Consider the following 72,089-nt stretch of genomic DNA (forward strand, 5'->3'; position numbering starts at 1 on the left):
TTTCCCGCACAGAAAGCCGGTCTGAAGTGGCTCTTATCAATGCAATCACGTCTGATATACATATGATACCCTGGTATAAGCCCGTTATCATGTTATTGTCATCAAATTAATTAATATCAACCAGTCGACCCACCTCGATTTAATTGTTTTTGGTGGTTTTTAAATTTGTGTGGTATCGAGATTGCGCGAGTCCTACTTCAGTTCGGCCGATTTTCTGCGCAAAACAGTAGGTAGGTAGTAGTCGGTGTTTTAGAAGTTTCAATTCAATTTCACTACTGAAAGATATTGCGTAATTCACATGCATGATATGACAATGACAGCTCGGTATACCTATATGACTATTATATATTTATTTTCAAAATCAAAGCTAACAAACGCGTGCGTATCATACGGAAAAAAATCAAGCTATTTTCACATAATAACAGAGTTACAAAGGTTTGAAATTCAAGATTAGACAATTAAGTTACAGCAAGTAGCTTTATCTATCTATCTATTTATATATGTATCTAATACCTTTCTTTTTGTATATCAGAATCTCGGAAACGGCTCCAACAATTTTGTTGAAATTTGGTAGGTGGGGGTTTTCGGGGATGACAAATCGATCTAGCTTCGTCTTATCTCTGGGAAAAGTTTATTATCGAGTTTTAGCCCGAGCAAAGCTCGGTCGCCCAGGTACTACTCCACTGAATACAGTGCGCCGCAGTGTGTCATGTATTTTAACGTTTATCGATTGCGATTCTTACTTTCTTTTTGTACAAAAATATATAGGGTTTACATACGCAGAATATTGGACAGAGAGATGAATTCGCTCTACCCATTTAGACAAACTAACCAAATTGTTTAATTATAAACAACGTCTAGACTCACTTATTATATCTAGCAACATAATTACACGGTCATGGAAGTACAGTGTCAGCTTGCTAATCGGAATGTTTCTGTATGCGAGTCACGTTGCCCACAAAAGTTGTCGTAAATGTCAGAGATACAAGTAAGTACATAGACAGACTGAGCGAGTACTTGTGGTCTACGATCTCGGGGGGCTATATGAAAGCCTCCGGTAAAATGGCTCGTTGTTGTAAAATCTACTATTTATTCAGTCCGTCAAGAAAATATTGAACAAGCACTTTTTCATGTCAATCAAAAAAATACTTGTCCTGGAAACCGGGTGTCCTGGAAACTTGAAATTTGGTATGAAGGAAGCTTTTACGAGACAACTAAGAAAAAAAGTGTGAAACATCTAACTAACCATCCAAGATGATCCCACACTGCACACATTTTGCTTAGTAGAGAGGCTCTAGTAACCCTGGATAGTAATAGATACTTACAAATTTGTACAGAACCCTTGGTGCGCAATTCCTACTCGCACTTGGACGATTTTTTATCAATGCTCCTATGTGTTGATATTTGCACCACCTTCTTTTTTCTTTCAGTTTCCGCAGCTTGCCTGGAAGAGATCGCTTTTTGCTGCAATATACGGATTCCTTCACTTTTCGCTAACGTCTAGATATTGAATATTATTATTCCGTAATTTACAAACATCAGAGTTACATTTTCCTTTGAAAATATTATTATATTACGAAGGTCAAAGCTCTTGTACTTATTTGTATGAATAATACGAATGTTTGTTCTCGGGTCTTGGATGTTTAATATGTATTTAAGTATGTATTTATCGATATAAGTATGTGTATCCGTTGCCTAGTATCCATAGCACAAGCTTTTCTTAGTTTGGGACTAGGTTAATTGGTGTCAAGTGTCCCACGATATTTATTTATTTATTATCGCTAGCTCAGCGACCCAAAGTGAATCTTGGTCTCCGACACCAGTTTTCGCAGTTTTTATCTTGTGTGGCCAGTCAGGCACCTCACATTAATCCAGCGTACTTAGGTCGTGTAACTGGGCCTTAAATTCAGATATATCGGTTAAATTTTCAACCATGAACTTTAACCGTGATACCGGTCGGTTCGTTCTCTTGAACCCGGTTGTTAAACCTAATTATTTTCAGTTTATGGTCTTACTCATAATCAGTTAACGACTCAACCGTAACAATATTTTAATGTCTGTGTGTTTTATTTGGTTAAAAACCTCATGTTCTTGGAAATGAGATTGTAATTATTATATTTGATGCTCTGTAAAAGAACGTTTAATAATACAATTAAATTAAAACATATTCTTAGATTTAGCAGCATCATTTTTTAAACGTAAATGTGCAAGTTTCACAGACCTAGCCAGCATTATTATAGTACCTTGGCCACCGAACATCGCTCGGGCTTTGGGAAACCAAGCTAGATAAAACTGTTCGCCCTCAAAAACCCCCATCATTAGAGCCGTTTCCAAGTTCCCAAAATATATAACATTAAATAGATATTGTTAAAAATTTCATTTCAGCTTTTGGCTGACTGTACTTGCACTGTCATCCTATCTATCAGTGTCAAACTTCAAGTCAATTCGATCACCAAAAATCCGGTCAAATTCGAGTCGGTCTCGTGCCGTGCACCAAAGGTTCCATAGATTTCTGTAGGTATCATCAATATGGAGTTAGCACTCCTTAAGCTCCAGTGGTCAACTAACTACTGGTCCCATTTTTTTCGGGTACTATGACTTAATTTTGACCAAAAATAAAAACCCGGATGGCTGTATCTATCAAGCCAGCCAATGGAACTAAGGCATGATGATGATGATGATGATGTGATCCTGTTATCCCTCACTAGGGACATAGGGCTCGTAGAAGAGTTTTCCATTTGGCTCGATCTTGCGCGGCTTCTTCCAGCTCTTCCCAGCCGAGACCAATTGACCTCCAGCCTCCTTCTCAACTGATCGCCTCCACGTGGTCCGAGGACGTCCTAGCCGTCTTCTGCCAGTAGATTGCCAACGGAGACCCTGCTTGGGCAGGTGATCATTCGACCGCTGAAGCGTGTGTCCAATCCATCGCCATTCTCGCAGAACTTCTCGGCTTACTGGCTTCTTGTCAGTTATTTGCCACAGTTTTGCGTTTGAGATAGTTTGCAAATGTAGAAACCACAACTCACAAATATATAGTAAGTACATGTATAACTAAAAATCTTATGACATAGCTGGAAGACGTTTTTATTTTGTAACATAGTTTAGTTTATATATAGTTTTAGTTTTGGATGTTAGATAGTATATTTTTTTTACGATTAATATGTTTTTTTTTTTATTAGAGCAAGTTAGTTTTAGTTATATTTTTACGGGAAAGGTGAAACTAAATAAAAGCTTGTAAAAATCTTTTAAAAACTAGTAAAACCTAATTATTGTGAGAGCCATACAAACTAACTTTTTAGAAAAAACGCTTTTTGTCTCATTTATTTTCAGATAACTATTTTTTTATGTGATTAACAGCACTTAATAACCATTAGAGTTAATGGAGACAACCTTTCCAGTAAAACGTCAATATATTCTGGTGCGAATCGAAATAATGGATACAAATAGCGGTGCCGCGTCCGATTGAGAAAATCTGTAGTTAAATAAGAAAGTGGTTACTAGTGGTGGGTCCGGGACTGTAGACTTCGCGGAATGGATGAAATATGATATTTTATAATGTGTTAAACTTTCATGATTTTCACTTATACTTAGCTGGCAGCTTTAGAACATAGAATTAGCTTAGCAATTCAAAGAGGACACGCTGCCAGCATTTTCGGAACCTTGCCTAAGGGTTGACATTGTATTGCAGAATTAATCAGGGCTAGCTTAACACACTATTGCATAACAGCGTCCAGTTTAGCTTAATTTAATTGTCGTTTACTGGTTTCCGTTGTATACTTATTAACACAGCCGGGACTTATCACTCTAACAATAAACGATAAATCCCGGTGGTGGTAGGTAGTTATGATATGATATTTTAAGATTTTAATCCCCATGGATCAGCCATTTTGAAAATAATCCAAAACTGAATCGACAATGCGCTTGGTCATAACGTCGAGCTAATTTTTAGGGTTCCGGAAACAAAATGGCAAAAACGGAACCCTTACAGTTTTGCCATGTCTGTCTGTCTGTCTGTCTGCCTGTCTGTTTGTCTGTCTGTCCGTCCGCGGCTTTGCTCAGGGACTATCAATGCTAGAAAGCTGTAATTTTGCACGGATATATAAGTAAACTATGCCGATAAAATGGTACAATTAAAAATTAAAAAAACCTTTCTTTAGGGTACCTCCCATAGACGTAAAGTGACGGTGTTTTTTTTCTCATCCAACCCTATGGGGTATGGTATGGGGTATCGTTGGATAGGTCTTTTAAAACCCTTAAGGGGTTGCTCGAACGATTTTTCGTTTCAGTGATTTGTTTGCGAAATATTCAACTTTAAAGTGCAAATTTTCACTAAAATCGAGGGTCGTCCTCCCCCATCTCTAAAACCTAAACCGGTGGGGGGAAAAATTTGGAAAAAATCAGGATGGTAGTAAGTATATCAAACTTTCATGAAAACTATAACGGCTTAGTTTGCTTAAGAATTATTAGTAGTTATTGAGTAAATAGCAGCCTAAGGTATAAAATATACCTAAACTTTGAAGATTCCGTATAAAATACGAAATACTTAGAAAAATATTACTTAATTTTTTCGTAATGGCTACGGAACCCTATTTTGAGCGTGTCCGACACGCTCTTGGCCGGTTTTTATTAGCAATAATTATCACGTTTAAGTTCCGGGTGTAATAATAATTATGAGGGAAAATCGCAAAGTTCAATACAATATACTTACCGACTATATATTTTTCTACACGATATGTAAAGCTGTAATGTTATGTTAGATGAACAAGTAAACTGAACTAACCTCAACTTTACTCTGTTGTGACGAAACATGAATGGACTTTGCGTCATATCATGATAGCGATAGTGAACGTTATCAGTTATAATGCTAGTTTTATTTTTAAGAGACGAGATAAAATAATTCAAGTATTTCAATATTGTGACTTGCCTTTGCATGCTATTTTAGACGAAATTCACAAATTCTGGCGCATTTTAGTACCGTCCCGCTTTAAATATATACATCATGATCATCATCATCAGCCAGACGTCCACTGCTGAACAAAGACCTCCCCTCAAGAACGCCACAATGAACGACAACTCGCCACTTGCAACCACCGGTTGCCCGCAACTCTCACGACGTCGTCAGTCCACCTAGTGGGCGGCCTGCCAATGCTTCGTCTTCCGGTTCGTGGTCGCCACTCGAGAACTTTTCGAAAAAGAAATATACACAGTGCCATATAATTAATTCGAAATATTTCAGCGGATAACTAAACATCCTTGAAAGTTTTTCATCAGAATTTTTATATCAAAATGTATCCCTTTGACTGGCGCGCGGTACACTTTGATAATCGACCGATATACAGAAACTTTCGCTGAATTCAGTCAAAATACCCTGAAATTACTTTGACAAGGGTGTTCAGTCAAACCTGCTATGCTATGCTATAATATACAGGGTGGAAAAATCGAATGCCACATGGATGGCAACTACCTTAAGTATTGTAAATAACACATTTTGTGTAAGGGAGACTTTCCTTCGTTTTTAAAAACAATAAAAACTGCATTTAATGATTTATGAAAAATCGCTTGCCTCAGTCGGGACTCGAACCGGTCAAATGTGACAAAAAATAATGTGCTGTATTTTATGATGCAGATCGAAAGGGTTACTGATAAGGTTAATTTTTCTCTAAATAACAAATACAATCAGAATAACGGAAGGCCATGAAAATTGTAAACGAAAAATTAAAACACACAAAATAAAACAATATTCATTTAATAACCTTACTAAAACCTTTCTAACTAAAGTAGTTGTTCAAAATGAGCCCCGTTTTGGCGTTTGCATAAATTTAATCTTTTGAGGAATTGTCTTTTCGTAGCTCGTTGCAGTGAATTGTGGTGAATATTAGTAATAGCTGCATGGACTTCGGTTTTCAATTCGCATACGTTTTCGTAAGTTCTTTTATAAATAACATCCTTCACGTATCCCCACAAAAAGTAGTCTAATGGTGTTAGATCCGGAGATCTGGCCGGCCATTTAATAATCCCTTTTGTACCGATAAGAAGTAAACATAAGTGTAGCTCATCATTATCATGTCATTTAAACGTCTTTATTTTGCTTGTATTCCAGGGATTACGTCTTAATTCACGTGAGGGGTGAAATCAAATTTAAAAGGTAATTGTTAGTTTTCATGGCCTTCCGTTATTCTGATTGTATTTGTTATTTAGAGAAAAATTAACCTTATCAGTAACCCTTTCGATCTGCATCATAAAATACAGCACATTATTTTTTGTCACATTTGACCGGTTCGAGTCTCGACTGAGGCAAGCGATTTTTCATAAATCCTTAAATGCAGTTTTTATTGTTTTTTAAAAACGAAGGAAGTCTCCCTTACACAAAATGTGTTATTTACAACACTTAAGGTAGTTGCCATCCATGTGGCATTCGATTTTTCCACCCTGTATACAGGACACATGAAATGGAGTTAGCAGTTAACAAAACAAAACGATTAAGCATAAGAAGAAGATATGATAAGATAAGAAAATAAGGAGAATATTCTGCATTGATTTCGAGATACCTTAAAAGTATACTATTTTATTATTAACTGTAGGTATCTACTTTATAAATCTATCCATTTAAAATATGATTGACTGCTAAGTATATATCATCGAATGCGAATATGATACGTTTACGTAGTTGTTTTTAGTAATATAGTATTACTTAGTGCGTCAGTTACCCGTATCATCTACGTATATTTGACATCAGATATCACAAACTTCATTACAAAAATTCCCAATTATTTTTCAAAAACATTTATTAGAAAATGCTATAATGATATCGTACCGCCCCCAGATCAGATGTTTTTTTTTTCCCAGTCGACATGGTACTTGGCACTGGCTGGTATTAATTGAAGTCAAACTATTCGCTGTCATTCAGTAGGTACGTAGGTAGAAATGGTGTACTAGTATCGTCGACATAAATGGACTAATTAAAAATTTTCAGGGTCTACGTAAATACACATAATTATGGTCATTGTTTTTTTACGTGCTATATCAAATTTGACAATATTCAATGGGAAAGATTCTATTTTTGACGATGTTTAACATAGTTAGTTTTCTTTGTTGATGTATACTTTTAACATTGTTCTACTTGGGCGTATAATTTCGAGTTGTCTTTTTTCTATTTGTACTCAATGAGAGTAAATTCTTTAAAAACTATCGGTGCATATGGCCACGTGCCACGTTACGTTTATTTCAATAAATCAAAGAATATTTAATAAATGCTTCTATGAAACCGTATTGCGGTGGTCGCTTAGAGACTAAAATTGTAGTAACCTGGTATGTATGTAAACACTTTATTCTATAAAAGCAAAGAAAGAAACACAATTGAAAAACGTTGAGGTGCAGTGGCGAAGTTATTCCTTTTAAGGGAATTCTACCAGTCAACCTGTCAGTCAGATAAGGGGATTATCTACCTATATAGTGAAGGAACGACAACGAATTAAATTTAAAAGCCAGAAATTGTAAGAACTAAAAAACATGTATAAGACATACAGTTATTTACTGTAAATAAGAACCGGAAATTTAAGGAGATGGTGTGAGATAAAAAAAATTCAAGGCTTCCGAACGACACCACGGAGGGCTATTGCCCTATTGAGGTAACCTATTCCACAGCCATGTATTGAAGAATTTAGATTAGAGTATGTTTTGGAAGAGGTAGAGGGACAGGCCAAAAGGTGATTGGAACTACTCGACCGCAAACGATGCTTGCTACCGGCAATCAAAGTAGCTGGAACGCTCAGAAAGGTATAAATATGTCGAGATCAGAAGGATTAAAAAGAGTGTTGAAAAGCAATGACAGCATGTGGATGCTCATTCAATCCACCACGGGCAACTATGCGCGGAAGAGCTGCACGTGGTGCTATTCATGGAGTCCAAAAATGTATCGGATATACATTATGATGGCGTTCAAGCTTGTCAAGCAGCAAGCATTAAGGATCCAAATAACCAATATCACCATAGTCGATTAACGCGCTTGTAGATTACTTGTAGGTTAATTTTAGTCTGGGATTCGAGCATTTTGACCGGTTCGTTAAAGGTCATTACCATCCCACGTAGGTATATCAGCACCACATCAGCACTAGCGGAAGGACAAATAGCGTGATCATAGGAATTTTGATTACGCTAGATTTAGCATCGGTATTGTGTTGAACGCTGAACATCTTTTATATACTTGCCGAAACGGTAATGATAAAAGAAGGCCGCAAAAACGTACCGTCCAGTCAAGGAAACTGAATCACGCTACCTTTGCGTTACGCGTAACTAATGTCATGTTGACATCCCATACATTAGCCAAAGAAATCATAGCGAAATTGATTTCGAAAAGGTTCCACCCTTATACGTGATTCAGTTTCCTTGACTGTACGTATGACGTCAGTAGTAGTAATATCGTTCGCTAAAGCCCCTACATCCCGTTGAAAGGGCAAGTATTTTTGTACTTAAATTTGCGGCCCTGCAGGGCTACTACAAAACTCGAAACTCAAAGTTCGTATCGTACCGTCCGTCTCGCTCTCGTATTAAATAGTATAAGTGTCAGAGGCACCGCACGACACGAACTTCGAGTTTCGTAGTAACCCTGCTGCTGGCCCTCTGACGCGTTTCCATTCTTCGACTCATCTGTTAAGGTCGGCCGTGTTTGCACAGTGCGCATAGCTGGTGTTATTTGTCCAACGTGATGATTCAGCGGATAAACAGGCGGTTCCCAATGTCAAACTCCATATGTGCACGCTTTTAATGGTTATTGTTCCATCGGTTATAGTTTTGTTGTGTAAGATACAACCTAGATGATTCAGAATGAGGGTTTACACAGAGGCAAAATATCGCTAGATGGCGTGGTTGACACAGCTGGTGAAGAAAGGCCCAGTCTTACGGGCACTATAAGTCATAGGTATGTACGTACAACCCACTAATATATATCTCCTACTAATATTATAAATGACAAAACTTATGTATTTACTAGAGTTTACCCGCGGCTTCGCACGCGTAAACTATTCGATCTGGTAGTTACAATTGAAATTCCGGAATTTTACAAAATTCCTGTGGGAAAACCCAAAATTTATATTATCGTAATCTTCATTGAGGTGTTGTGTTAAGAACAACTATCCCGTGGGAATATTGGAATAAAAGTAGCCTATGTGTTATTTCAGACATCCAGCTATCTACATACCAAATTTCATGACTCTAAGCCCAGCGTAATCTGGCGCGCGGCAATGAATGGGTAAAGAGCTTTACAGACTGCAATGCTAATGGTAGTGAATAGATTTCTTTTTCCCTGGATGGCAATACTGGCATTGCTCGGTTTTGGCTCGAAAATTGTGATTTTATTTTGCTTAATATACAAAATGAACACACCCAATATCATATTTTCTCAAGTTTTTCGCGATTCCCAAGGTCAAAGAATCGAATTGCTTTAAAATTCCAGAGAAATAATGCATTGTTTGGGAGAAACGTGTCAAAATAGTGTTGTAGAGCGCCATCCTGCTCTGTCTCGTTTTTTTGTCCCGTTCTGGCGGTTCACTTTTATATTATAATTTTGTTACTCCTTCATGCTAAAACGGCTGGACGGATTTAGATATAGTTTCGGTCCGGAAGCATTCTTTATGTGAATATGGCATGATCAGCGCACCCTCAAACACAATGTGCTTTCACGGCTCGAGAACTGTCAGGCACCTTTAAACGACCTCTTCCTTCCTAAAAAATCCTGGAAGTTAATAGTAACTTAAATTTCCTTCTTACAATCAGCAGCGTTTCCACCAATAATGTGCGAGGATGTGTTGCGAGGAATTGGTTTTTCATTAACCAAACGCTTGATTTATCCATCTTCGCTTCGTTCAGCTGTTACCACCAGAGATGTGCTGTACGAGGATTGTAAATGAAGCGTTTCTATTGCTTCATGAAAACACATTCTCACATTCAATAGCTTATTATAATTATTATAAACTAGCTTTTGCCCGCGGCTCCGCCCGCGTGGATTTCGGTTATCGCGCGCTATTCCCTCGGGAACTATGCATTTTTCCAGAAAAAGTAGCCTATGTCACTCTCTGGCCCATAAACTATCTCTATGCTAAAAATCACGTCGATCCGTGGCTCCGTTTCGACGTGAAAGACGGACAAACATACAAACACCCTAATATAGTAAGTATGGATTATGTTTATAGTTAGTTTAACAAAATTAATGTCCGTTTTGCCTATTTTATGAAGCTACCGCACAACTTCTCAACGAAAGTGTCCTTTTCAACCTCGACATTGGCGGAATAATCGATATCGAAAGAGCTATCTATATTCCAAAAAATATAATTGAATTGAATCTAAAACGTAACATAGATCGACAGTCGCACGAGTTATTCTCGTGTGAATGTAATCCTTTATTAATAGTGGCTTAATAACCTCTTCTCCTTATCATTTAGATTTTAGATACCTAGTAGTTTCATAGACAAAATAATGACGAAGTATCTACCTAGTATAGTAGCTCACGGAAATCATTCTCGAATTTCGCTTCATGTGTTTTATAGACAAGTTTATTTAAATTTGATTTGCAATGTTCCTATGTAAACATATAATTACTGTAAGGTGTGTTTATAAAGAATCTCACCCACTTTTTGCGACCGGATTGACTTCAAAATACTTCAGTGGGCTGAAGGAAACAGGCCTCCTTTTTTATATAACAGGGGGAAAACCAGAATGCCGGTCACCTGATGGGAAGTAAATACCGCCGCCCACGGACACCCGCAACGCGGGCCCCCGCGGGGGTTATCACAGGTGCGTCGCCGGCCCTTTTGAGAGACTTGTACGTTCGTTTTTTAAAGATCCTTAAGTTTGTACTGCTCCGGGAGTGCTGTTCCCAGGAAGTTGGTTTCAAATCAATTTTTTGTCGTGAAGTCGTTTTTAAAGCGGGCGGTGCTAGATTGCCAACGAGGTATCAAGGTGGTGAAGATGAAATGATTTACGGCGGCGCGAGTACGGTTGTGAAACCTAGCTGCAAGCAACAATCCAAACAATTCATCTGAGCACTCCCCATGATATAAGTATACGGTACAAAATGCAGAGAGATGCTACATCCCTCCGTATTGCCAGAGGATCAAGCCGGTCAGAGAGTGCCCGGTTGCCGACTAATTTAGCAGCTCTATTTACGTTGGATGCGGTCAAATTAAAGACGCTGATAATGGGTTGCTCCAAACCAGAGATGGAAACAGTACTTCTTTATCGAATTTTAGTGAATAAGTGTGAAACTTATGTGTAGAGAAATCCCAGACAGTCATTCTTATTACTTATTAGACACAGACGTTTGAAATTCCCAACAGAGCATGAACTGTTGGATCATTTAGAACAAAACGAGGAAAGATGACATCAGATCTAGGTTAGATCCTATACCTACTAATAAGGCTCCACTGCCTGTTAAATTGTCTTTCACACACAAGTTTGTATGTTTTAAGTTTTAAATCCATGAAATTTCACGAAATTGCTGTTGTAAAGGTGCTGATATATTTGACCATTCACTTTTAACAAAAAATCAAACCAAAGGGTAAAAACGGGACCCTATTACTAAGACTCCGCTCCGCTTTCCGTCCGTCCGTCCGTCCATCTGTCTGTCCATCTCTCACCAGTCACCAGGTCGTATCTCATGAACCGTGATAGCTAGAGCGTTGAAATTTTCACAGATTATGTATTTCTGCTGCCGATATAACAACACAGAATAAAATAAATATTTAAGGGGGGCTCCCATACAAAAAAATGTGATTTTTTTGCCGTTTTTTGCTCGATATTAATAACGGCAACAGGCAAACGCTCGAAATATTTGTATAGATATTTAGCCGTATATTCACTTTAAAAATAAATAATTAAATTAAAATAAAATAAATATTTAGGGGGAGGGGCTCATATATAACAAACGTGTTTTTTTTGCTAATGTCTAATGTTGTATAAATAATGGTACGAAACCCTTCGTGCGCGAATCCGACTCGCACTTGGCCAGTTTCTAAATTTGTCGAACTAAATTACGAACAGAGTCTAGCATATTTAGAGCCAAACATTGAGAGAGAGAGAGAGAGAGAGAGACATTTATTTACACATATTCGATACACAGAAAAAACACGTTAGGATGAAATAATAATTTAAAAAAAAACATCGCTTAGTATAAATTGGGACCCACTCAGCATAATGTTGCGGCAAGCCACAACGCTGTTTTTCAGTGGGACCCATTGCTACGAACTTTTTCACGATTACACTAGTTTTGGGTTAGGTGCACTGGTGAGATTGGAACCCACATCTCGCCATAGGCGCCCTGAATCATGGGAACCAAGCGACCCACGGCCATTATAGTATTGGAGCCCCTGGCCCTATACTACGATACTTCGAATCTGGCCGCCCGCTAACGCTTATATACTGAGCGGCAAAAATCTGGCCCTCAAATGTATGCAGAATCAGTAATTTTGTATGAAGGGTGGGCCAAATTTGGGCCGCTGAGTATATTATGACGCTTATATTAGAGGGGCGGTACGATATGAACATCAATTTTCGAATTTCTTACCTAGTAGCTCCCCTGGTAATACTTCACAGTTTAGTGCCGACGCGAACCGGCTCGCCCCGACCGGATGGCGATACCGGATCCGGTACTCTGCCGGATTACTACACAATAAACGAATGAACTCGGGCACCTTGACTTTGACATTTGTTCTTTTGTAACATGGCAACACATATTAATGTTAAAGGTTTTTTAAGGTAAGGTAAGGTACAGTAAAAACCAATGTGCTGTAAAATATATTTGAACTTAAGATATGCAACTATATAAGGATTTTTATCTTGGTTTCCCTAAATCAAGGATTCCCAAAGTGGTCATTATCGACCCGCTGAGGTCGAAATCGGTTTCCCAGAAGTCGATTTAAACTAAATCAACCACAAAGTTTTTGAATTGATAAGTATTTTGTGATAAAAACTAGAGATAGGTTTTTAAAATAATTTGGCTATATGCGGGTCTGAGATATGTTCATTTTGAAACAGGGGTTTGCCCAAAATAGTTTGGGAATCCCTACCCTACAACGATGGGACACTAGAGCTTCCACCTAGAAGTCGGAGTGCAGGAACATGTGCTGGTGCTTGGCAAACTCTTACTATATAACAGACATGAAATTGTTGGCCCTGTAGACTTGCGAGGGTCAATAGACAACTGCCGCACGGATGTGAACGAAGGTCTTCTCCAAATTTAACGAATTCTCCATGAAGCTCTGAGTTTTCATGTGCATTTTTCTAATGATAGACAAGGGACAAATTGTAGATATGACCAGACATCGGAACTTTGGGAGTTACTGTAATAGGAAGACGAATTAGGTACCTATTTTTTCACTTTTTATGACAATTTTTTTTTAAAGACACGATAAGTTTTGAACATGAAACTACCGTGAGACTCACTCATATTAAATGACTCATGATGATATTACTCGGTTTAGACGTGAGTTATCCGTTACAATATCATTTAATATACGATAAGTTCCTTGCAAAACATAACGTGAGTGTTAATTTGAACCTTTCTACAGTATTTTTTTGAATACAAAAAGTTTTTTCAAGAACAAAAATATTTTATGTGTATTTTTAATGATAGTTTAATGATATTTACTTGTTTATGGGAATCATAGTGCCATTATTCCATTACTTTTGTAGAATGACAATGTTGCATAATAGTTTTTAACATTTAATTAATTAAGTCCGTAGTTCAATTGGGTTCACAGAATAAAATAGCAACATCATCTTCTTTCATTAAAAAACAGTATTTGTATTACTTAAGTACGTACATTATTACCTATACCACGCGCCATATAAATCTACCTAAAAGTTCATTACTAAATACTCAGTTTTGACGCATTATTGAGATACATTTTTTATGCGACGTCTTAACGTTACTCCCGGATTGTGTCCGAATCGCATAACGGTATAGTGCCTATTCAATAATTGGAATTATACCTTTATAGTTTTTGTGGTTCTAGTTGGGGCAATGAACTTTTAGGCAAAATTAGGCAACGGAAGGTATACGTGTACGAAGTCGCGGGATAAAGCTAGTTAGGTATATTAGAGAATTAGAGCTGCTTATTGAGGCACTATAACTTATAAAATTGAGAGCTGTCAAAATAAGTAATTGTCATTAAGATGTAGGTAAGTACATATTCATGGCAGTTGAGCGCAATGCGTAATAGCTGTCAAGTATTTGTTATATCATGACGTCTAAATACCTAGTTGTAAATATTTACTGATTTTGGACACGGCACCAAATTATATAATATTGCAAATAACTATGCTAAGGCCAGGTTATTTGAAACCAAGTTAAGGTAAACGTGTGCAATATATATGAATATTTTGGAACCTGCAACAGAGCCGGTGCAGCATCAGAAGCGACTGAAAAGGTAAAATTATCCAAATATAGGTGTCTAGCTTTAATTATCTAAGCGGTCTAGGTACCGAATATGACTTTGTTCCATTCGGTGTCGAGACCCCTTCCGTGGGGTCCTAGCGCTTTAAAACTTTTTAAAGAAATTTCGAAAAGGTTAGTGGACGTCACAGGGGACCGAAGAGCTGGCAGCTTCCTCGGACAAAGAATTAGCTTGGCTATTCAAAGAGAAAACGCCGCCAGCATCTTCGGGACCTTGGCTAAGGGGTACTCTTTAAATAATTTGTTTTAGTTTTAGGTTTTATTTTTATTGACACACACACACACACACACACACTTGAGAAATATGTTATATTAAATATGTAGGTGTATTTATGTTTAGTAATTCGTGCGTATTATACCAAACCGCTGATCTTCATAACACAGGTTATCCCAGCATGAAGATCAGAGGATCTTTTCTTGAAGTATTTAACAAACCTTTTCATCTAATGCCTTTACTTTCATTTGTCATATTCTTGCAAGTAGAACTTATTATAGTTACGATCTCAGATGTTCAAGTGCATGCGTGGTTTATTATCCAATAAATTATTATTAGTTATGTGTTTTTCGTTAACCAATAGACACGTTTTATTTACACATCGTCGCACAGCGCATCTCTGGTGGCAACAGCTGGGCGGAGCGAGGCGAGGTAAATAAAGCGTGTCTATTGGTTAACGAAAAACATTCCTCGCAACATATCCTCACACATCTCTGGTGGAAACGCTGTTTAAAAATCTCTACTCACTTCACCGTATCATATCCTGACCGTAACAGAAACGTGTCGATAACAGAATGTCAAGCGCATACAGGACACGCGACGGCGACGATTGGTCACGAAACGTGCTGGTGGGCGTAGTCTCATAGATACAAAGAATATATTTTTGCCTGACAAATTGCGGTTACGGTCATGATATGATACGGTGTTATGTGTAGAGACCTGAAATGTCTTTTTGATCGGGTAAAATTGTACTTTATTGTACCTAGTTTACAAGCGTTCTTAATTATTTACCGGTTCAAACCAAAATGACACATTAAACTTGACTTGACCAGCCGAAAAGAGATAGATCGTGATCAGTATTTTTTTTTAATTTAGTCACCTCGTATATAAAGCTTTGGAAACATGTAAACTAATATTGACTGTAACTTTTTCATCATACAAAAAATGCCTTAAGTTCCGTTTTGCTAAGGTTTTGCTGAATCATTATTAATATTTTCGCTCGAGTGGGAGGGTTGCCCTTGTACCAAGTGAACCATAAGAAAGTATTAGGGCTGTCCCAGAAGTAGACAAATTTGAAATTTCAAACTGGTTGAAAAGACTTTTTTTAAGGAAAATAACTGTCATGGCTGGTGTAGGCTCTACATTTGTCAAATTAGGCGGGAATTACGATCGTATTTTTGGATTTTTAATAATGAAGAGGGATTCGCGCTGTCATCGTTCATCCACCATTACCTCTTATTTCGTTTTCTAGATTTTTTTTACCGTACAACGGCAAATACTACTAAACACTGGCAAAATTTTCCTCCAATGAACAGAGCCATAAATAATAATAATAATAATGAAGAGAGCTGAATGCGCAGTATTTGCTAAAAGAGTTATTCAGTATTATAAATCTCATGGAAAAACAGTCAGAGAACTACTTTATACCGAATTATAAAGCATTTTAAAGAAACATTACAGCATATAACTATTTGTACAGGCTCTATGAACTCACAAATTTATGTTAGAGAACGAATCATAAAACGATTAATTAAGTGTATTGTATCTATACGTTTGTTAAATCTCTCAGTGTTGTTAAAAATAATTATGTATTAAGTACTTAAAAGAAAGAAAGAAAGAAAGAAAGAAAGAAAATACATTTATTTAACGCCATAAAAAACAAACATAGGAACAAACATAGAACAAATAAAGACATACATGACGCTAAACAGGTCCCCACTCAGCATAATGCCACGGCAAGCCGTGGCGCTGATTTTCAGTGAGGACCTTATCTAAAAACTAACTTAAAATAAAAATTTAAAATAAAATAAAACAAATATTAAATTGTATGGCAACACCGGCTTAAACAGTTCAATCGTGTGCAGTTGAAATGTTTTGTTTGTACTTATCTTAAAATGTGACATCTTCACAGAATATTTATCAGTCTTTTGTGAAATGTTATTCTGAATTTCATTTTGAATTGTATGCATGATTTAGGCTAAGTTTATTTTAATTGTACACAATTTTGCATGATACTTGTATCTGTTGAAAGCAAATAAAGAAACTGAACTGAACTGATTCCATTTATAGATAAATATACCATAGGGAAAAAAATATTCTGGCCGGATATGGCGCCATGCCACTATGCCTCAGAAGTCACCCAACGAGGCTGCGGGGATAGATTTTATACGAAAACAAAAAAACCGGCCAAGAGTTTTTAACACTTTACTTATTATATTATTTCACTACTGACTTTCATTGCTATTTTGTCTCTACTTCTGGGACACCCCAGATACATTTGGTATGTAGGTATGTCTCTAATTATAACTTTCTTCACGATTTCAATAGACTAGTTTTTATAAAATTCTAGCAGTTGCCCGCGACTCCTTCTGAATCTACCTTTTTCACGATATTCCCAGGGGATTAACATGTATTTATGCGTCTAAAATCCCAAAACCTCAACCCAACTAAGTACGTCTAGAGACGTGTAAATTTGCTCTGGATTCGATCATTTTAAATATCGTAAATGTCTTTTGTGAATACATTACATTAATTTAATTATTACATTAATTCTATGGGTTAATATTCGAAATGGCAAAAAAAACAAAAATAACTAACTTGAGATTTTTACGAATTACATTAATAAAATTACATTTGAATTCTCCAAAATCAGTATCAAAAGTAAAACCGCATCAGGTATCAAAGTAAAAAGATTAATATAAATATGATGCGGTGAGTCACAGAAGGACAAGATAATTAAACTGACTGATGAGTAAGAACTGTCTGAACTGGCCAAGAAAATTATTGTTGGCCCAATTTCACCGAGAAATAAGAAAAGTCAATTATCCGGGACAAAAATGATTTGTATATTTCTTTGGATAATTGCTTTGATTATTATATTTATAATACTAGCTTTTGCCCCCGGCTCCGCCCGCGTGGTATTCGGTTATCGCGCGCTGTTTCCTCGGGAACTGTGCATTTTTCCTGGATAAAAAGTAGCCTATGTCACTCTCGGGCCCATAAACTATCTCTATACCAAAAATCACGTCGATCCGTCGCTCCGTTACGGCGTGAAACACGGACAAACATACAAACATACAAACACACTTTCGCATTTAGAATATTAGTATAAGTAGGTATATGGATTTGGATATTTCGTAATGACAATAGTGTTACATGCGTCATGATTTCTGCCAGTTAAAATTTTAATGAAAGGATTTTTCCATATCATATAACATAACGAAACTTTTTCATTTAGGCTGCGTTTCCATCCACGATGTGCAAGAACGTGTTAGTCGTGAACCAATAGAAACGCTACATTTAGGTACATACTCGCTCTGCCGAGCTGTTTCCACCAAAGCTGCGCTGTGCCCTTAGTCTAAGTTTTCGGTTACAAAATACGTCTCGATCGCGTTCGCGTTAAAATCACAATTTGTATGGAAACACGAACATCGCAAACGTTCCGCTTGAGGCGCTGTTCATGTTTCCATACAAATTGAGATTTTAATGCGAATCGAGACGTATTTTGCAACCGAAAACTTACACTAAGGGTACAGAGCTGTGCTGAGCGAGGATACGAGTAGGTAAATTAAAGCGTTCCTATTGGTTCATAAAAAACACATTCATCGCAACACATCCTCGCACATCTCTGGTAGAAACGCACCCTTAACATGCTTCAACTCTTCGATCTCCTCTCCATCCTTACGTGGAATAATTTTTATTAAAACAAAATACTATTAGAACTCAAGTTATCGAGTATAAGAGAAATCGTAAGGAATGTAAGTACGTACTGTGGTACTGTCAAAGGCGTAAATATACAGGGTGGCCCATTTAGATCGGTCAGTATGGGAAAGTCTGAAACTATTATAGGACATACAAAGATCTGTTCTTAGGAACCATGTCATCGATTTTAGTAACAAGAAAAACTGAATTCAAACATTTAAAAACCAGCCAAGAGCGTGTCGGGCACGTACGAAAAAATTAAGTAATATTTTTTAAGGATTTCGTATTTTTTACGGAATATTCCAAGTTTAGGTATATTTTATACCTTAGGCTACCATTTACTCTTAAACTACTAATAATTCTCAGAAACTTATCCGTTATAGTTTTCCTTTTAAGTTTGATATACTTATCATCCTGATTTTTTCCAATTTTTTCCACCCACCGGTTTAGATTTTAGAGGGGGGGGGGACGCTCGATTTTAATGAAAATTTCCACTAAAGTTGAATATTTTGCAAACAAACCACTGAATCGAAAAATCATTTTAGCAACCCCATAATGGGTTTAAAAGACCTATCCAACGATACCGCACACTATAAGATTGGATGAGAAAAAAAAATCACCCCCACTTTGCGTCTATGAGTTATTTTTTTTTGAATTTTTTTATTGTATCATTTTTTAATAATAATAATATAATAATAATTCATTTATGCTTGAAATAATAATAATACAATAAGGTCTTATATTAACATTAGGCACAATTATTTCACCTTAACGGCATGCAATAGTTTTAATAGAGTTTTTTGTTATAATTCATTAAATTACAATAAATCACATTGTTTTACCAAATACTAAATTTCTTTTGTCGGCATAGTTTGCATACGAGTATATATTCGTGCAAAATAACAGCTTTCTAGCATTGATAGTCGCTGAGCAAAGCCGCGGACGGACACAGACAGGCAGACATGGCGAAACTATAAGGGTTCCGTTTTTGCCATTTTGGCTACTGAACCTTAAAAAGATCCGGAATCGAACCCGGTCGTTTTGAAAAATTAAACTTAGTTCATTTCTATTTGGACATCGATAGTGTGTAGATCATAAGAAATAAATGTTACTATAAAACACGATATCTAGAATCAATAAAATGCATTGTATTTCATATTCTTTAATAATGTAGATAAGTTTTATTTTTCAAAACGTCTGGGTTCGATTCCCGAACTGGGTACAAGTTTTTTTATAAATGTATGAATGCATTTTTTTCTTGTTACTGAAATCGATGAAATATTATGGTTTCTAAGAACAGATCTTCATGTCTTATAGTTTCAGTCTTTCCCATACAGACCGATCTAAATGGGCCACCCTATGTATATACGTTACCAAGACGTCAAAAATATCTATACCCCATTATGCCTAATCTCTAAATATCTAATCCTGCCGTGAAGCAGCAGTGCTTGCACTGTTGTGTTTCGGCGTGGAGAGTAAGACAGCCGGTGAAATTACTGGCACTTGAGGTATCCCATCTTAGGCCTCTAGGTTGGCAACGCATCTGCAATACCCCTGGTGTTGCAGGTGTTTATGGGCGGTGGCGATCTCTTACCATCAGGAGACCCACTTGCTCGTTTGCCATACAGTCGAATAAAAAAAAATGCCACTAAACATAAGGTCGATGTAAACAGATTTTGGCGCTATGGCTGTATATATATTTTTGTATTCGACTGTACAGTCAAAGAAACTGAATCACGTACCAGGGTGGAACCTTTTCATAAACAATTTCGCTATTTTTTTTTTGGAAAAGGTTCAAGGGCGCACAAAGGCTCCAACCCGGTACATGATTCAGTTTCCTGTGATTAAGGCCATTTTCAAATAGGTATTAACACTGGAAACCAGTGTTATCGATGTAATGATCAAAGTCGGAATTTACCAGATAAAGTGAATCAACGTCTAATTTTAACTAGAATAGTCAAAAACTTGACACATCCGTCCGACGTGTATCGGCTTATTCCGACAACAGGACGTTGTCGTTTTTAATCCCCGACGCAAAAAGAAGGGTGTTATAAGTTTGACCTCTATCTGTGGCACCGTAGCTCTTGAATGGGTGAACCGATTTTAATGCGGTTTTTTTTATTTGAAAGCAGGTTTTCTAGCGATGGTTCTTAGACATGTTTTATCAAAATCGGTTCAGCAGTTCAGCGGAACTTTGAGCAGGCGGGTCACCTGATGGTAAGTGATCACCGCCGCCCATGGACACCTACAGCATTATTAGGAGTGCGGGTGCGTTGCCGGCATAAATGGTGAAGGGGTAGCTAAAGGAGGGAGGGGGGGGGTAAAGGGGGAGGGGGAGTTTTGACACCGGATCTCCCACTCCAAAACTACTATTTCGATCGAGCCGGCCCATTCGTACTGCAGCGCAGCCAGCAGGTGGATACAGTAAGGGTGAAGACACATTTATCAGCATCGAATCACATTTAGCTGGATGATTTTGGACACACTATATTTTGACGACCGGATGGCTAAGTGGTTAGAGAACCTGACTACGAAGCTTGAGGTCCTGGGTTCGAATCCCGGCCGGGGCAGATATTTATGTGAATAACACGAATGTTTGTTCTCGGGTCTTGGATGTTTAATATGTATTTAAGTATGTATTTATCTATATAAGTATGTTTATCCGTTGCCTAGTATCCATGGTACAAGCTTTGCTTAGTTTGGGACTAGGTCAATTGGTGTCAAGTGTCCCATGATATTTATTTATTTACTATACGCATCGCAAGTTCGTGTCCTGTTACATGTTTTCAGGTGCTTATATAAGTATGCTATCGCAGGCTTTTATCTGCTATAGGACACTAACACCGCAGTTGAAGTTGAAAACCGTTATGGATAGTCAACTACTAACGTTATTGTCCTAGCGAGTATTCTAGAAGCAATTAAAAAGAAAAAACAGAAAAGACGAAGGACGTGGATTAATCCACTATGGAAAACTAGGGTTATCAATAAAAGTTGTGTAACACTTGGGGCAGATGCTTATGGGCGGTGGTGATCTCTTACCATCAGGACCCATCAGGACCCACTTGCTCGTTTTCCATCCAGTCGAATAAAAAAAAAGAGATTTAAAGAAATTATATCCTTCCCAATGTAAAAGTTATTCCCGTATGACGATTGAAGAATTTGAGACTAAGTGAACTTCCTATCAAACGCATTATAATATTATCTATTCACTCTGTGATACCACATAAGTTCTAAGTTTCTGTTATTACTAGATAAATGTAGGTATAGTTTATTTAGATACCTTATATAAAGTTAATTTATAAGTGTTCCATAAACATCATCACAAAGATAACATGTGGTTAAAATAGCATAATATATTATGTATAATAATAATTTATTTTATTTATAAAGATGACATAGATCTCATTTTTGTTAGTAGCAATCTTAAAAATAATGTTAGTATTTAAAAACTAAGTTGGAAGTATAAGTTAATTAATGTAATTAGTTTTAAAATTGCCTCGCCCCAACAGGGCATCATTTTTTTATATTTTTTTGTAAAAGGTGTTGCAATAAATAAACACTGAATACTTATTAAAACCAGCCTTTCTCATTCGCAAGCATCCCGGCTCACGCTTAAGCAGACGTTATCAATCCCAAGCGTTGTCTCGCGCGTATTCCACTATTCTCATTCGCAAGCATCTAGTCTCACGTCTTATGCAGCCGTTCTAATGCTTTATCTTGAATAAGCATTCATCAGTAGGTTAAATGGATAGCTACACTCATACGCATTTAATGTTGAAGCTGTTTTTTTATTTTTATTTGCCTGGATGGCAAACGAGCAAGTGGGTCTCCTGGTGGTAAGAGATCACCACCGCCCATAAACATCTGCAACACCCGGGGTATTGCAGATGCGTTGCCAACCTAGAGGCTTAAGATGGGATACCTCAAGTGCCAGTTATTTCACCGGCTGTCTTACTTTCCACGCCGAAACACAACAGTGCAAGCACTGCTGCTTCACGGCAGGATTAGCGAGCAAGATGGTGGTAGCAATCCTGGCGGACCTTGCACAAGGTCCTACCACCTGCGAAATGCCGAATCAATGCGGAAGGGTGAATTGATGCGGACGCATCTTCATACAATATTGTGTTTTTGTACTACAAAATGCGAATCGATGCTGATAGATGTGTATTCACCCTAAGGCTTCTACCACATGCTAACAGGTATGTATATGTTTGACGCCAATATTTGTCTATCTGTTTGTCTGTCTGAGGAATCGTAACTCTTCAACGGATGGACCAATTTCATGTGGTTTCTCCTTGCTGTTTGATGATGATGTTTGATAAAAATTGCGCGTTGTTTTGAGATATTGAACTTTGAAATGGCAAGTTTTTTTAATAATTTATTGAATCAGGCGTTACTAACATCTGAGTTTGGTATAACATCTGGTAGCATGGTGTACGGTTGTATTGCTCTGAAGATGAGCTCTGGTTGAGTTCGAAACGCGTCAGTGTCGTGTGGTGCTAGTGATAGGTGGCTTTATGCGATTTGTGTGTGTTCTTACAGTGTGGAGGTGGAGGAACTGCATGAACACGCATATCTTGCATAAGCTAGCTATCATAACGTCCCATGCGACGAAAAGGTTGTATGATAATAATGACTAAATTGATTTTATTGTTTTGTTTTATTAAGCTATTCTCCAGCTTCATTTCTGTATATCAATTATTTCTCAAATCCAAGTACTTTTTGAGATTTCAACCCCTAAAAAAGTTCCATGTGATATGAGCTCGACGTAGAAAGTTATACATCTCGATAGAACTTTACACGCCGGTCGCCTCGCCCCGCGGAGTGGCGCGAGCGGGGTTCTATCGTCAGTCGTCACCGGTCTTCGCGGGAGATGACACGTTTTATTACTTTATGTTATTTTGGCACGTTTTCTTTGGTGTGGGTTTCTTTATAATTTTATGTTAATTTTGTGGGGCATGAATTTAACTCCTAATAAAACGAATCGTCGCTCTAGACGACTTATAAACTTGGCACTAGACCAACAAAACAACGAAGTACTAGTGAAATTAATGATTTACCTACAAATGGTCCAACAGAGGATAGTCATCGTGGTTCAGAAAGACGTAATTAGCTATTTCTTCTATTTAAAAATATAGTGTGTGTTTTTATGTTTTTACGGTTTAAGTGCTTCTGCCGTTAGATTCCGGATTAAAAGGTAGCATATTATCTCTTAGAACTTTATTTATAGTAATCAATATAAACCGGAAAAAAATATTCGTAACGTATTATGATCTTAGCAATAAAAGTTTTATATAGATTTCACGATCAGAAAAAGTTTTAATAAGCACGATGTATTTAGTTATGTACCATTAATCGATGGAAACTAGATAGAATTTCAGAGTTGTAAGAGCACTTGTAACCATTTACGCCGGAAACAGACACGCGTTGTCGAGTTCACTTGTGCATATGTCACCTTCTTCTACGGAACTCATTTAAGTTAACACCGTTTACGTCTCAAATTTATTTTCTATTTATTTTTATGGAATAAAATATCATACATCACACATATACGTGACGCTTTATTCCCTGCATGGTAGGCAGAGACAATAGAGCGCCATACGCTTCTATTCTGACATAGTTCTCTCGCTTCATCCACATTCATCACTCCTCATATATGCTCGACGCTTTCGGGTACTTCTAACCTATATAGCCTCTCTTCAATATGCCGCCGATCTGGTCGGTGTACGTTTTACGAGGATAATATAATAAACTAATGCCCCAGTCATATTTTCTGCAAATGTAGAAACATCACACAGTACGGAATCATGTTTGTATGTATGTAAACTCTTTATTGCACATAAAAATAAAAATACAAATACACAGAGAGCAGAAAAAGGCGAGCTATTGATCTAGAGCAGTGATTCCCAAAGTGGTCCAGGTGGACCCCCAGGGGTCCACGGGAGACTTGCTGGGGGTCTACGTAGGCGTGAACAAAAAATGGGGGTCCATAAGATGTAAATGGGGGTCCACGAAAATTTATCTGCTTTTGATAGTAAAGAGCAAAAATGTAAGCATAGTTTTTATAAGGGCCTACCTACATTGTTTTAAGTACCTAACTAAGCAGATAATATTTTAATAAGGCAAGCGACTGGACAGAACTCAGAAGCGACACAATTTTAATTTTTTGGCGAGTTTAAGAATGTGGTAGAAATGTAGCAGCAGGGGGTCCACCGAAACCAGTAAAATTTTGAAAGTGGTCCACGAGAAAAATAAGTTTGGGAACTACTGATCTAGAGCGTGATGCGATGTAAAATCTAGGTAAAGAAAGTAGTGTCGCCGTTCAACCCGTCACTTTCTGTAGGCACATCGCCAATATTGGACCATCGCCTACAAGGAACTGACGCCTACAAATGAAATTTCTGATACCGAAACGGTTACTCTAACTCTAATTATGTCGCAAGTATCGTCTCGAACGCAGGCTCGATGACTTCCAGCGACCTGAACAAGCCGGTTTCCAAAAGGCTTATAGTACCGTAGACCGCATACATACGCTGCGGCAAGTCATACAGAATACCGAAGAGTATAACTTGCCACTATGTCTAGCGTTTGTGGATTACGAGAAAGCCTTTCATTCGGTCGAAACGTGAGCGGTGCTTGAGTTTCTCCAGCGATACCGTTGACTATTGGTATATCGACAGTGTTAAAGTGTTTGTATAACAACGCCACTATGTCGGTCCGAGTAGGTACACGAACAGAATTCGAATGCGATTCCTTTGAAAACAGGCGTAAGATACGTAGATGTCATATCTCTGAAACTGTTTACTGCTTTCGAAGACGCCTTCAAGCTTCTGGAATGGAAAGGACTAGGCATCTCATCGGCGAATAACATCACTCACCTTCGGTTTGCCGACGATAATCGTGGTTATGGCAAAGTCGATGGAAGAACTCAGTACGCTACTCGAAAACTCAATCGAGTGTCAAGAAGAGTGTCGAGTGTCGTGTGTCTACTCCTATTTTGGTTGAGAATTCGGTTCTTGAAGTTGTTGACGCATATGTATACATAGGAAAAACCGTCAAATTAGGTAAGTTCAACTTCGTGAAGATTGACCAATCGTCGAATCCAACACAGATGGGCACCGTTTGGAAAACTCAGCAATGTCTTATCGTTCAAAATTCCTCAGTGCCTTAAGACGAAGTCTTTTTAAAGCAATGTGTGTTGCCAGTGATGGATCGGAGACGTGGTGCTTCACTATAGCCCTTATAAATAGGCTCAGAGTTGCTCAGCGAGCTATGGAGAGAGCTATGCTCGGGATTTCTCTACGAGATCGAATTAGAAATGAGGAGATATGTAGAAGAACAAGGGTCACCATTATCGACATGGCCAAACCAATTAGCTCGTTGAAGTCGTGGCAATAGGCAGGCCATATAGGATGGAGAACGTATGGCTGTTGGGGCCGAAAAGTTCCAACGAGATGGAAGGATGACCTAGTTAAAGCGGCGGGTTCGCGGTGGATGCAACTAGAGGGCTATGGGGAGGCCTATGTCCAAGAGTGGACATCCTGCGGATGTGATGATCACGATGATGATGAAATACATTACTTTTAAAACTTTTTATATAATTTTCATGTGCGATCATAACAAACAAGCACAAGGAACAAGTGTCATATTGTGAGTACCTAATGGGCAATGTCGTTTGTAATAAGCATTAACTATTATTTATTTCGTCATTGCGAATAATCACGTACAGTCGAGTTCATAAACATGTGAGCAAAAATTTAAAAAAAAAATCTGAACATGACTCTATTGCTAACGGCGTAGAAGATAGATAGATAGATAGTCACATGTTGTTGAAAAAATTATCAAAATATCCGAGGAATAAAGTTTCATATGACTATAGACCTCGGTTCACAAAGTCAAACTCCGACAAAGATAGTTCTATATTCTCTTAACACCGAATTTTTGGCTGTGCGTTCCCACGAAACAATTACATATTACTTTAAGACCCAGAATTCCTTGAAAGCCTTAACATTTAAAAAGATTGCTACTAAAAAGTAATCCTGACAACTCTAGTAAAAACTATACTTAATTGCATTGACGAATTCCTATTACTTACAAAGCTATAATCAAATTAAACTAAGCGAAAATTCAAATGCCCCTAGTGAAAAGTAACAGTTTTGCAGAAGTGACTTTATTCGTCGGATGGGACGATAAAGGTCGCGGGTGAGCAAATATTTTTTTTTAGTTCATTGGCAAGTTTTTCAAAATTTCTACGTGTTGGTTATGTTATCTTGGATACGTACTTTTTCCCCGAATCACCTACAGAATTTTCAAGAAACATCATCATCCCAGCCCATATAGTTCCCACGCGGGCCCAGAGTGCGGATCGGAAACTTCACACACACCATTGAATTGCTTCGCAGGTTCGTGCAGGTTTCCTTACGATGATTTCCTTCACTGTAAAGCTTGTGGTAAATTTCACCCGATCTCCAACTGTCATTTTGAGCTTTTTAATGTAAACTTCATCCTCAGGGCCCGTTTGCCGTCATTGATAATCTTTATATGACAGATATCTGTGGTATATATTCGGACAAAGTAAAAGGGAGATGTCTGCACTAATATCGATCCCATAAAATTAATGATTGGTGAAAAGGCCTTTGGTTTTGTAATCATCCTGAATTTATTTCTTTAATCAATCTTTCTTTGTTTATTTAATTGTAAAATTGTTATGAAATAAACAGATAAAAGTAATTTTTTTTTTTTTTTTTAATTTTAAATAAAAAAAAAACCTTTATTAAAATCAGAAAAAGACATACACACAATTTGCAGACGAGATGATCGTATTTTGTCAGAAAACAATTGCCATGTTTAAACATTTTCAATTTGACATTGTGTAAAAATGTCACTCGGCTACCTGTTACGACTGAAAAGATGCCTTTATAGGGCAAACGGCGTGTCGGCTACAGAATCCTTTTGCACACGGAACCCAAAAAAAAATTAAACCTATTTATAAAAAAAGTCCTTTTCCATCGCATTTCGGCCAGACTAATAACTTACCACACTTCCTAGCAATTTGGGTCAAACGCTTCGCTCTATCGGAAAAATTGGAAAAAACTTCCATCCACCAAGATAGCAATTTGTTACTGTTTATTCTTAGTTATTTGCGTAACTTTATGTCGCTAGTGCTAGGCAGCATTGTCCTCTGGCTCCCTGGTTTCCCGTCTCCTCAAGGGGGAGTTTGGTAGTGTTTTTCCGATCTCCATTTTTGGACAGCCTCTAGGACTATGACAGAATTAGTTTTGAAAGTTAGGGGCTGATTTTCAAAATATTAATGGAAAATCGACATCTAAATTAAAAACTTTCGAGCAGTAGGTACAGTAGAACAAATTGAATCATGACCCAGGGGGGAACCTATGTGCTACTAATGTCATGTTGACATCTCATACTTTTGTCAAGGAAATCATAATGAAATTGATTACTAAAAGGTTCCATCCTGAGTCATAATCATGATTCAATTTGTTCGACCGTAGCTAGTGTTCAAGATTGGGCTTTTTTTTTTTTATTAAGTAGATTTATACTTTTTTATATTGTTTTACTTCTTAATTCAAATTATTAAAAAAATATATCTTTTATGTCAACCCAAGAAACTGTCTTCTTATTTTCCTTTTAAGGAAATTTAATTATTAAAACTGTTATTTATTAGGTACTTCGTTTAACTTATTTTTTTATTCACCTAGTTTTAACTTTCGTGATTTTTAATTACAGTCTGCAGTAGAAGTAGATGAGCACTGGTGGCGCTCAAAATATTCTACTTAAACACTCTCTTATTATCTTGGCAGTAGAGTCGTGTGTGATTATTTGAGCACCGTAACCGCTCATCCACTTCTGCTCACTGTACCTACAGTTAATATCCTTCGGGACTTCATGACATGTTACGTGATAAATAGTTGCGATTTTTAAAACTACCTTCCTGGAAGGGAAACTTTTGAAAATAAAGACGTTAGAATATAAACTTTTATATTAGTGACTTCAAAAATCCCAGCTACGATTAAGTACATAAGTCCGGCCTGACATGAAGTTCTAGAATCTAAGTCGACTTAGCATACTTAAAACGAGTCTTGTCTGCCGTGGAAACAATCTGAAGGTATAAAGCTATAGTTATACGGGCGAGTGGGGATGGGTTTGCTTGCCACGCGCCGCCGGCCGCTCCCTCCACTCAGTTGTCACTGAACCACGATAGGAGAAAGACGCGGCCACTTTGACCGGCGTGTTCTCAAAAACTTTACGCGACCAATACTGCAGCGATTTGCTACAAAACTTGGATTGTATTTCGAACTGAAAGTGTTGAGTTGCGTGACAGTGTTTGCTATAGTGATGACTATTGACTGGAAAGGTCTCTCATGTCTCTTGGACAAACGTTAATGTCAGAGGGGATGGAAGCTAAGGACCGGCTGGTTGAGGAGATTGTACTCCTGGCTCTGTACCTGGTGTCGACGGCCGCTAATTCCTTGGCGCTGCTCGTGTTCTGCCGACGACCCGGGCTTAGGACAATTTCTAATCGGTAAGTTTGAACTTTATAACTGTTGTTGTCCTAATATTTCGGTTTAGAATCAGCTGGTTTCATCGACTTTGAAAAATCGAATGGAGTAAAGTTTCTTGCAAAATTAAAAAGAACATCCAATAAATAGTAATGTGATGCGAAAAGAGAGAGCCGTTTTGTGCGATAAATCATTGGCTTATCCTTGAAACGAGTAACTAAAGCAAATTAATGGCTGGCATGATAGCTGCAATATTCGTGTGAAAGTAATAAATAGCAATTTTTCTGTCAACACGAAAGCACGGTGTGACGAGAAATTTAGAGCTGTTGCCAACTGACGGTACAACGAAATAACACGTCGCAACGTTACTGACATCACACAAAACCAATAAGGCGAAATACGACGTTAGTCCACCCGAATCGAACTTTTCAAACAATAACGGCCTCCAACGGCATGCACGACTCAGATTGTCATCGCGGAGTGACATGTCATTTAAAATCCCCCCTGTTTTTTTAGGAACATCCCTAGCACGGGCTGGGAGCCAAAACCCATAGTATTATTAGACTATTAGTGTCGGTTGGATCGGCCCGTCTACCTGGCTGCACCGTGTTCGTTTTATTATCTTGCGTGTGCGATTCATGATTTACGACTAACACAGGAGTGCTTGTAAACTAAACGAGCAACTGTATTTAATTAAGTCTTTGCATGCTGCTTCCCACAGTCGCTCGACTCGTTTCGTCAGAAGACAAGGTCACGCCCCATCACCAGATTCCCATTCGAAAGATAAAAAGCATTCGAACTTCGTAACGGTTAAGACCAGTCAAGAAGCAGACCGCTAGACTTTAATTTGCAAACTGTTTGATGCCATTCATGACTTATTTGTGCTGCTTGTGATGTCAGAATTCAATGACGCAAAGCGTACTTGTAATACACAAATATTGTTAACATAAACACAATTCGGGATATACGATAACAATTATAAAAAATCAAATATCTTGATTGCGGAACTAAAAACATTCATGATCATCAAAAACTTTTAAGTAAGTATGTACTGATATCAAACTAATAACTTCATACTTAACTTAATCATCATTAGGTACGCAGTGTTGAACTACAAAATTTACCTACTTCTTAAAAAAAACAGTCATAACTATTTCAAGCGACTTGTTTATCAATATTTATACAAATTGAAAAACGGTTTCCAAATAAATATTCGGTATAAAGAAATTCCGTCGCTTCTTGAAACTCATTAAACTGGTCTGTCAGTCTGTCCTTCACTGCAGCGTGTGGTCCAAAGATCAGTTCACAAATGGTATATCTCATGTCCAACCCGACACTAATCGTCTGTTTATCTAAATAGTCCGAAGGATCCGACAAGCGGTCATACCGGCCATTACAAAACGTCTCTACATGAACATGAGCCCCAGTTTTAATTTGAAATGGATCCGACTAAACGCAAAATGTCATGTCTACATTGTGGGATTTGTGGGGGTCCATATCGACTCTCGTAATTGTCGCATTTCATAATGTAATGTACCTAATATGTTTGTCATAATGTATTGTTTTTCATAACTCAGAATTGTTATAAAAACAAATCTAACAACCTAAAATAGAGTTCTACAAAATAACAATTTAAAAATTTCTAAACAAAAATATGACAAACATTACATTATGACTTGCGAAAATTATGAGAGTAGATGCGCACCGACGTTGTGGTTACTGGTTATATCAATCCACGTGCTGCTAGTAAATACTATTTGTTATCATCATTATCAATATACATAGTTTCTTGTTATCCTCTCCTTTGAGGTCTCTGACCAGTTAAGTAATTACTGCCTCTGTTTATATAACATAGTGGAGTTCTACTGCTGTTCTCATCTCAGTATCGCGTGGTCCCAAGTCTATGACTCATTCATCACTGACCCCAAATTATAACTCTCGGCCAATTGAGAATGGCATTGCAAACGTGTCTTGTTCTCATGAGAACTGTATTTTGCAATCGGTTGGGTTATTCAATTACTCTAGTTTCGGTATTGTCTTGTCCCTTGCAAGCACCTTTTGGCCTTTTCCGTCTAATTAACAGGTCAATGAACTTTACCTAAACACTGTAGTAAATATATTTGAATAGGTAGCTTGACTTCAGCTAAGTAAAATAAAAGACGTGTGAAAGATGATATGTATGCTCAGGAAGCTATGAGATGAATAATGATGACAATCGAAATTGGTTTTCTTAGATATTACTGCGCCAAGGGAAATGTTTAGAGTTAGGTGAACAATTTGGTGAACTAAACGTATTTTGGCACAGATTTTAGTTAAGTGTGAAATGTCACCATTCGTTTATTGTGAGATCACGAACGGCTCATTGAGACGAAGGTTCACGCTTTTTCTAAATTGATTTAATTTGTTAGTACCTGCTTTAAGACTTATAACGTGACTATTTTGTAATACTTTGCAATCAGGTTCATATGCAACCTTCAAAGATTCGTTGATAGAATAGTTATAATTTAAAATTTTGCTAAAAGTGGCTCCGAAGCGGCAACGTTTCGTGTGCTCTGCCTACCCCATTTGGGAATACAGGCTTGATGTTTGTGTGTTTGTGTAAATTTTGCGTTTTTTTTCTAATTTTAAATATTGTTAGTTTTGGATTGGAGCCAAATAAGCGGTGGCGGCGTTGACAATGATTTCTGGGGTGATGGAAATTTGCATCATAGGAAATGATGAGGTAATTTCCTCTTTGAAGGCTAAACTGTTAGAATGATTTATTTTAGAGTTGACAAAGGCAACTTTTGGGTAACATGATATCACTTAAATAATAATATTTGAGAAATCTTCATCCACAAAGGAGCAAAATGACCAAGGGAGATGGAGCTAGATACTTGAAATTTTTGATAGACATGACATGTACCTTGAAGATCACAAATATGCATTAAGAAGGTATTTCCACGTTTCCTACAGCTAAATATTTTTTATTCTTCCTCGAGAATACTGCGGGATCAAACTTGCCTTCAGTTGGAAAATACCATAAGTTCTTTTTGTGGGGAGGTCTATTTCCAAAAATAGACGTCCTGCGGCTGAAACTTAATGTTGTCCCTCGGCTGAGGTATAAAGAGTTGAAGTCAAACTTGTGTTTTCTTTGAATGATTAAATTAATAGCCAATCGTCAAAAACCAATGGCGAAAACCCAAAAATCAGGTTATTTGGACGCAGAAACATTGAAAAGGAATAAAAAACTACGTAAGTACAAACTTGATTGATTCAGGTGTTATTTTACAGAGGTCAATATCAATGAACGACAATATGTTTACATTGTTTCTCCGCTAGCAAATGCGCAAAAAATGCAAAATGATAGTGGAAAAGGATAGTGAAAATACTTGTTGTAATTATTTTTATGAAGTTGTACCACTACCAATTCGTTGATACTTGGCATAAAATTTTGTCATATCTATAGGAATGACGATAGCAAAGTTCCGTTCCCTTTTACAAGAAAATATTCCACTGACATTGTTGTTAGAAAGTCACATATTCTCTTTCCTAATTACGATATTCACGTTGACGATAACACGTGAGAACGCAACTTTTGTATCGATTGCGACGGCCATTGCAAAATTTTCTTATCTTTAGATTTTCAAGAGCATCGCTTGTATTTAAAATTCCGTTAGTATGAAAGTTCATTTTGTTTATGAACTTCGTTCAGACTGATAAAGTAATTATTTTGATTAGTTGAATTGAATTTCCGGGGTTTTAACTAAATTCCTACAGAGATTCCTAATAAAATACATCGCGGTCTTCATTTATATAGTGTATAAAAGATTCGATAAAGCAGATGAAAGTTCGGGATTTTTCATGCGTAGATCACATCCTAATCCCGTGAGAATATCAGAATTAAAATTAACCAATGTGTTATACCCGAAATCCTAGTTTTATAACTTCATTCAGACATTATAGCGGGAAGAATAACAAACGGATACAGTCACAAACCTTCGCAATTATAGAATTAATAAGTTAAGTACCGATAGTCTCTTTTGTTCATGGGATTTAAAAGTGATAATATTATAATCGTAGTTAGACAAAGACAATACACGTAATAATACGAATAGCAATTAATTTGAGTTCATCTAAGTTATCATAACAATTTGTCGTGTGCCTATAATTATGACTTATTAAATACCGATGAGTTTACATATTTTTAAATTGCTCTACGCGTTAAAAATACCCGTATTTTTTTATTACGCAGTACGTATTTTTTGTATTGTTTTAACACTTTTCTTAACATATTATTGATTATTATAATGATAATATAGTAGACATTGCGTATAATCATAAATATTTCTAACACATAATAATAATATGCTGTTATAAAGAAGACCGGCTTACATTATAAATCTTTATTCATACATAAAAATAAATAACATTGATGTCCGATAGTAAAATGGTTATGTAAAACATTGTATGGGACATTAAATCGCGTTAGAAACCACTAAGTATGGAAACGAATTTTAATTTCCATTAAGTTCTTTTGTAACATTCAAATGCTCAGTTTAACATTTTAACGGTCGACCGTTTCTGATTTCAAATTTGAATAGTATTGTTCCTTTTCAGTTCTTGAAATTTGAATGTGGAACGAATTATGTGAAAGAAAAGAACAGTGATTGGACCATAAACAAAATTTGCGAACTATGGAGCTAGTTGAAAGAAAAACGCTGACGTCTATGGTTTTGCATTGGGTGTTACAGTCGTGTACAGTACTTACAGTCATTGACCAACCATGAAGTCCATTCATAATTCAGATGTCTTAGTAATTATATAAGAGAAAAAAAATCAAACTAGAAGTTTTTGTATTATTTACAAGCCATGTTTTTTAGGTCGGCGCAGTAATTTTTTAACCTTTTGAAAGGATACGGCGAGGTTGACTGTTATTTCCTGGGTTATTATTAAATTTGTTTACTTAAGTTTACTTACAGTTTTTTTACGCAGTACCTTCAAGTTAAAGTAAATCATGATTAGTAAAAAGGTCAAACCAGAATTGGGTTAGGAGATAACAAATGAAAATAAAGCAAAGATAAGTGTGTATGATACTCGTTAAATTCCTTGACAAAGACATTGTACAGGCCTCGCCAATCAATTGGTATTGGCAGGAAACTATGTCAAGAGCCGTACTGAGGGTTGCACTTGACGGGTATATAAAAAAAAACTTTAGGCATAGACCCGATGACACTATATCATCGGCCTCCTGTGCCGTTCTTTGTATTCTTATTTTTTTGAATTTCAAATAAATTATTCATTCGATCAACGAGTTTTGAAGACAAATTACAGTTAGTAAATTTAAATTGTAAACGAAGTTACATTGTTTTCATTAATTTTCTGTTGAACTCTGAGGTAATGTTTTGGTATTGTAAGGTATAATATTTAACATTTAGTGGAGAATGTGTTTGGATACGTCTTTATGTGATGATATGGGTGTCATCAGCGCAATAATTCTTATATTGATGTCAAATGCTAATGTCAATCTAAATACTGTGAAATGTCCAATGTAAGCTATTTAAAAAGCCGTTAGTTGAGCAATCAAGACACCATATCTTGAAGCCAGAGTGCTTGAAAGCATTTCACCTTTTTACAGTATCTAAATGAGTTGTCAAATGTTTATGAGCACTTTTCGTGATATACTGACTGGAAACAACTTTGGGACGATCATTTTACAAAGTGGGACTAGATTCCAAGCTAAAGATAATTTTTGAATTTAGAATGTTTTCTTTTAAAGTGTGTGCTCGAAATTCAAAAATTTAATTTTCCTTTTCAAAAAGCTCGTGTCGTTCCATTTTTAGAAGCTCGGAGTCAAGTAAGGGCATGTGTATTAATAGAGGTAGGACGTAGTTCATGACGCTTTGTCCGGATAGATCATTTGCTGTGGGCGTGGGTTGCCAGCAACAAAAACGTCGATTGGAATTAAAATGATTATTCTATCAATACAAACACGGAACCCTGAGCTTTGGTTCTAATAATAGACAAACTAGATATTATATCTATGAGATCCGGTATGGCCGGTCACTGGCAGTTTTGACAAATGACTGATGTCATAGCTTTCTTTAGGCGAAACAAAAACAACTGTCACTTTCCAACGCATGCCTTGTTTTAGAATCTTAGAATCACGATTACTTATACAGATACACGCAAAATCGGCAGATTGTCACGTATGGAAATTCCGTTTGATTACGTATTACGAAATTAAATGGACTTTAAATTCCATTGGTTTCTCATGTCTTAATAAGGAGTGGGATTGTGCAAGTAACATTGACAATGAACGCTACGAAAATAACGCTTTTTAAAAGGAATTTCGAAATCGTATGCATGTAGACCGAGTCGAAAATGGAATCGATTGGGATGCGAAGTCACGTCAACGTCTCGTACTGGCCACCGACAAACTCCCAGACCTACCCCCAGACAGAAAACAACTTTAATGTTTTAGCTATGAGGTTAAATTCTGAACGATTTAAAATGAGCATAAACTTTTTATTATTCTAAACGGCAAGATTTGAAATGTCTTGCACACGCTTCCTCGTGCATTGGTTCAATCACCGGAGTTACATAGATTTAAATTTGTAATTTCTCTGACATTTGACACATTGAGTGCGCGTGGCCGTTGGCAAATACACAATTGTTGCTATAGTAAAATAGTACGAACAAGTACGAACACAATCGCTAATGTCGTAACCGTTGTACCGATTTCGCTCGAACTGGGCCATAGGGAATTTTATCGATTCAAGAATTGTTTTATAATTTAAACGCAAGACGATTCCTTTCACACGGAATTCATAAAATCGAAAAAGTATTATTTCCAATTTATTGATAATTTAAACTATGCTGGTGCCTGAAAGCGATTTGATCTTGATAGAGTCGGGTCGGGTTGATAATTTGTAGAACATCCCGCGGAAGTTTTAATGAACCTCTTTTTATTCTATATTTCACATTGTAAAGGATGAATCTTTATAAACATTTAGTTTTCCATTTCCAGATTGGTATTGACGTTTTAGTGCGAATTGTTTTTCAAGAATTAAGATGTCACGTGCATAAAACTAGCATAAAAGGCTCGGCCCGATTTTACCACACCGTAATCGATTTAAATCATTTTAAAGTCTCAGTTTTGACGTGCTATCAGATATTTAAAGCTGGGTAAAGAATTACGTTGTATTGGAACGGATGTTACATAATTATTGTTTAGAATTGCATTATAGGATCGTAGGATGTTGTTGAATGTTAGTCCAAAAATTACCGTGTGAATAACAATATAGGAACGGAAATCGTACCGCGTGCCACATTTGTTGAAATTCATGGTTCCTTTTAGTACCTAAATAATTTACGAACTGACTATAAAATGTTCTCAAACATTGATTCCTTTGTGTTAAAATTACTTACCTGAACAAATTATTGAAAATACGCTTCAACTGGAGAACTTGTGTTAAATTTGATTAACCGTGGCTTAAATTAGCAAAACTAAATAGGCTGCAGATGAAAAATTAACATTTGGAAGAATGCTTCGAGAATTTTTATTTTTTGTAGGCGTAGTAAAAATACATTTTAATAAAACAAGGTACTAAAGAGAGGTTCACCTAAGAAGGTATGTTTTCGCGGGTAGATCGAAGCTGTGAGGATAGACCTGCGCAGGCGACTAGCACAAATTTGATACTTAATTCATTCTCAGTTGACGTACGCAGGTAAACATGCACAGATAACTGCCACGGTGTACCATAAGAGTATGACCAGCTTAAGTAACAACAAACTTAGGTATCATTACATTTTTTATTACCTGTTTGCAACCGTGTTGGCGGCAACGCGGTGAACTCAAACGTTGGCACATTTTAAAACCGTAGAGCTTTAGTTCTTTAATTTTTTTAATGAGGTTACGGTGTGGGCTACGAAATTGGTCTGGCTGACAACTACATGGTTAGACATAAAGCAGTTAGTGACCTTTTATCCGAGTTATGACTCACTAAAATCTCGTAAAAACCGGTATTAAATCACGAATAGTGGACAGACATGTTTATTTGATTTTCATGGCTTTTAATCATCGCATTAGCTAAGTGAATTCTTGAAAGTTACTTTATCAGAGGAACTAAAAAACATTCCTTCAACAAACTTTTCAATTTGTTCCTAATTTAAATTTGACGTTCACTGTTGAATTCCGTGACGTTCGATTATTAAAATTTTAGAGAAGTATTGCCATATGCAAATTTCTTTCCGATTGCGGTAGTGTAATTTAATTTCATAATGAAATAACGAGACTAACAGTAGATTTAATTTAGTTTAATAACTAATGGCAGCACTTAAGTCATTGTAAATCGCTGAAAAGGCATTGCTAGAGAACAATGAGCGAATGAATATCTTTCAACAATCGCTTTAATTACTTAGCGGTTTTCACGGCCAAGGTGGGGCTGCCATGGACACGAATAAATGCCATATTGTCATTTCGGCTCGCGTTACTGTAATCCGTCATGGATAGCTAGAGCTAGACACACCATTAGACGAGTATTATATTTATAATATAAACTAGCTGCCCGCCCTGTTTTCCCACGTACCTACTTTTTCTTCATTTTTTTTAAATAAATTGTCAGTTTGTTGTCAATCACAACTTTTCTTCATCCCGAAAAATTGCAATATTCTCGTGATAAATTAATACAAATGTGAATAGCATTCATCGTTTACGACGAAGACTAAGCGAGAACTGCGTTGACTGACACTTCTGTGGCATTTAAGAATTCATATTTAATAGTACCTATAACAGTGTGTTAACAGATAACTGGATGCATTTAAGCTGCTTTTAGTATTTTATGTAAATTGTATTGTTGCATGTACAAATTATGCATAATAATAATCCATAAATGAGCCTATACTAATTACTAACGCTTCTGGAGCAAGCAAAGAATTTGACAAACGACAGCGTATTTTTCATCTCTATTGCACACGTATTCTGAACAAAGCATTCTTTATTTGAATTTTAATTGGCCGTTTAAAAAATTAGAGAGCAATGCATATGGCCTCTATGGCCAGTGGCCTTACATAGACGTTTAATATAGTTCAATGCAGAAAAGATAACGAAGGGCTGTAATTAAAGTTTAAACCGTTCTAACCCTGAACAAAGGTTTTATTCATAAATCTTAACCTTAAAATAAATTGTTCAATAAACATCATGCCATTAAAGCCATAGAAAACTAGTCTCCTGACTATTAAATGGAATTTAAAAAAGTTTAATTTTTTCAATTCTCAGCAAAGAATGTGATCCAGTTTTTGCTCAACATCGTGAGAAGACAAATACAAAAGGGATAGTATTTATAACACTAATTCCTGTAGACGATTAATTATAATTAGAATGATTGTCCTCAAATGATGCGCATCGTTTTTGCTAGTTTGTGTTCATCGCGTGATTGTCGCATCAATCGATTCTTATTATCATTTATGTACCGAGAACAACACATTTAACATTGTGGTCAAAGTTTTTGCGAATACTAATAAATAGTCATTGGTCAGTGACTTTCAAACAAATTTATTGCTGCAATTCATCACTGCTATTATTATCGACGGTGCTCAATAAACACATGGACATGGACTAGTTTGTAAGCTGACTTAACCTTTTTAAAGGTAAACCCCCACTTCAAAAATTAACTTAAGTCCAGTTGGGACTATCCCGCCGTTTCTCTCTCAAAGAAGCGTTGGAATAACTCGTAAATGACTCACCAGGATGAAGTTACTTCATTCAGCGGAGTAAGTATACATACATTTTAAATTTAGAACGCTTGTTTGAAATTTAACGCGAGAAAAATCAGGTGCACTAACCAAGAAACCCGGCAATTTTTTAATAGACCACAGACAAAATTGACATTGGAAAAGGTTATAATGCCATCGTTTTGTTGGGTTATTGTTTAGTATTTATGATTTGCTGGCAAGAGCAAATAGCTATAGCGAGGTCTTTCTATCACGCTAGGTAAATCTAGGTTTTGCCTTGATGGAACTGCATTTAGTACTTCCATTGACCCATTTAGCTAAAATCTAGTGCAGCTAGCCGAGTTCGTGTGAGCACCAAATACTACTCATTTGCGTTTCCGTTGACAGTTGTCACTGAAAACGCAACGTTGTTAAGTTAGTTACTTGAGCTCTGTTCTTTAAAAAAATAAGTAACTTTTTTGAATGGAATTAAACTGTAAACAGCTCAGCTTCAATTAGCCAATAATAAAATGAGGTTAATGAAGCAACGATATTGCGAAGTGGTATCGTAATGTCATTAATTAGTTCAATGTTTTATATTAATCATTAGGTAGTCTAGGCTGCATGATTCAATCTTATCAAACCGCGATTTGCTAAATTCTGGTGTACACACTGTACTTAGTAATTTTCCTTGCCGATTGTCATTGACAGATATACAGAATCAAAATTGGCACGCATCTTATCGTAACTCCAAGCGTTTAATCTAGACATCTTTCAAATTAATACAAACAAGTATTAAGCAAATAAATTTAGTTTAAGAAGCGGAATTTAGTAATAAAGTAATGGACACGAGAGCCATCTTTCGGATACAGAGAACAAAAGTTACATAAGCAGCAGCTAATATCTGGAATTAAAAAGAAAAGTCAAAAACGTAATTTTTGACAACGACTTATATACATTGAAACGTCACCGTCAAGCTGAAACTTACTTGTTTGGACATAGAGTCTAAATCAAAGCGTTTGTAGAATGGAAATGTATCTTTTTAAGTACTGATTCTCATGTTATGACTAGGTTATCCTAACAGGATGTGAATTGTTTTTTTAAAGCAATAGTGTCCATTGTTCGATTAATCCTCGATTGTTGGCTACGTCGGAAATTGTGGAATTGGAATTACCTCGCTTTTTAACACAAATTTCTGTGTTGCTTAACAGTTAACCTTGTGTGGTAAAGATGTCAATTTAATGAATTTAACTAGCTACCTTGTGAAAAACTTACAGAAGAAAGTTATAAGATACTCTTTGAGTAAATAACTTATAACTCGTTATGTGTACCTATACATATTAGACCGTAACAAGGAACATAATTTTTTTTTGATATTACAAAAAAAAGCACACTTTTCTTTGAAAATATCTGGTGACAGACAAAGACTTGTAAAGAAATCTAAATAATTTTAATAATGGACCCTTACTTAACATCCCGGCCGTAATACCAAAACGTATTTTATTTAGAAAAGAAAATCCGTCGGCATCAAAAAGGTTCATATAAAATTTCTATTTTTAGCAAATATTTGCTCTCCTAATTTGGTCCAAGGGTAGACTAATAACCAGAGTTATTTTCCTTTGGGATAGAAATTCTTTTATCTTGTCTAAGTAGGACGATGTAATTAGAGCATGAATGAGATGCTGATTACATAATTTTAATTATTATAGTATAATTTTAGCTTTCTTTACTTAAACAAAGGTGTGCTGTAAAGTTAACTCCTTTTTTTTTCTTAATTGAACGTTTAATTTAATCTTTCTTTATCTGTGCTTTCATTGTCTATGATTAAATTTCATTGAACGAAAGTGACATTAGCAAATTGGCGCCAAATGTTACCTAACGCCGGAAACATTACTCATAATCGTTGTATCCATACACGAAAATTAAATATATTTTTAGACAAACATGTTTAAAAATAATATTAAATTAGGTCGGCTGTCTCATCGGGATATTCAGGTGAAGGTGAGCATATCGGAAACCCATCGTTTATCTTTGGATTACTAATGGAATGAATGGTATTTTTATGGTTCACTTTGAATTATTGTCTTCCATTCAATGATGTAACTCCGGTTCCAGTGAGCTCACTGATGTCTGAAATGTTCTCATTAATAGAGGTTCTTTTTGTCTTTTGCTTCTCTTTTAATGGGTGCTATTGTTTGAGACGGGTCTTTGTTGTACTTTGGTATTTCTATGCCAAATAAGTCTTTGACATTTTAATTTGGTATATTAACAACTCATTTATGGGACTAAGTACCTTTTGTAGTGAGTTATTTTTTAACGAGAACAAAAATTACGTATAGAAAATTCTAGATTTCTGGTCACTAAGATGCTGTGAGAAATATGCAAAAACTGACTTAAGAGGTTTGCTACCGAAGATTAAGATTGTCCGCGATTACCTTATCTGGCGTCTAACTAATCCTGCTTTTAGATACCTATCCTAGCCTAAAAGGGCGTAAATCCACGGGATTTCTTCAATCGTGTGTCATTTTACTTACAACAAAGTGCGGTATCCGAACTTCATGAAAACTAGGTTGATCAACAAGAGAAAGAATGTAAAAAACAAAAGAGCACCGACCTTAGAAACCTTTCCATTAATGTTCTATTTGTACTCCATTGTGTCTGTCATAATAGAGTTCTGACCTTATTATTAATAGTAGTACCATAGACAAGACACGGTAGTTTTTGAAGCACTGGCAAAAGAAACGACAAAAATGCAAATCGATTAATTTAGAGATTCAATTTCTCTACATAATTAAAGTGAAAAAATCATTTCAAACGGCTGCACGATATTGGAAGCGATTTATATAGTATTTATTTTAAGTCCACTAAGAACGATTAGAGGAAGGTGTCATACTATTTATAAACCCATTGCTACGCTACTTTGACTAGCAAAAACTCTGTAACCTCATCACCTCTAGTCAACTCATTTAATCCTTCGGCCTTATTATCAGTTTTTTTCTTAACTAACTCGGGGTTTTCCTTCTCTGATCAATTCACCGTAAATTTTCCTTATAATCAAAATCATTTCACGGTTTGTAGTTAATTGCAATCGACTATTGACCGCGCTTGTAACCTTGGTTGTATTCAAAAGGATAACGTTCTACATAACAAAGCCTTTTAGCTAAAAAAAATCGTACTGCCAACCCAAACTGACCTTTTATCTTTCAAACGTAACAATAGCCCGATAGGATCTGTGAGTTTTGGAAATAGAATTGTCGTCTGGAGTTTGAATTGTCAAAAAACCCAAGAAGCATTAAGCAACGTGGTTTTTCTTTTCACGAAAACCAAACAATATCGCTCACTGGCATCGTCAGATACTGCCGCGAAAAAAAGTTAAGTACTAATACTTTAAATCTTGTCCCTTCGCTCGTATCGGGTTTGATTTGGAATTTGGAATCATTTTCCCGCTCAGGTTCATCCAAGTTTGAGTAGACGTGTAACAATAGGCCTGAACCAAACAATGGGCAGCACCTGAACCGTTTCCGTTCGAACAATAAGCCCACATTGTGGAGGTGCAACATGCCTAACATTGTCTGTGTCTTAACCGACTTAAAACTGACTGAACCGAGTTCAATGTCTGCGATTGTCAAGAGTTTTCTCGAAAGTATTATCTTTATGGTAATATCGTTATTCACACCGACAAGAACTAATCAGATTATCTCATTGTCAGTGTTTTTAAGGTGTTTAGCATATATTTAATTCAAAAACAGTTATCGACTCTAAATAAATATTAAAGCCTTTCACCGTCTCTGAGCCTTGTCCTACGTCAGTGTCTATGCGGACTCTGGAAACGTTCACTTCCTTGATATTTTATTTATCTTTACATTACTGTCATTAACGTTCTGTCCTTATTAGGAGCAACGTTTTGAATTCAAACAGCAATAAATGAAGGCGGAAAAACAAAACACAACCTACTGTCTATTAATTTAATACAAATAAAACACTGGCCAGCAATAAAAAAAACAAATTTTTCCCGCTAACTTTTAATCTTACTATTCCTACGCACCTCAGTTTCGACATTCATCCTTGCGGTCAACAAAGGTTTCGATCACATACGGCATTTGGATTGAATTATGTATGAAATATCCCCACTTCAAAACACAAATAAATTGAAAAGTCTATTGTGCTTTATATAAACAGAAAGGCGGTGCCGACACTCCTAAATGGTTAAGTAATCAATTACATTATTCAACATTGAGCATTGTCGAAGGCCGCGTGCATCGGAACGTAGACAAAGATGGGCGCTGCTTTGTACAATGTCAGTAACTTTTTTAATACCGTCGTTTTGTCTATGGATTCGGTTGCAGATATTAAGAGGCTAAATTTTTTCATCCGTCTCACACAATACGTACAATAATTTCTAATGCAATTTCCGCCAGGTAAATGTGGAAATAAAAAGCAGTAAGTATTTATTAATTATTGCGCTTTATAATTTATAAATCTTCTAAAACGAATTCTATAAATTGTGAAAGAAGATCAAAGGAAGCCATTAATTATTACTTAATATTTGTCCCAAATTATTTTAAGGTAATTGGATTTCACGACTTTATCTGTGACATTGTTTTCGCTAACGCGAGACTAACTAATTGCGGCAGCTTTATACAACCCTTAAGTTAATTTCTAAACTCTCTCAAAGTCGATGACTCCTTTATGGGCTGAACTTGCATAAATCTGGCACTTAATTGAATCATGATCAAACTTTGCTCTCAATTTGGATGTTTTCCCGTCAACCGCGGAACCTGGCGCGAACTTTGAAAATGGAATGGCTAATTAAAAAGAATGCGAACATTCAACTCGGCCAGTAAAAAAATAAATTAAAGACACTATCCGCCCTCAACCTTTTAGGAACGTGTGGTTACCGCGTGTCAATTTGCGTATTTCCTACGTAATATTAAGCATTTCCTGTGTTAATTTTTTTCTGCGTCAGACATTATCATACGCGTAGATTATAACGATAAAGGTCAAATTGGAAAGCTGATAATTACTGAAGACACATCCAATTTCACTGAACTATTTTTTTTTACTTCACCACAAACAGATTACGTAATAATAATATTGAAGATATAAATAGCTACTTTCAAATCAATGCCAATGTCAGGGTATTATTACGACCAAGTCATTTGTCAATCTGATTGTAACTTCTATTATCAAAGCATTCTATATAGCCACTACAAATAACTGGCCATCAATAAACATTCGTGAGTTCGTGAAAATTGTTTTGCGATCGCTTTTTGAATTCAAACTCAAAGCTCTACTTTTTAAAATAAACAGTACCTCTGTAATAAGGGGTAGAATTTTAACAGGCAGATAAAAATGGTTTATGATCACGTTATGACATTTTAATGTTTTTTTTTATGGTTTAAAATACAAAACATTTCGCTAGTAGTGACTTTGCGGCTTATTATTTAACACATTTAAAATATGAACCTTAGACAAAATAAAGATATCACCATACATGGTTACGTAATACGCAAGCAATTAAGTTTTGTTGTTTATTTGTCATATTAGATGAGAATGTAGCTTTAATAGAACCACGATGATTAAAGAGAGAGCGTTTTGAAGTACATATTCTAGAAACAGGTTTTACGGGATACCAGAACAGCAAAAACATCACAGAACACTACATTCAACATATTATACCACTTAACTGTGGCTATTTCTAACTTTAAATTAAGTAGTCATTCCTTTTCCTAAAGTTAAAGTTTTCGTCGTCTTACAAGGCATTCAATTCACATTCTTATCTGACCAGAAACTTTGTACTTACTCAATTTTAAAAGACAAATCGAGTTATTTCACAAAAAGATTTATTGACACCGGCTGCCAAGTTTTCAGCACTTGTCACCCACAAATTGAGTCATAGACAATCGCCACAGATTATAAATTCTAGTCAATTGTCGATAAAAAATTCCACTCCCGCCTTTTGACAGCCTTAATTAACTATACGAATTACAAGGGCTACCGGTGCTAATCGCAAAGTAATGGCACATTAGCGCCAAAACGGAACACGGGACGCCGTATTGGAATATATTTTGGCATGGCAAACTTTTTGGCCGGTAAGGACCGGTGTCCAAACAAACTAAACTTTGCGGCTGAATAAACACGGCTCGAAGATAATTCTTAACTATTAACAAATGTGAAATGAAAACTTAAGTTTGGTGTGACTCGTTTCGTCGAAGTGTGAAAGAGCGAGCTCGTGCGCACGCGCTGACGACAGTACTACTCTTTGACAAAATAAAAATGAAAAATTTAGCCGAAATGACGTTCATGTCTTATGCAGGCGTAATTGTTTTACAAAGTGTTCCTTAAATAAAATTATTTGCTGTCAGCGTTCTTTGTTTGCATATTGACTTTTGATTTGGAAGCGGAAATAATCTATACACTGCGATGTGTTTCTAAAAAATACTACTAAGCCCTTCATGTGGTATATGGAAATAAAACGTAATATGCAAATGAGTTATGTCGTTAACAAAATTACCTTTTTATCTATGTAGGTACTGGAAGCATAGCGGGTCATTGGAACGGTTGAACAATTTGTCGTTACCATAGATTAAACAAACAATAATCCGGTGAAACTTGAAAAATAAATAGATTTTTTTACCAGGCAATACTGAATCATTTTTCTAAGTGACAGGTTGGCTTAAAGGTCTCGTTAAGCTACCCAGCCATAAACTCCAAAAAAAGTAACAGACAGGATTTAAAACTTGTCTGTCATGTTTTAAACATGTACGAACTATACTACAATATAACTTACTGTCTTGTTCAACCTGCCATTTTATCAGTAATTTTTTAAATTGAATATTAATGTGACAAAACAAACTATTGTAATCCCAAATTAGATATCACGTGAAATTTTTGTTTTATTATGTTGGCTAATAAAATCACGCGTCTTAACCGTGAGGCATCGTTAAGGTATTCTTTAATCATATCTCTTACCACCATTAACGTTTAATGGGAGTCGATAAGGACCATTCTATCTGGACCACCCAAATGTGATATTTAACTTATATAAAGGACCTTAGATGACATTTTTGTAACGTTATCTCATCATACCTACTCAAAATATTAAAATGACGAGACTGTACTGACACCAAACTGATATGGACAACTATATACTATTATTATAGATTATAGTGTCTATCAGTCACCTGTTATTTGTTTTCTAATTTTGTCGCAAGATTCTTCGCTAAAATCACCTGAAATTTTTGTTGTAAAATCTCTTTCCGACTTTTAAAAACGTTTACTTTTTACTCCAAAATACACGTGATTTTCATAAACGTCCTGCCTCGTCGTGATGTTTTGTGTTAGAGTAATTTTAATTTAGATGTGAGCGAAAATTGCATTATTATGCTTAATACTATATTGTTATACGCACAATGAATCCAAAGTAACCTCTTGTTTTGGTTCATTTCTAAAAGCATTTTCAGTGGGTACATAATAATACTGTCATACTCAACTTAGTGAATTAATTCTGTTTATCTTCTTCCAAAAACAATCATGTCTAATGCATATTCGATGAAGTTTTTATTATTTCTTGTTGAATAAGTAATCGTACATAAGCAAATTGGCACCTAAATCTTGCCTGAAAATTTACGATCATTTCAGGTATGTCGTTTTAAGAAGTAGCTACTATTATACCTTTTATTACATATTTTAGCAGGAATTTTATCAAAACAGGTATAAAAGAAAAATCTCATTCCAAAAAGTATACGTTTATTTTTAACTCTATTTTAAAAGCTACGAGTACTAACACGTTGACTAGACTGAAAAATGGCATATTTATTTTCTTAATCGGTGTAAATAAAAAAACACCATACCGTTTTCACAGGAGGCACTTTCCATCTTTCATCATCATTATCTGTCAGATTGATTTTCTATGCAACAGCTTTGTACCTTTTTATTCGTACAAGCTTTTATTTAATTTCACCTATCCCGTTGTCTGTCTGTCTGTAATTAAATCTTGCAAGTTGAATTCGACCCACTTCCAGTAGTTGGATTGACTTGAAATTTGGTATACTTACGTAAATTGCGTGTCAATCAAATATTTGGAAGTGACATCCTGGTAGTCCGGCCAGGATCGTCTCCACAGGACGGAACTCTTTAACGGTTAATGGCATTGACTTGAAATTTGGTATGCAAATGTAGTTTAGGTGACAATACAAGTACAGTCAACAAAAAATACAGTCAGCAAAAAAAGCTTATATTAAAAATGAAACTTTTACCAAAAACTTATTATGAATGACGTTTTCGTTTACACCTAACCTTAAAACGACCAGACTAACAAGTCTCCATACAAGATCTTAGTCATACAGTAAAACCGTATGTTAAGGGCGTTATAATTTGCTGGAAGTCTTAGTGACGCAACGTTTGTTTACCAGACGAAGGTGGAAATAAGCGGTTTTCCATAATACAAGTATGCCCATTACATAACTATTTGAACCCTTTGTTATCGAATATGACTCTAAAGCTGCAGGTAAATATAATATGGATTTATTAAATAACAACTCTTAGTCATAACATTTTTTGGCTTATCGTTTAATTAATTGACAGCAATTTTTATTGTCTACTAGTTTTCTATGACTAAGTATTAAGTTTAGCGTTATCACTGAAATTATATGACTAAATCTCATTCTTAGAAGCAATTGTTGTAAATAAAGATTACTAAAGACCTAGTCCCACTTAAACATAGCCATGACTAGTTAAATCTTTGATATAGCGTGTCTAGTAATGATAGGCTTTGTGGAAATACCCTAGAGAACACGGATGCGCGGAATCACCTTAAGACGCCCACAAAAGTGATTTAGATCAGTCCTAAGCGTTAATGGTTGAATATATTGTCATATGTAACCATTGTTTCTTAATTGATTCATTAATAAATACTCATATGGTAGCCGACATACTTCCTGATTCTTTAAAGCTATGCGCTCCTGGTACCTCGGTTCATTTAATTCATTGTTTTTGCTGCAGTTTTTATGAATTTAAACCAATGAGATCATGCATTACGTCATGGCGAATGATTTGAGAAAATATAGCGCTTTCTTTATTAGATGTATTTCTAACCCAATAACTGATAGCGGATCTTGTCTTACCATTAATAGTAAAAGGAGAATTTGCCACAGACCAATTAGCTTTATTACTCAACTCGAGGAACATAAGGCTTTCATACATAGCCCGATAGCTATACAACACGAGGACTGGCATTAACCTACTTTACCAATTAGTCGGTTAACGACCAACATATGCATATAAGAGATAAATTTCAACTCGATACCGATGCGTTTGAATCGATTTTCGGCCATCACTTCTTTTTTTTGACAAATCTATGTCTTCAAAAACAGAATTTTTGTTGCCATCACAGGGAATGTAAACATACAATTTGTATGCACAGATGTGGAAAAATACACATAATCATTGAAGTTATCAGAACCAGCCGAGCAGAAGTAGAAAATTTCATTAACATAACCTAGAAGATGTACTGGGTTATCAGGAATCAGTGAGATGAAATGGTGCAGCAGCGACTACTAGTTTTCAACTCATGGTGGCCTGGTAGGTAAACAAAACAAAACACAAGTAATTTCGATGTCAAGTGCTTCAGAATATTCCACAGCAGCATGAAGATAACATAATAATGTTATAATTGACCAAGCAAGGTAATAAATTATATGTAGTAATAGAGACGTATCGAATTGACGTGACTAAGTAGATACATGCTGCAGTAGCTAATTTCGATCACATCATGATTATTTTAGCTAGTAACAAACCAAAGTACCTAGTTAATAAATCTGTTGTTAAAATTTTCAATACTATGTAGGCAACATTAGTTAGTTCATTTTAAAAGTAATGCTCATGGGAAGCTTTGATTTGTTTATGTACCACACCAACGCTCGTTCACTAACATTTTTCCATGCCGACTGGTAATTAAGAATAACTGGCTGCTTTCATGAAAAGCTTTAGTCATGATATAAAAGAGGGTGAATGAAAACGTGTTTATGGTAACTAAGAATAGAATTCGAATCTGTCTAAAGTTTTCATTATAAATTGATGATTGAGCGATGATGGAAAAAAAACTGTTTAATTAAAAAAATACCTTATGTAGGTATTTATTGTCGCGACATGTGAGAAGAAAATGTCAAAATGATGACACACGAACTTCGCCCTGATAATAAAATCTTAAACAATAAATTTCACGGTTAACAATGCCTTCGAATTATTTTTTGAATATAATTTATCTGATAAAAACGTTCACTTTTTGCTCATTGGTGTCTAAAGAATAGAATTCGAACAAATGCGAATCTGTCTAATGTTCTCATTATTAATTGCGACGATGAAAAAAAATAGGCATTGCTAGAGATTTAAAAAAAAAATTATTGGGTGACACTATTTACCGGCACGGATAATACCGACCCGATATTTCGTGTACACACCCATACAAACTGGTGTCAAACTGACAAGAGTTTCTATGGGCGTGTCACAAAATATCATGTCGGTATTGTACGTCCGTCACCCTTGTTCATTGACTCGCGTGCCACTTGCCAAAAACTGTCAAAACAATCTAACCCTAGCAATACAATCTTAAGCAATAAAATTCTTGGTTAACAACGCCTTTGAATTGAAAATTATTTCTCTGTTCTACCTAATATTTTCACCTGGAAACGGTACCTAGTGCTTGGGCCTTAGCAACTCGTAAAAAAGCATTTTTTATGTAACAACACTATACAATAAAAAACTTAACGTTTTTTTTAATCTCATATAAATTTTATAAAGCATCCATGGTCGTCATTCGAATGTATTTATGCGGCCAGTACGCAAAGCGATTTATGCCGTTTTGGCACCCGGTCATGGTCAATGACGATAGGAAGTGAATGAAAAATGTATCGTTCATTCAAAATTGCTTTATTTTTGTCTGGCGGATTTAATTTGAATTTTGAAAAGATACCTTCCGATTTGTCTTCGTGCTTACGCCGCACGGTGAAATTTGTTTTACAGTGCAATACAATAGGTACTCAATAGTCTATATTGAACAGCATAAGTACCTAAGCGTACCTACAGTATTTTTAATGTCTTTATCGGTGGCTTATCTAAATTAAATTTTACTTTGACGTACAATTTAACATCTAGAATCCTTAAAATATAGGGTCAAAAGGTCATTTACAACCTATTTATGAATGTATAGTCATGTTAAGTTTTTTTGTATGAAACATGTTTGTTAAACGTAATACAACAGGTAAAATCGGTAGACTGTTCGTCTTATGAGATAATTATAAATTATGTACTGACGTAATTATGAATAGCAAGTCATTGTGACGTGAATTTGTAAGTATAGTACGCGTGTATACATTTTAGCTACTTTATTATAATATTCTAACAACAGATACCTAGATAAATCTATCAATACATAAATATGTTCAGGTTCCTTTATCTCTATTTATTAATGTTACTTATTGTCATTTACTATAGTAGGTACTTTAAATACACTATTAAAAGTAAATATTTTCAGGTTATATTTTTTCCGTTATTGGTGAATTGGTGATTTATAGTTTCTCCCTTCACATGTTACCAATTCAAATAATAATGTTAAAAATTAAAGTTCAAAAATAAATAATAAATTGACTTGATTTTTTTTCTCCATGGCAAGAGTTCGTGTTTTTTTTAAATGAAAATGTTAAAGAGTCATCAGAATAGAGCTAATGACGGTTTTCCGACAGGCGAAATGTCGCTAGATGGCGTTAGTATCGCGAGGTCCATTTGACGTTTCAGTCTTGCTTGCGATTGGCTTGTGATATCCAATCACGAGCGCGACGCCATTGTCAAACGGACCTCACGATGCGAGCGCCATCTAGCGATATTTCCTAAATAAAACCTTATTGAGATATAAATAATATACCAATAAAATTATCGGATTTTTCTCTACGACCATTCATGATGCATGCTACTGCGTCGAAATGTCGGGATCTCATTAAAGTCAATGACGGTTTACATCCCATAACATACGTCGAATTTATTACGTTTCAATGTTCGGGGATTTCCTGACCTTGATCTAAAATGCCAACTTTTTAAGTTATGTGTCCATAAATAACTGTGTTTACTATTAAAAGTTATCATACCGGTAGGCAAGCTTTATTTTTCTTCCTCGAGCATTCGTAAACATATAAAACCACTTTGTAACGATTCAAAGTTTAATTTAGAAAAAAACTAACGTAATTTTCGATTTGAAAATGTTGATTTATTTATATTGACAAAATAAAATGGGTCACTTGTCTATGGAATAATAGAAAAGTGCCATTGATGTATAAAATTAACGATTCATAAATGTTTGACAGTCGCTCGAAATATGAAATTGTCGCCATTTTGATTTTGTCGCTTTCATATTTTATTATCTGTGTGTCATTGACGAAATAAATTTAGCGTGTTTTTGGTCTCAAGGTTTATAAAAGTGGGCTAATGATTCGTAGCATTATAAAATTTCTAATGTTATCAATAAAAAAGTTCAATATAGTAACTAATCTGGGTTAGAGTAGCGGAAAAAACATAAGTCAATAATAGGTTCAGTGGCTTAATGGAAAGTTCTTAAGTGTTGTCACTCGATTAAAAAGGTATGTGACTGAATGACAACAGGAATGAGAACGGTAATAAATTAGATAAAACAAATACTGGTTATATTACGGGTGACTTTAAGAAACTTAAATTGTTCATTGTGGTTTTGCGTATTATAAGAGTTCTGTTATGTACGACTACGATACGAAACATGAAAATTAGCGTCAGTGTGATTCATCAAAATAAAAATATTGCGCTTTATAAACGGTTATATTATAACCATTAACATCTATGTACCTTACGGCACTAGACTGGCTGTTTGGAACAAAACGCGCGGCGCATCAATCATCAATATTATTTTGACACAACCCCTGTCACGGACATCAACAAACTATTGTGAAAGGTTCACAAATCTGCGCTGTGAACAAATTTTGTGCGCCGTTTTGATGTAAGAAACATGCACTCTATACATAAATGTCGATAGTTATAACATTCATTTGTCTCTTACATTGACATTTGCCTTCGCCGCAAAACATTTTTTATGAATAAGGTGACTTATTTACCTATTTTTAACTAGCTCAATTATTTGTATCAAGGTCCACTTTATCTAGTCTAATGTTTAATTAGTTTACCTTTATTCAGCATCGGTTATTTTTTTAATATATTATGTAAAATTGACAATACACTTATGCACTTTGCCGTCAACAAGTCACAATCAATATTGACCTCGACACACTTCTTAGTTATTACTGTCGAAATCGCAAATAAAAATAGTTTTTCAACTAAGATATCTCTTCTGATTCACTCAAACATTGACTGATAGAGATCCCTTAAAGGGATGTCCACTTTTGTCCACGTATCTCAACGTTTGTCAAGTGTCTTTGTTTCATTATTTTGTACTTAGATGCGTACATATAACTAAAGGAAATAAGTACTGAAAAGTTACAAAAAGTTATCTAAAAATCTGAAAAAAATTAAACGTTTTTTTTTCTTCAAAGCAATATGCTTAGTTACGTAAACCAACATTTGACATTCAATAGCAATTACACTTTCTTATCTGAATCAATCAATGAAAGGCCATAAGACAATTTGCATTCCAAGGCTCGTCTTCATCCAGGCATTTATTATAAATGTGTGCTCCCACTGCATAAAAGCATGCAACTGTAAGTGATTCCATGTATGAGAGAAACACATGCGCGGCAATTATGCAATTGTACAACTTATGCATGATTTGATTTTCAAATAATTCTCGAGGGTCAATTTGATACTAGGGCAATAAATAATGCATGTGATGGAAGAATATTCCGGTTTTATAGTGAGGTCGGCCATGATATGTTGCTAGTGGGAACTTGGTTCTGAGTTATTATCACGATGGCGTTTAGGTTTGTTATCTAATTTAAACCACACAGTAGCACTTAAGAGAAAAATTTGGTACCGATGACAAAGAAAGTTATGGGCATTTTCCGTTTCCAGAAAGCGGAACATAAACATCTTAGCGTGCGTCTTTCGTTCCGATGTATTAAAAATACACTGCCCCATATTCTGATAGGTATAACTAGTCAATTTAAACCAATAACTTTCAACACAAATAAACATGTCAAATACTTGAATGTTCTCAATCAGCCATTTACGAGGATTGTTTATAAATGCGAGGTTTCAAATTGAGTAGCCTTCCCTTGAGATGCGATAAAAAAATAGAATCCGCTCCCGAAATATAATTTTACTTACCTTCGTGAGCCTTGCCAATTGCTGACTTTGGCAAGGTTCACGAAGAACGAAGAACGAAGTGATTAGTCCTGGCTGGAATAAACAAAAAAAAACATTGACAATGAGGAAGCTTATTTTTCGTGACTTTATTGCTGACACTGGCTGGTTTTCTGGAACGTGCTCAATGTTTTCGAATCCATAGACTACCAATTACCAACCTAACGCGATTGCTGTCAAAAGTTCTACTCCTTTTTTTGGTCTCTTCAATATTGTTAAATTTTAGTTGTTTTAATGTAGTAGGTAATTTTGGTTAAAAACATTTTAGACATTAATTTTTGTTTACGTACAGTTATGACACTAGAAAACTGAGTCGTAACGTGGTAGGTAACGTCAAATGGAATTAATGAAATAGGTAATCATTTAAATGCTGATCCACTGATACCAAATGCAGTGGTTGCACTGTTGTGTTTCGGCGTGGAGAGTAAGACAGCCGGTGAAATTACTGGCACTTGAGGTATCCCAGGCCTCTAGGTTGGCAACGCATCTGCAATACCCCTGGTGTTGCAGATGTTTACGGGTGGTGGTGATCTCTTACCATCAGGAGACCCACTTGCTCGTTTATAATCCAGTCGAATAAAAAAAAAATACTTCAAACTTACTAAACGGTGACGCCTCTTAACTTGTTTAAACCTAAGTTAACAAGCTAAACGATTACTTTGTCATTCATAAAAACCATAATGTTACGTAAACTCCTTAATAGAAACAAACAAAAAATCGGAAGTAATTTTGTTCAGATGGTCGAATGTCATTGACCTTTGACGAGTTTAGACACTGTCCGAGGTCTCTAAACTACTTGAAGAAAAAAATAATGTTTGTGTCTATTTCAATACATAGGTATATATTTTTTACGGGTTCCAATTTTTTAAATAGTATGCACATAGTTTCATTGAAAGAATTACAAATACAACATCTATGTTAATATCAAACAGAAACAAACCATTTCATCACGGCTCCTTGAAAAGTTACACGTACAGCCATTATTAACATTCTAATGACTTATATTGTAATTAATGTAACCGTATTGTTGTCGGCGGTTGCGCACACTCGGAACTACTGCAATTGACTATCTGTTTCACAACTAAATTCAGGATAAGGATATAATTAATTTGTAGGTTAACAAATGCCCACAGAATTTACTTGCGTTATTAAAAAAAATGAATGTAAAAAAATACCTGCTCCGCGGAAAATTACAGCAAGTTCCACTGCTGTTTGCGTGCCATAAAGTTCGGCAAGCATCAATCGAATTCGCAGATTATCTCGCTATTTTAATCTTTGTAAGTAATCAAAACAGAGACAAGTTATTAAACCCAATTAGTCTTTAATTGTGTGATTAACTAACCAAGGCTAGAGCTGGCCGAGGCACAAGGCACGCTAAACTTCCAGAATTTGCCCAACAATACCAACTACGTGCCCAATTTATGGCGTGTAACTCAATAATGTTAGGCATAAATCCCAATCGTAACTGCGGCTTCCATTGAGCATCGGTGTATTTGTAAACCAATCGTGATTAATCTCCACCTTTGTTCCCTCGTATTAATTACTTAAATCGGAACAGAGCCGTAAACCAGCTGATTTTACCGACGTACTTTACCCGAATATTGACTTAACCTTGCGAAACTGCGCTGCAGGTTACATGCTCTGTTTGTAGACGCACCTAGGGCGTGTCAATATGACCCGCCGTTAACGTACCGGGCCTAATTTACGTCTCTGTTGTTGCAGGTTCGTCATTAACTTGTTGGCGACTAATTTGCTGACGACGTCGCTTCTGGCTCCGGCGCTGTTCGGGGAGCATTCGGCGGTGGATGCGGCGCCGTGGGTGGAAGCCGGTGACGCGGCCGCTGCAGCCTGCAGCCTGGCGGCGCTGTTGGCCGTCACGCTGATAGCGCTCGACCAGCACCACGCCGTCACCGACCCGCTCCGCTGCCACACCCGCCTCCTCCAGCGGCGCCCCGTCGTGCTATGCGCTGCCACTTGGCTCGCGGCCGCTTCCGCCGCCGCCGTCCGAGCCGCCATCGCTGTCGTCCGCCTATTCTACCCGCTCGAGCCCGCCGTCCAGGGAGTCGAGCTGGCCTACTCTGTCGTGTACTTAATCGTCGGTATACTCGCCCCAGCGGCCGTGGTCTGCGTCATGTACGCGCGCATCTACCGCGCGGCGCGCTCCTCCGGCCTCCGCGCCCGAGCCCACGGGGCCAGCGCGCTGCAGCTCCACGAACCACCAACCAATTTACCTGATCTCATTGAAGAGAGCGAAGGATTGACACTTAAAATAGACGTCCCTGAGAACAGCGCGGATGACGCTGACCGCAAGTTCGGGCCCTTCTTGCTGCCTCCGGATCAGCCCCGCCGATGCCCTTCTGTCGCGAGTTTAAGGAACACACGAAAAGACGGGAAATCGAATGAGGATCTGAGGAAAGGGTTGCCAGCGGTGAGCTCAGCGCCTTTGTTGGCGGCGCCGCTGCTGGCGGTACAGCCGCGAACACCCATACCATCAACAAACGGTTCGAGGATTACGTCGTTCCGTTGCCGAATTTCAAACGCATCACTTTTCCGATACCGTGAAGAGTCCCGCGCGGCCCGTGTGGGGATTCTGACGGGGGCTCTGGTGATGTTACATATTCCACATGCGATTACTGCAGTGGTATCGGCGGTGTCGCCGGGGTTGGCGGACTACGCGCGGACGCCGGCGCTGGCGTTGCTGGTGCTGTCCGCAGCGGCATCGCCGTTCCTATTCGCGCTGCGGTCGCGGCGTGTGCAAAGGGAAGCGCGGCGGTTGTTGCTGCCGGAGAAGAGCGCGTGGGAGCGCGGCGCGGGCGCGGCCAGTGCGGCGGCGGCGGACGGGCAGCGAGCGCGAGCCGCGCTGGAACTGCTGCGCACGCTGTCTCCGGGAAACTCGGGCAGCACCGACCCGCCGCCGGGAAACGCGGAGGCGGGGGCGTGCCGCGGCTCCTTCAGCTCTGGCGGCAGCACCCAGCTGTCCTCAGCCTCGGACGAGTGACCGCCGCCCCCGCCCCGCGCCCCGCGGGTGCACTTCGCCCCCCGACCCACCGCTCTACTCATCTGTGATACTAAGTTAAGCCACGCGCTCGGCGCGACCGTTAGACTGATATAGTTGTTAAGTTAATTTATTGTGTCCATGTACCTTGCCGCTAAGCGGACAACTTTTACCTGACATAAATGTATATTAAAAATTCGTATCGAAATTTAATTGTACTTTCATTTCACTGATTGATTCACCTACCTACCTATAATAAAGGTTAGTCCCTGATTCGTCTGGTTCGTGTTTCGTATTTAGTTATAGAAAATCAAACAAAAGTATGGAAATCTAATATTCACCTTTATAAAATTAATTTGACATAAACAATATTCGGCGAAACAAGAATTTGCGACGAACCGGGAACTAACTCAATAAAACAGTTCAAGTGTTCGAAGGCTGAGCGAGTGTAGCAACTGGCAACTCGACGGAAACCTCAAGTTCATTACGAAAATGATTACACACTTGTCTACACTAACACCAAGGTGTTTGCTATTGCGACGTTAATCTCAGACAGTTACAAAACTGTTTTAACGGAATACGGCCGTAATTTGAAACTGAAGCATGCAATATGAGTCAGTTGCCGATGTTGACCAATATAAGATTACCCCTGTTATAGATACAAGGCCGCACAAACTTTCTTTATCATTTCATTATTTAACTCTTTTTTGTACAAAAATAGAGAAACAAACGCAATTTATAAACAGTACAGAAATTGTACAGACTGACTGGACGAAAAAGTAACTACTAAAAGGGCCAATCCACTTTTTACTCGATTGCGAAGAAGGAGGGTTATGTGTTTGACCCGTATGTTTGTATGTTTTTAGTGTTCTTTATTCTGTCCCCGTAACCCAGGAGACATAAGTGATAGAAAAATATTGCACTAAGAGCATAGTTAGGGGTCAGCCATGAAGGAATTGCATTAGAACATACAGTGTAACTTTTAGTGGATTTGTACCAAATAAAATCATACTTTAAGAAGTGACCCAGGAGACGTTACCATGGCACCCGGCTACACTAAAAAGTTTATTGACCACAAAAACTAACAAAACCTAATCACGACTAGGTACTATATTTTAATTTTATAACCCAACCAACAAAAAGTTGGAACACCCACGACTTTGTCACTTCAAAGTTCCTTATCTCAAAAACGGCTGAACCGATTTTGATGAAACATGTTCAAGAACCTGTTTTTAATAAAAAAACCGCACTCAAATCGGTCCACCCGTTCAAGAAGTGCACCAGACAGACAGACAGATACACAGCGGTGAAACTTATAACACCCCTCTTTTTGCGTCGGGGGTTAAAAACTACCTCGATGTTTGTGAACAGGAAGGTAGTTGTGAGTCGCGTAACTTTGGTTTCATGCTAAGTCCTACATGACAGTGAACAACTCATTTTGAGTCGCCGTGTGGCACAAACTAGACTTTAGTATTTAAACGGAAATAACGGAATGCAGCAGAAATTACGCGACCGAAAATATGCGACACACAACTCACAAATTACGCTCATCTGGCTTCACCTGAAGGTGCAGGTTGTTCGAAAAACTTAGGCACCTAAACGAACGTGATAAGTTTATATTCTACACTTCATTTAACTTGTGAACAAGGCCGCTGCAATGGTCGAAACGTCGAGTTAATCCATACTGATATTATAAATGCGAAAGTGTGTGTGTTTGTATGTTTGTCCGTCTTTCACGTGGAAACTCAAAACGGAGCACAGAGATAGTTTATGGGCCAGAGTGACATACCTAAGCTACTTTTTATCCCAGAAAAATGCACAGTTCTCGAGGGAACAGCGCGCGATAACCGAATTCAACGCGGGCGAAGCCGCGGGCAAAAGCTAGTTTTAGCAATAAATAGAGCAGTCGTGAGTGTTTACGCCGAAGTATATCAGTTGTGAGTGAGAAAGGCGAAATTCAAAGTTACCTAAGAAAATATCTTGAAGCGGTAAAATCATACAAAAACATTTCAGTCATTTTAAACCTTGATATTTTTTATGCGACACGCAATGACGCTATACATAAGTTTTCTTTTACAACAGAAGGAAAGCAATTAAAGAGTTCATATTTTTAGGCGCTAGACCTATATAAAAATAAACCAAGAAGACTGAAAGGAGTTGAAAAGTTACGTCGAACTCGAAATAGAAAAAGTGATTTCTTAAACGGATATTTGGTAGGTACCTACTTAAGTGAAGCTTTCAGAATAAAGATGCGTTTTTGAGTTGAGGGCATGTAAAAAAGTAAGTATATTAAAGATTTTAACAATAAACAATAACAATAGTCCTATTCTCAGCTTTTATACGTCCCACTGCTGGGCACAGGCCTGCTTTCAGAATAAACCGATTTTGATAAAACATATCTAAGAACCATCGCTAGAAAATCACATTCAAATCGGTCCACCCGTTTAAGAGCTACGGTGCCACAGACAGACAAACAGACACACATAGCGTTCAAACTTATAACGCCCCTCTTTTTGCATCGGGGGTTAATAAAAGGGCTCGGGTCGTAGTACCAACGTGGGCCCAGTGTCCAGAGCCCAACACATGAATTTCGGAAAACTTGGGAGTTGCTAGTCCGGATTTAAACCCACGACCCTCAGCTTTTAGAGGCATAGGTCCAACCACTGGGCTATTGGCTTTACACAAACAGACAATCAAACAAAAATGACAACAATGAACCGAGAGAGAAACATGCTGGCTGTATCTTTATCATTTTTTGTTTAATTGACAAAAGAAAAATACTAGTTCAATATTTTCTGATAATCTAATTATTTTACTTCGAAAAAATGACTTTCTGCCAAGTTTCTTGCGGCGCATTCTTCTTGGCAATGATGGTCTTTCCGAAAGCGCCGGTAGTTTAAAAAATGACGTGTGCCCATTGCGACCTATTTACTGAATAAATGATTTGAATTTGAATTTGCCGTCTGTTTGTTTTATTCGAATAGACGGAGACGACATCATATTTATCCGTCAAACGCTTAGTTTGGGACTAGGTCAATTGGTGTCAAGTGTCCCATGATATTTATTTATTTATTATTTAAATACAAATATCAATGGGTGGTGAGTGAAACAGCCCCTAAGTAGCCTATTTCGAGAAATCCCATTATAATACACTCTTTGATATACAAAGTACGTCTGCCAAGTTTAAGTTTAGCTCAAAAAGGACGTTCGGCTGTCAAAGGCGACGGTTGCCAAATTTTTTCTCTTTGCAATTTAATTCAATTAATTTTTATTTTCGAAGTGTTTCGAGCAAGATATGAGCGAAACAAGTATCGGGTCTTATGACCCCGTTGCAGGAGTCAGTAGGGTATCTTCAGAGATTGAGTGTGGGCAGCGAACCAAGTCGCTATCGTTGGACAACGTGAGTATGCTGGAGTTTTCGCCGATGGCTCGACGAAGTGTCGTGTGTGATGAAGATGCCATGTCGGCTGTGGGCTCGCCATCAGAGAAGAAGTCTGGTGATCCCAGCGATGATAGTTGGGCGTCTGATGCAAGTTTCGTCACTGTGGGAAAGAAACCCAAGCGTTTACGGAGCTCCAAGGCTTTTGATGCCGTTCCGCATATTGAGCGAATGCCCGATGAGACTTTTGAAATCTGTGTGATATCGAAAACTGATCTGCCAAAACAGATAGGTTTAGCCAAGTTACTACAAGCCAAAGGCTTAAAGGGTATTTTAAAAATAAAGTTCTTGGGCCCCTGTAAGGTACGCATACAATTTAGTATGAAAGAAGAAGCAGAGAAGCTTTTATCGGCAGACGAGTTCAATAATGATGACAGACGCGCTTTTTGGTCAAATCAACTCATTTGCAGTTACGGCATTGTTAAAAATGTTGAGACAGAAGTAAACGAGGAGGAGTTTATGAAGAACATTGTCAGTTCGGAAGATATTTTGTCTGTAAGAAGACTGAATCGCTTGAATAACGATGGTCGATGGGTGAAATCTGAAGTTATTCGTCTGTGCTTTAAAGGTACTTATTTGCCTCCTTATGTTTATGCATATGGATGTCGATTTAAGGTAGACCCATATATTTCTCCGGTTACCCAATGCTCGAAATGCTGGAAGTTTGGACATCTAATCAGGTTTTGTCCATCAAGCAAAATTGTATGCCCGAAGTGTGGAGGGACACATGCCAATTGTGAGACAACTGAGTTTAGATGCCTTAATTGCAAAGGGCCTCACATGGCTTTAAATAAATCTTGCCCAGTCTTTTTGAGAGAAAAGAAGATAAAAGGAATAATGGCATCTGAAGGTTGTGTTTATAAAAAAGCATTATGGTTATATATGCAAGAAAATAAAAAAGAGCTTGTTACGTCAACAAAATTGACTCAACCTTCACAAGATGACTTATCTATTACGTCTGCTGGAAAGACGAGAGCTGGCAAATCATATAGGGATGCCGTTCTGACCAAGCTGGTGAACGTTGATTATGAGTCTGAGTGCGTCATAAGTCCTCCTGTGGTTAAGAAGCCAAAGAGTCAAGTTAGAGCAGGGGTTGATAGTCAACACGAAATTCGAAAGAGAAAGATGCCAAAAAGAGTTCCAGTAGAGAATGAGGACGAAGATCCTGTTTCTGAGCAGCCACAAAATGTCTTCACTGAAGATCAAAGTCAGAAGAAGGGCAAGAGGAGTAGAGGGGTAAGAGGAGAGGGAAGTTGTTTTGAGAGGTTTTTTGAAAGATTAAAGGATATTTTGATGTCTAATGAGAACTGGCAGGAGAAGCTTAAGTGTCTATGTAAGTTTATTATTGAAGAATTTTTGAAATTGTGTAAGAAGTTTTTTATGGATTTTGAGTTAGTTAAGGTTTTCTTTACTAACATCAATGGCTAGGTATAATCTGAAATCCTACTTGAATATAGTACAGTGGAACTCGCAAAGTATTAGGCCTAAGATAACTGAGCTTGAACTTTTTTTAAACAGAGAAAAAGTTCACATTGCGGTGATTAGCGAGACTTGGTTAGATAATAGTTTAGTTCTTCGAATTGGCTCATACAATATATTCAGAAAAGATAGACTAGATTCGTATGGAGGAGTGGCTATCATTGTACATGATTCTGTAAAAGCTCAGTTATCTCACATTGCTTTGAACAACACTGGTATTGAAATTATTTGTGTTAAAATTTTAAATTGTGCCTTCTTAAAGTATATTGTATCTCTATACTGTCCTTCCTCAGTGCGGACGTCGCAGCAAGATTGGGATTCATTGTTCTCTTTGTTTTCTGAGAAATCTTTAGTCGCGGGTGACTTTAATGCTCATCATTCCAATTGGTCTTATAAGTGTGACTCAAGAGGTAATCAGTTATTTGATTCGGCGCTCGAGCATGGTTTTGTTTCCCTTAATAATGGAAAACCGACGAGGGTTAAATTTGTGGATGGTTCACTTCGAGAAAGCTCTCCTGATGTCAGCTTTTGCACTTCGGACATTGCTGTAGATTTTAGTTGGGATGTGTCTAATGAGCATTTGGGTAGTGATCATCTTCTTATTAAATTAAGCTTAAATTACAAGGATGACCCTCATTTTGTACAAAGAATGAATTTTAAAGGCGCAGATTGGTCAGGCTATCGAGACTGTTTAAAGGAGTCTTTTAAGGATGATTTCTCTTTTGTGCATAATGATGTTCAGATATTATATGACATTTTTGAAGCTCGTGTTAAGGAAGCGTTAACCAAAAATGTTCCTATGGTTAAAATTTGTACAAACCCTACGCGCGATTTTAAGCCCAAGAGATACTGGAGTCCCTTGCTTTCCAAGGTTGTTGCAGAAAGGCGGCTTGCGTTGGGTCGATTCAGGCGAAACCCGACTCCCGATAATTTGAGTTTTATGCAGAAAAAGGTTGCTGAGGCGCAGCGTATTATTCGAAATGCCAAATCCCAGAGTTGGCAGAAGTTTTGTCAAAGTATTGGTGAAACTACAACTGCGTCGGATATGTGGAATCAAATGAAATGGATGAAAGGCTATTCTCGGTCTGGTATTATTGCGTCAAAAGAAAGTCAGCTGAAATTATTGCGCTCTCTTACGCCTGACTATGTGCAATCCGAAACACCTATGTTTTGCTCAGACAATCCTTTTCTCGAGATTGAATTTTCTTTAGAGGAATTTAATAGTTGTTTAAAAAAGAAAAATTCTGCGCCAGGTGTTGATGGGATAACGTATGAAGTGATTTTCAATTTGCCATCTGCTGCCAAATTATTTTTGCTCAAGTTGTATAATCTAATCTTCATGTCCGGTGTTGTGCCTAAGCAATGGCGGGATATTCAGGTCATACCTATTCCAAAGTCTAGTCATATGCAAGATCAGTTGGCAAAACTAAGGCCCATTTCTTTAATGTCCTGTGTGTGCAAAATTTTCCATTCCATGCTGGGGAAACGTTTAGAGTGGTTTATGGAGAAGAATGAGGTTTTTTCCAAAGATATGGTAGGCTTTAGAAGAGGCCAATCGTGTGTGGATTGTTTAGCTCGCCTTATTTCTTATGCACAAATCGGTTTTTCAATGAATATGTCCACCCTCGCATGTTTTTTGGACATCGAAGGAGCATATAATAATGTGTCGGTAGGAAAAGTTGTAAACATTTTAGATTATTTGGGAGTTGGTGCAAATTTTTGTAAGTATTTATGGACTTTCTTGAGTGAAAGACATCTCATTTTACGAGACCAAAATACTGACTTTTCCATTATTCGATGGACTGATAGAGGTTTGGCCCAAGGAGACCCTCTTTCTCCTCTTTTATTTAATATTGCTACATATCAAATTTGTCATAAGATAGATAAAGTTCATATTTCACAATATGCGGATGATTTTGTTTTGTATATTAGGTCAAAGTCTTTGCAAGATAGTGTTGGTAGTATGCAAAATTCATTGTGCACAATGGTAGATGTGTTAGATAGTTTAGGGTTAGACGTTTCAGCCAGTAAGTCAAAATTCTGCGTATTTAGCAAAGGTCATAAGGTTCAGCATGTAAGTCTTGAAATTTGCGGTAGTCAATTGTGCTCTGATATCACAGTCAAGTATTTAGGAATGTGGCTAGATAGGTCGTTGCGTTGGGGAAAACATATAGGTTATGTTGTTGAAAAAACTCAAAGATTTCTTAACATCCTGAAAACTTTAGCTGGTGCTTCTTGGGGTGTTCATCCTAAGCACCTTCGTAGATTATACATTTCGTTGATTCGTAGTAGGATGGATTACGCTTGTTATTTGTATAATAACAGTGCTAAGACGCATATGTATAAGCTTGAGAAAATTCAAAACCAGGCTCTAAGGGTGATTGGAGGGTTCATAAGGTCTACGCCTATTCACGTCATGGAAAGTGAACTGTGTATAGCACCTTTGTATGTCAGAAGTCGTTACCTTGCGTTTAGATTTTGTTTAAAAGCTTTGACCTATTCAAATAATGTTACAGTTGACATGATCCGTGAGTTGAGCAATGTTTGCCAAAGCGGATATTGGAATGGCAGGAGGAAACCATTGCTAGCTGATGTGTTTGTAGAGGTTTCTGATGAGCATATTTCCTCGTCATGTCCATTACCTATGTTTAAGTTAGATATGTGGGTGTCAAAATTCCAGGTAAGTGATGTTTTGTTTAGTAATCTAGAATGTATTCAGGGGGCTAAACGTGAATACAATCGTCACGTTCTTCGTCTGGAGGTAATCTTAGAGCTGGAAAGAAAGTATTCCAGTTTTCATAAAATATTTACTGATGGATCAAAGTGTGGTGATAAGTTAGGAGTAGCATTTTTTGATCCTATTTGTAATAAAAAGGCACAATTTAAATTCTCTCACGGGTTATCAATTATGTCTGCAGAGCTTTGTGCTATTTATGAGGCCTTGTCGTTTGTTCATGTATTAGGTTATCATAACATAGTGATTTTAACCGACAGCAAAACTGCGATTCAACATATAGCTCGTTGTACATCGGGGAAACGTTGTTCTTCTACGGCTTACAGAATTTTGGAACTGATTTATTCCTTCCAAAATTCTGGCAAGTGTTTAAAAATTCAGTGGATCCCTTCACATATTGGCTTAGTAGGCAACGAGGAAGCTGATCGACTAGCCGCGTCTGCTGTTAGTGAAGGAACAGAGATCGTGATTGCTCCTGAATTTTCTGAGGTAATTTTGCGTTATAAGAACAAATGTCATGACCTCTGGAAAGAGCATTTCGACAGCCGGTCTCAGTTCAAGGGTATTTGGTATAGGACAATGCAGTCTGAGCCTCCTCATGTACCTTGGTTTGATTCTGTTAGTCTCTCCAGAGCAAATGTTATTTGTGCGCATAGACTTCGATCTGGTCATGTTCCTTTAAATAAGTTTGCGCATTTAATGAGAAAGGCAGAGTCTCCAAATTGTGTTGAGTGCGATGTGGTTGAAGATGTTTTCCACCTATTAATGGAGTGTGTAAGGACTCGAGCCAAGAGGAATATGTTTTACTCAATTTGGAATGTCAATGTCTTAAATGTTGGTATCTTCCAAGCCATATTGTCGGAGCCTTGGTCGCAGGCTGCTAGATTTGTATACGGATTTTTAGATAAGTAAGTAGACATATTTGTGGTTGACATTGGTTCCGAGTTCTGTGTAAAAGAATCCGTGCGCAGGTTTGCCACCCTGTGGCAGGGGATCCGGTGGTATGGTTTGGAGGACATAGCAGTCCCTCTTGGCACGAGTTGTTACTCATTTAAATCTTATAGATGTTGTGGTGTTTTTATAGTTAAAGCCTTTGGGAACTGACATGTTCATTATCGTTTGATCAAAGTTCCATAATAAAAAAAGATTAAAAAAAAAAAAAAAAAAAGTTTAGCTCTAATCTAATAGTTTAGGTGCGGTGCGGTGTCAGTCAATAAGGTTACTCTTTAATAGTATGTCTCAGAGGGTTCTCTACCGTTTCGCGCAAGTACTTTTTCCCAAGTCATAATTTTCTCTGAAACCATAATAATATTTTTTTTCGGAACTTTCATAAAACCATAAGAAAATACAATGAGTTTTTTTTTTGATTTCGGAGAATTTTGATAGTTGGGAAACGAAACATTTGGCAAACAATAATGATGCGAAAAGGCAGTAAGTAAACCGTCTCAGAGTAAATAAGGACGCGTTTGACGGTTTCTTAGGAACATAAAACAGACGTGCAAAATAAATACCGACGCAAATTAAGTAGAATCTTAGACCCAAAAGCAAACGAGACAGTTGAGTTCGCAAACGACGTAATAACTATTTTAATAACACAGAGTCATCATCCCAGCCTATATACGTCCCACTGCTGGGCACAGGCCTCCTCTCAGAACAAGAGGGCTTGGGCCATAGTTCCCACGCGGGCCCAGTGCGGATTGGGAACTTCGCACGCACCATTGAATCGCTTCGCAGGTTTGTGCAGGTTTCCTCACGATGTTTTCCTTCACCGCAAAGCTCGTGGTAAATTTCAAATGTAATTCTTAGGAACATAAAACAGACGTGCAAAATAAATACCGACGCAAATTAAGTAGAATCTTAGACCCAAAAGCAAACGAGACAGTTGAGTTCGCAAACGACGTAATAACTATTTTAATAACACAGAGTAGTAAAAAAATAAGGTAATACGTTATAGCTGTTACAATTCACCCCCGAACTAATTACAGAGATCCCTTTATGAGATAAGCTCGCCTTTGGACATGGATTTCAATGTAATCTTTCAAAGTAAAGCTTTATTTGCGTAAAACATGGTGTTAACAGATATTCAGATAGTTTATGGCTCATATGTTTCGCCATGCATGTATAATGAGCATGCAAATTAAGATCTCTTATATACATCAATATAAAAGTATAGATATATAGTATATCGTGAAAATTTTGATTAAATTACTAAAATTTTACTACACGCATTGATTATTCAAATAATTATTCCGGATCTGTTATTTTACGTTTTATGTTCAATAAGGAGTAATACAATAATTTCATTTCCTCCCAGCCTATATACGTCCCACTGCTGGGCACAGGCCTCCTCTCAGAACAAGAGGGCAATACGATACATAATTATTTCAGAGTTATAATATAATAAATACATTCTTAATACAAACTTTTATTTAAGTTTGGTGCTCAGTAATAATCAGGTGGCATAATTTCTCGATAATCATCATATTTTATAAAGAAAATTTAAGCTTTATTGAAAATGCCTGTCCAAGCACGACGTGTTAGTATTATGAGACCCCGAAAGCTTTAACCTTGCCTGCAGGGTGAGCTTTTTTCACAAAACAGTCTTTGTACGTTGACCTCGGCTCGATGGTCTGTTTAATGATGCATAGCACAAGTCGCCAGCTTTTAAGGTTCCATCTCCAAAGAATAAATAAATAAACTAAGAATAAATAATGATTGGTTTTTTGGAGCCTTTTCATATTTTTTATTTCAACTCCAAACTTGTTACTTTTACGGGTATCCCGTGAACCCCCGTGTGTGTTTTCGATATGAATAAATGATAAGTGATGATTGTTTATGAAAATCAAAAATACTATTTGAAATCATCCTATAAGTGGTTTGACGTCATCGGCACTTTTTGTCCGACCCCTGTTCATAACACACAAGTGTGCACGCAGCACAAGAGGACTGCCCTTTTGTAGCCAACCTATGGCGCTAAATAATATAAAATAGGTACCTATTGTACCGATAATTTCACGGGCAGTCTTACTCTCCTAGCGAAATGACACAGAGTAAGCACTGATTAACGAGTAACATGGCGATAGCGATCCAAACGGACCATGTAAAAGGTCCCACTAGCCAAAAAAAAACGATAGAACGGAACCCTTCATATGCCAAATCCGACTCGCTACCAACTTTTTCTACTTTCACGTAAAAAACTTAGAAGTTAGCTGCCAAAAAAACCTGATCTATCATTAATCATTTTCAACCCCTGACGCAAATAGAGGGGTGTTATAAGTTTGACCGCTATGTGTGTCTGTCTGTCTGTGGCACCGTAGCTTTTAAACGGGTGGACCAATTTGAATGCGGTTTTTTTTATTTGAAATCAGGTGTTCTAGCGATGGTTCTTCGACATGTTTCATCAAACTCGGTTCAGCCGTTTTTGAGATATTGAAGTGACAAAGTCGGGGGCTTTCCAACGTTTTGTTGGCTAGGTAAAGCATTTCTAGTGTCACTAAGGATTATTAAATTCATTTTCAGAACAGGCAACACGTGCACTTCCCTGTCACAGTACACGAACAATTTGGTTAAGAGAATCATCATGTTAATAAGCGTAGATGTAAGGGTGATCATTCTACCCCGAACTCATCCATCAATCCCTTACTTCATGGCCTGTGCAGTAATAAAGTAGTATCGTTTAGGAGCTATGATATAGACAAATAATAATAATTATAAATATTTAATTAATCATAAGACCAGATTATTTTTTATATTGTGTGATTGATAAAAATCGCCAAAACGAAAAACTAATATTTTTGCATGCTGACTCAAGCAGAAATATATTTTGTAACATTACACACAACCCATTATCTAGCAAATAAACCATTTCATTTCAAATACACGGATACAGTAGCGGGCAAACTTGTAACAGTCGGTTTAGTCGAGGGTCAAAAATGCGGTGCTATAAATTTACAATAAACAGCCCCCCCCTTAGCCCCCCTTTTAGGCCAGCAACGTACCCGCAGTCCTTATAATGCTGTAGGTGTCCATGGGCGGCGGTGATCCCCATCACCATCAGACGGCGGGTCACCGCATGCTCGTTTGCCAACTATTTGAAATAAAAAAAAGAATGGAAAATCGGACCTGTGCAAGGTTGCACAACTTTTTGGAGTTTTTTAGTTTTTAATACATTCTCTTTTTATTATTGTCTATGGTTTTGGATTGATGATTTTGATATATTTTGTTTCAATCGGAAATCAGTGCATCTATTTTCTATTTTGATCCTAAATAGAAAACTACCTATTAAAAAAACTTCCTACTATAAACTGGTGATGAGCGTTTGAAATGAGAGATATGCCGAGGGAGACGAGTATAACAATCGAAGAATATTTCAATGAACAAAGCACTCACTGTACTTGGATTGTCTTCTAACTGACTAATACATGTGCTAGTAATCATGTGTAAGCGATTGTCAATCCCGCATTCTCTATTAAATTTTTATTAGCGTGTAGAAAAAGATTACCTTAAAACCGATTCACGTAGGTATGTATGTATGTATTGTAAATTAATCCAACCACTGAAAAGGGATCGAAAATTATGTAAGACTAGCCGTTACCAGCGACACCGTCCGTGCAAAATTCTTTATGGCTATCCCGCGGGAACTATGCAATTTTCCAGGATAAAAATTATCCTATCTCCTTCTCCGAGATTCAAACTATTCAGTGGTTTAGACGTGATGAACTAACAAACAGACTTACAAACTTTCGCATTTATAATATTAGTGGGATTTGAAGCAATACAGTCATTATTATGATCGGGTGTGTTCTTGTAATGTTTGCTTAGCTAAATTTATAGTTGGTTCAGAAATCGCACAGCTATTAGCTAATCGCACTGCTTACGGTCGCAAAAGTCGTCGTGTTCTGGGCCTCTAAATACTATAATCATTTATCGTTATAATTATCTAAATTTATGTATTATTAGCTTGATTCAAAGTAACTGTATAAAAAACCCCCGGTTGTGAACAACATAATCCTTAAAGAGTTTATAGCTAATGCAAATTAATAATGCTGACACGTAATAAAAGTTTCAACGACTTTATTTCTATGCAAAGCTAAAGAAAAAAAGCAATATCCAATACAATAACTACTTATTGTAACTAAGTGCATCACATTAAACAGTTAAGAGTAGTTCATTAAGAAAATTACAATGTGGTATACCATGGGCTGTTTTGTCTGCTATCATTTGCTCTTAGTAAAAACTTTCAAAGTATGTTCTGTTAGTGGTCAACCAAGACAATAAAACTTGTTGTATCATGATTTGGAATGACGTTGAGAGATACATGCTAAAGTTTGGCTGTAGTAAGTTTTTTCCCTTGCCGTAGAAACAGAGTATATAAGTAAGTTATAGTACTATACTAAGTACAGAACTTCATCCCGACTTCTGACGTCAATATTGCTGAAATTTACCTTAGGTAAAGTTTCGGTTCGGACTGTACTCTACCATTCAATACCGGAAAACTTTATTTGTTATGTTATGTATTCAAAGTTGGCCCTGTAAGAGGTACAAATAATTAAACCACAGCTTCCGCTCTTCATCTTGAGCTAATTTTGATTTTGAAAATTTTGAAAAAAACTTATATTATGATTTTAATTATATACCTACTGAGCTGCATAAAATTTGACCCACCCTCCATACAAAATTGGGCCAATCGACTTTTTTACCGACACTAATCTGTCCGTGACATTTTTCAAACAATTGTAGATTCTTGTAAGTAAACACGTTTTTTCTGTAATTTAATAGATGGTGTACATGAATACATGCCATCCTACGTAAGTTTAAGCTATTAAACCGTGAAATATCTTGTTGGAAGTACGATTTTTTGTTAACGCCAGAGACAATTTTGGTAACGCAGTAGGCGCCCAAAGTGTCGGTAAAATAGTTGATTGGCCCAATTACCTATAAATGCATACATTTGAGGGCCAGATATATTGCCGCCCAGTAGGTATAGTTTAAAGTTTAATTGGACAAGCAATGTATTGTGAAATCTATCATTTTGTTATGTAACAGGCGATGTCACATTTAGGATTAATGATAAAATTACTTAATTTTGAAAGTTATAGAACTATTTTAAAATTTATGACGGTGGAAGCATTCTACACTTCCACTGAACGTAGATATAGTTTAGATATAAGTAGTTAGTGTTTAGTATTGTAATTAAGGGACCCCATACATCCCTGTATTTTTATTATTATTATTATTTGTATTTTTTTCTTTAATTGTATAATATAGTTTTTAAGTATTTTATTTGTATTTTATTTGTTTGTGTTTTGTTGTATATTATTATGAAAAAATGACTTTCTGCCAAGTTTCTTGCGGCGCATTCTTCTTGGCATTGATGGTCTTTCCGGAAGCGCTGGTAGTTTAAAAAATGACGTGTAAAAGTGCCCATTGCGGCCTATTTACTGAATAAATCATTTGAATTTGAATTTGAAAGTTGAGTATTTACTACTTATTTTTTTAACTTTTGTTCCTGTATGTTTTTATAGTTTAGTTTAGTCTGCTACTATTATAGTAGCTTTTGCCCGCGGCTCCGCCCGCGTGGTATTCGGTTATCGCGCGCTGTTCCCTCGGGAACTGTGCATTTTCCGGGATAAAAAGTATCTCTACGCCAAAAATCACGTCGACCCATCGTTCCATTACGGCGTGAAAGACGGACAAACATACACACCAACACACCACTTTCGCATTTATAATATTAGTATGGAAGTATGGATGTATGGTACTATTCAATGGAAAAATCAATTGTGTAAACAAATGTGGTGACTGACATTGACGCTTGACTGACGACTGGCTGACTGACTGACTGACGTTGGCTCTAGTGATGTGAAAGCTCTTTAAGATACTTCAATCAGCAGTAAATAATTATTTTGAATTTACTCATATTTCATTATTTGTTTTCCCTAAGTTTAATTTTAAAAATGGCGAATCACGTATTCTCTTAGTCCTGTTCAAGAGTCATTCACAATGTTTCCATGTCCCTTTTAACTTAAAATGTTTAATAGCATTTTCACGAAGTTTTAGAATTAGGTATATCTTCAAATATATATACCTAACGTTTTTTCCATACAAACTTACACTCCCCTTTATACCCCTTTAAGGTAGAATTTTTAAAATGGTGAAACATGTATATCCACTTATATTTTTGACGTATATTTTCCCCAAGGTTTATGATGGAGTATTTTAGAATTGAAAGGGTCAGTTAAAATATGGATTAATTTAGAATTTTTTGCTGCTTAAGTAGCGTAGTAGAAAAAGGCAACCTGAGATATGTGTGCATAGGAGAAATTTGTATCTTGACTCCTGTCAACGGTGGTGTAGGGGTTATAGTACGCAGTACGGATTGCTGAGGACCTAGGTTCGATTCCCAGCGCTGGTCTCTTTTTCTGGTTTTTCTGTGCATCCATGTCTCAGTTTGTATTTTCGATATAATTTAGAAGAGGCATTTTTAAATTTACATAAGACAGGGAAATGAGAGTAGACACAGGGAAGTGATTCAAAATGATTGTTTGGTCCAACAATGGACTCCACAGTAAATATGATAAGTACTAGTAAATAGAAATCTACATAATTTCTACTATAATACTCTTTTATCGTCCAACTAGTGTGTTTACCCACGTTCGCACACGTAAATCATTAGGTCCAACAGCTGAAATACCGGGATTTTTAAAAATTGCCGTGGGAATTCCCGAAAATTAAATCGTTGTTTTCATTGACATTACATTAAAAACAATCATGGTAAATTTCATGACTCTAAGCCCAGCGGTTATTAGTTCGAAATTTTATCCCTATCTCGTGGGAATATCGAAATAAAAAGTAGGCTATGTTTTATTCCAGATGTCAAACTATCTATATACCAATTTTCATGACAAAGCTGAGCGGTTGTTATTTCAAGATTTTATCCTATCCCATGGGATATCGGGATAAAAAGTATCCTATGTTATCTAACTTTTCGCCAATTTCATCCAAATCCTCCAGCCGTTTCAGCGTGAAGAAGTAACGAACATATTTACTCACTCACTCACAAACTTTCACATTTTATATATTAGTAGGATTAGTAGGATAGTAGGATAGGATTAGAACCTTTATAAACTTCATTAATAGTGTAACTTAACACAAATAATTAATATCTACGAATAAATTAATTTGCAGAGCCAGCCATAATTATCGGTAGGTAAGGTTGGTTCAGTCAAATAATTAATTTTGTTGGTACAGCACTAAATTTCAGAGACTAGACCGACCATAGACCAACTTCGGTGAGGAAAAAATTATCATGTCAATTTGACAAATATAACGGATTTTCGTCTTCCATTTAATTCTATAAAATAAACATATTTACACGATTATTTAATGATAAAATGATTGTTAAAAACAGTGCTGAGCTCATTGAGATGTGAATATGATCGGGATTGGCGTTCAAATGTAAGTAACTACGGAGTAATCGTGAAAAAATGCTTTGTTTACACAATTGATTTTTTCATTGAATAGTATTATAGTATAT

General features: G+C 36.8%; 1 protein-coding gene across 1 annotated transcript; it reads left to right on the top strand.

Annotated features, from left to right (window-relative positions):
- The first annotated feature begins 28,573 nt into the window (after positions 1–28,573).
- Positions 28,574–55,983, top strand: LOC141430786 (uncharacterized). The gene is made up of 2 exons (XM_074091642.1): positions 28,574–28,902; positions 54,629–55,983. The coding sequence occupies exons 1-2, from the start codon at positions 28,742–28,744 to the stop codon at positions 55,902–55,904; spliced, it is 1,437 nt and encodes a 478-aa protein (XP_073947743.1). The 5' UTR covers positions 28,574–28,741; the 3' UTR covers positions 55,905–55,983.
- Positions 55,984–72,089: the final 16,106 nt, after the last annotated feature.

This window comes from Choristoneura fumiferana, chromosome 9, assembly GCF_025370935.1.
Source record: "Choristoneura fumiferana chromosome 9, NRCan_CFum_1, whole genome shotgun sequence".
NCBI classification, from domain to species: Eukaryota; Metazoa; Arthropoda; class Insecta; order Lepidoptera; family Tortricidae; genus Choristoneura; species Choristoneura fumiferana.

Coding starts and splice junctions, on each gene's coding strand:
- LOC141430786 (XM_074091642.1), top strand. CDS start 28,742: ATGTCTCTTGGACAAACGTTAATGTCAGAGGGGATGGAAGCTAAGGAC. Junction 28,903..54,628: donor CTTAGGACAATTTCTAATCG/GTAAGTTTGAAC, acceptor CTGTTGTTGCAG/GTTCGTCATTAACTTGTTGG.